The 70,646-nt window shown below is 45.7% G+C and overlaps 1 protein-coding gene and 1 long non-coding RNA gene across 6 annotated transcripts; one reads left to right on the forward strand and one right to left on the reverse strand.

Moving 5' to 3' along the window:
* Positions 1-1,203: 1,203 nt before the first annotated feature.
* On the forward strand, positions 1,204-60,147 carry SLC6A1 (solute carrier family 6 member 1). 5 transcript variants are annotated; one of them, XM_005531816.3, is made up of 15 exons: positions 1,204-1,337; positions 40,283-40,687; positions 42,131-42,262; positions 43,645-43,745; positions 45,145-45,254; positions 45,366-45,498; positions 46,768-46,902; positions 47,020-47,123; positions 47,422-47,546; positions 49,492-49,604; positions 51,615-51,746; positions 52,742-52,844; positions 54,128-54,228; positions 55,621-55,788; positions 57,665-60,147. In XM_005531816.3, exons 2-15 carry the CDS (start codon positions 40,453-40,455, stop codon positions 57,767-57,769), a joined length of 1,797 nt encoding a protein of 598 aa, XP_005531873.1. In that variant the 5' UTR covers positions 1,204-1,337; positions 40,283-40,452; the 3' UTR covers positions 57,770-60,147. The 5 variants fall into 5 exon arrangements, with proteins under 5 accessions (XP_005531873.1, XP_087918001.1, XP_087917999.1 ...); XM_088061875.1 differs by lacking the exon at positions 1,204-1,337 and adding an exon at positions 3,181-3,239; XM_088061873.1 differs by lacking the exon at positions 1,204-1,337 and adding an exon at positions 3,410-3,476.
* LOC148183198 (uncharacterized) lies at positions 20,680-24,239 on the reverse strand. The gene is made up of 3 exons (XR_015773669.1): positions 24,166-24,239; positions 23,647-23,860; positions 20,680-22,172 (listed from the first exon to the last, which is right to left on the reverse strand). It is a non-coding gene; the product is annotated as an uncharacterized LOC148183198 (long non-coding RNA).
* Positions 60,148-70,646: the final 10,499 nt, after the last annotated feature.

The following is a 70,646-nucleotide window of genomic DNA, read 5'->3' on the forward strand; positions in this document are numbered from 1 at the left end:
TCAGTGTTTATGTTCCTACTGCTGTGTGATTAGCACGTGTTAAACATTGGTTCACGTAGCATCCTTAAATTCGCACTGAGCAATGGAGACATTGAGAAAATAAATATCTGCCATGGGTTCATGATCCATTGGTGGGGTAAATAAAAGTAAAAAAATCCTTCAGGCCTGTTTGGGATGGAAAGAAGGAGGCCAGACCCCCTTGACTCAACAAGTGTTTGACCCTGCAGTTCATGTGGCTGGTCTTGTCACCAATTTGGTGCATTTTAACACCAAAATTGTGAGTGTTACCTCACCTTCTGAGCCGTGTTTTCATGCAGTGTGGCACAGGACAAGACAAGATTGGTTCCATCACTGTGATGGTCACCTTAATGCTGCTGCAGGAGAAACCATCGTGCAACAGTCTCCAGCAGGTGTTCCCTGGGGTCTGTCCTGGGCTGCTGTCCCTGCCTGTCACATTCCTGCTCTGTCTGGTGTGTGCTCTCCCTGCTCTTCACCTTCCCCGTGTGCCTGGGCTGGGGCTGTCCTTGGGGTGGCTCAGGTGACCCCACCTGTCCCTGCCTGACTTTGATCTTGCTGTGGGAGCACCAAACTGAGCAGGACCCCAGAAATGAAACCCTTCTGGACACATTTTGGAGGAGCCTTGGGAACACATCTGTGTCTCCACGTGTTCAAAGCACACTTCTAAGCGTTCCTGTTTGAAATAAATTCCACACTCGTGACCCAGACCCTGGCAGAGAGCTCTCATCCTCCAGCAGCTCTCCAGGCTTGCCATTCTCCACTTCTCTGGTCAGCTCTGGTTCACTGGGGCTGGGGGGAACCAGCTGAGGGTAACAGGTCCCTGGATTGGGTCTGCCCAGAACATCCAGAGGAGGATGAGGGGAAAGGGGTGAGCTGCTCACAGGTGTCCCCTCACCCTGCAACACGGGGACTCAGCCTGCCACCAGCCCTGAGGGGGATCTGCTGGTCCCAAGGGATCCATCAGCCCTGAGGGGGATCTGCTGGTCCCAAGGGATCCATCAGCCCTGAGGGGGATCTGCTGGTCCCAAGGGATCCACCAGCCCTGAGGGGGATCTGCTGGTCCCAAGGGGGATCCATCAGCCCCGGGGGGACCCGGCGGTCCCGAGGGGCGGTCCGGGGGCGGGCGGGGGCGGTGCGGGCCCGGCCCCCAGCCCGCTCGGGCGCTGCCGTGCGGGGAGGGCGCGGCGGAGCGGCGGGCGCCGAGCTTTAAATGAACATTAATATCGCTCGGGGAGGGCAGCGCCGGTGGCTCGGGACGGGCGGCGGCGGCAGCGGCACATCCAGCTCCTCTTCCTCCTCCTCCTCGGCCGCGGCGGCAGGTAGGCTGTGCGCCTTTGGCCGCGGAGTCCTGCCCGTGGCCGAGCCCCGCGGCGCTGCCCTGCCCCGCGGGGAAACGCGCGGTACCCGAGCCCGGGATGCGGGGATGCTGCGGGATGCGGGAATGCTGGGGAATGCAGGAATGCTGTAGGATGCGGGAATGCTGGGGAATGCAGGAATGCTGTGGGATGCGGGGATGAGGGGATGCGGGGATGCTGAGGGATGCTGTGGGATGCGGGGCTGCTGTAGGATGCGGGAATGCTGCGGGATGCAGGGATGCTGTGGGATGCAGGGTTGCGGGGATGCCGCGGGATGCAGGGAATGCTGCGGGATGCAGGGAATGCTGCGGGATGCAGGGATGCGGGGATGCTGCCGGGACGCAGAAGGGGATGAGGCAGCCCCCGGGGGATGGAGGCTGAGCCGGCGGCTCCTCAGCCGCGGGGAGCGGAGCGGCGGTGGCCGGGAGCGGCCGCCTGTTGCCGGCTGTCGGAGCTCGGGGAGGCTCTGACCCTGCGCTCGGGGGCTCGGGCAGCCGTGCCGGGCTCTGCGGAGCCTCCGGCGGTGCCCGTGCGCTCCGTGCGGGCGGCAGAGCCGGCGGTGCGGGGACCGGGGCTCCGCGGGCGCTCCCGGCAGCGCGGGGCTCTCGGAGCCGTGCAAAGCTGGAGCTGCCTCGCCCCGATAATAAAAGTTATTTGCAGAAGGCGGAGTGGTTTATTTTCTTTCGTTTGCTCCTCAAACGCGTCCCGATGCTCCGCTCGCCCCTGGCGGAGCGCGGCTGGGGAAACACGAAGTGTCAGCCCAGCGCTCCCTTTCTGGCTTGTTGGTAATGGATTTAAGGCTTTAGTTATAATTTCGGTGCGTCTGAGAGCTTCGCTCGGTTGCTTTAGAGCTCGTTTAAAACTGTATTTTCAACGGAGACGAGTGAACTTTAAAGAAAATCAGGTCAGCCATAGATTCCGGGCATCAAACCCTTTCAGGTCCCAGAAATAGCCACAGAAGTAGCGTGACCAATTCTTTCTTCAAGCACAAAGCTTTTTCTTTTTTATTTTGGTTGAAATTTCTGACGGATACCGGAGCTCATCAGCTGGATATTTTCCAGTTTACTTTAATGAAATAAGCATGCTTTCTAAGCTTGCATTTTGATGCAATTATATTAGTCTCCCTTGACTATACGAGGTTTGAGTTTCTGATAGAGCTTGTAGTTCTTAAAATAATAAAGTCTGTTTAGCACAGGGGGGTTTTTTGTCCGTTTTTAGGGTTTAGATTTATGGAAAGGTGAGGAAGAAGACGTCTGAGAGGGAACGTGGACGTGAGCTGTTAGGGGGTAAAGAATATGCTCAGATATTAATCCAAGGTTCAGAAAAGGTTCAGGGGGGAGGTTTGATTTCAAATATTCTGCACTCGGAACGAGGCTGTTCGTAAGTTTTTACATCTCTTACAAAGTCTCGAATTCAGGATTGGCAAATATTTATCTTGCAGTAAGTGGGTCAGATGATAACATCTTCCACTGGATCTCTTACTTCTGTATTGGACAGCTTTGGTTGCTAAGTAGCTCTGAATTGCTAATCCCAAAGTCAATGATGTCATAATGACATCATCACATCCTTTCACCTGATTGATTCTCAGAAGAGAACAGTAATGAGATTTGATATACATGTCCCATCTCTTTAATATTCTTCCTCTGCTTCAGGGGATTTCCTGACCTGCCTGGCAAATTCCAATGAATCACACTGAGCTCTAGTAAAAAGACGTTTCTTTTGGAGACGAGGTGGAACATTAAAGGGACAGTGCCTGCTCCTGGTCTTTTCAAAAGCTGAGGAACTTGGCAGCTTGTGTTTCAAATGTGGAGCTCTGGATATGGAGGGCAGTGATTTAAAGCTCGGACTTACTAAATTTGCGTGCAGGTGCGAAAGAGGCTCGGGTTTCAAAGAGGATCAAGTCACTTTATGTTGTGAGTCTGAGTGCTGGAGGTGCTGCAGGGGGCACACAGAAAACAGGAGCTGTTTCAGCTGCCAAAATAAATCTCAGTTCTAATGGTAAATGCATGAAATCTGTCAGGAATTGCCATGTTGAGAATGGTATTGAACGGTACTGAAGACAGCTCAGAAGTTATTTATCTTTCTAATTAGGCGACATAATTGGTAAGTTTGAAGGATTTTAATAGCATCACTGCCATGGCAGGGAACTCCTTGTAAGAGAGTTTTAAACCTTGAGAGTGTGTGGAATGTGTATGGAATTGATGGCTTTGGTTTCTCCCGAGGTTAAAGGCACAAACGGTGTCATTTGCTGACCATCAGCAAGGACTGCTGGTTTTTACATTTGGTTTTTATTGTGTGGGTCCAGATGAGCATGGGCTGCGTGAATTTTAGGTGTTTTCCTCCTCAGTAGCTTTGTGATCATGAATTTCTCCACAGACAGTGGGTCTGAAAGATTCCAGACAGGTCAGTGTATATTTCATGTGTGCAAACCCTCCTGCTTCACACGTGGGAAAGGGAGAAACAAAGCAATTTCCTTTTTTTTTGTGGAAGGTGCAGCTCTGTTTTCTGGTAAAGAGAAAAGCTGAGCCCGTCTCAGAACATTCAGGGGCTGCACAGACCAGTCTCACTTGCCTGATGAATATGGTGGGTTGCTAAAGCATATTTCAGAAGTAAACAATGATTTGTTAGCATGGATGAGTTGGTGTTAATGTATTTACTGAAGGCGCTGATTGCTGATTTTATTCCTGCTCAAGAGCTGCAGTGTTGATGGCACTATTAAGTCTAGCAGAGTAGTAATTGAACATGAGGAGTGGGAACGAGTGGGAAGGTGGTGGGGGAGGATGTTTTTGGCTGTGTGTTTGAATCTATTCACCCTGTAAGTGCAATCCAAGCTCCAGATGCAAAAGGGAAATTTCTAAATAAGCTGTAAGAGTTCTGCACTCCTCGTACTACACGCAGTGACAAATTTCCACAAGCTTTAGATTCTGGGATGACTCAACTACGAACAAGTGATTTGGAAAAAAAAAAATAAAAATATTATCTCTGAAGAGAATCCTTGGTGACAATTTCTTTTCAAGTTATCTTAGGATATTCTCCTTTCCCATGATTTCTTCTAACTCGTGCCTGCCTTGAACGTTGGAGACGAGAAATGAGTTTGGACTTGGGGATAAATCTGAGCCTTCCAAGTGCACGTTGGAGGGTCAGCGGTGCCATTGGCATGCTTGTGCCTGGGATGTGGTGCCACGTTTGGTTACATAAAGCACAGCACCTCGCAGCTGGCAGGCCAGGGGTGATGCTGCAGCGTCCCTGGGCTCTCTGAGCAGGTGCCAGAGCGGGCCAGGCCGTGCTCAGGGGACAGAGCTCACACACACACACACACGGGCTCGGCTCGCGCAGAGCCTCCGCAGAGCCCCGAGTGGGCACTGAGTCTCTGCTTGTGCCAACAGCAACGAGAAACTCAGTCCTGAGGTTTGTAAACCACAATGAATCCGCTTCAGAACCTGACTGGGCCGTTTTGTCCCCCTGCTTCCAGCGCTGTGACTGTCAGGGTGAGGAGAGCCAGCGTTTCAGCCCCAATTTCTGCTCCATCCTCAGCTCTGCGTGAGGACAGAACCAGGCACCGGCTGCATGACTGCATTTCCTTTCTTTGCTTTGTAAATGTAGATCCTGGAGGGGAAAATAATATCTAGAACAGCTCCACAGACCACCTGTGTGAGCCTTTTGTGGGGGCAAGACTGGCAGCTGGATATTTGAAATGTGTGATAAGTGAATTCATCTACAGCTGGATCTTCTTTATTGATGGAGGAAAATCATGGACAGGATTTGTCCCTTCTAAACTAGGAAGAAAAATAATTAATAATCCCAGGGATCTGCACCAATCCCAATAATCTGCAGGAATCCCAGGGATCTGCAGCAATCCCAATGATCTCCACCAATTCCACGGATCTGCAGCAATCCCTCCCCAATATTCTGCACCAATCCCAGGGGTCTGTACCAATAATCTGCAGCAATCCCAAAGATCTGCACCAATCTCATCCCAATAATCCACAGCAATCCCAATAATCCACAGCTATCCCAGGGATCTGCACCAATCTCATCCCAATAATCTGGAGCAATCCCAGGCATCTGCAGCAATCCCAATGAAATGAAACACCCCCTGAAATGAATAAAATCACCACAGATATTGTAGCTAACATTATCCAGTAGCTATGAAAATTCTATTTAAGACTTAAATTAAGCAACCTGAGGTGTCAATTTTTCCATAATTTCTTTTCCACTCAAAGTCAGTTCTGAAAGGATTTGTTGTCCAAAAATAGAAGTTATTTAAGCATGATTCCTACAGTGAATTGTTAAGATGGAAAGTTTTGATTTGGTTCCAGTTTTGATCTTTAAATCATATTTTGGAAGGAAAGCGACGTTGAGAGCAAACTCAGTCCTGATTTTAGTCTGAAGTGCTTAGAGTAAGCTTTGTGTAAATGGAATCTTTCCTGTGCAAAATAACAATAATTTTGGTGTTTCACTGGAACGATGCTGCAATGAAAAACATACAGTGAAAAATCAGTGCTTTCTATACCAGTTGTATTCAGGAGTTTATCAAGTGATGCCCACAGAGCTGAGATTCGTCCTGTGGCGTTACAAAATTGTATAACAAGGCTAAAATCTAGGATGAAAGAAAAAGTCGTGTTAGTGGGGCATAAATACATCCCAAAATTTTCTTTTGAAAAATTGATGCTTTCATTTACCAATCAATGTATTCCTTTTAATACAAACTACAAGTTCCTGAGGAAATTCTCCCAGTCTGATCCTGGACTCTGTTTATGCAAGGAATTATGATTTTTTTTTTCTCCCCCTGTCTTTCTGAAGTAAGGCATACAAAACTCAAACTGCAAACTTTTTTCCCAGAGAGGTTTGCTCTGTGTTTTCATCCCTTCACAGCAGTCAGTGAAAAGTTTATGGAAACACTTTTCATCTGAATTATGACTTCTAAGATGCTGTGGAAGGCAAGGGGTACCACCAATAATCCAGTTAGTTACTCTGAGTTCTGTGATAAAGCCCAGGGAATCGCTTTGCTGTTGGTTGCTTTAGTTTGGGTTTGTTTTTTTCCTGGCTGGAAAGCAGTGGAGACCCATCTGGAGACTCATTTTTTTTTCCCTGGATGAGGGGAGACTCATCTGACAACTGCCCAGGTGCCCAAAGAGAAAATCCTCTCTTCTGCCAAGGTGATATTGCTGTTCAACACCTCCCTGAAGTGCAGCCCCCTCTGCCTCCCCCCAGGAGGAGCTGGGCTGAAAGGAGCTGGTTAAAACCAGGGATCCCAGGAATAAAACACAGCCTCCAGTCCTGGCCACAACAAGGGGAGCACTGTTTGGTGTTCCTCTCCTCCTGGGCTGTTTTTAGAGGCCAGCAAAGCCTAAGGAGACACTCAGGCAGTCACAGCACACAAATCCCCATTATTGCTCTGCTGCTGCCCGGCCTCGGTGCTGGAAATTTTGCATTCTGCATCTTTGTTGCCTTCTGCAAACGCTACAAATAGCAGGAAGGGATGGATAAAACGACACAGATGCTTTAATTATGATTTGATTACAGAGCAACCAGAGGAGTCTATTCTGAGGAATATGCAATTAGAGAAAATTCTGAGGACTATCTAACCTTCCGAAATTAAAATTAACTGGGATTATTTGAACAGGGTTTGAACATCTCTGAAAAAAGATATCATTCCTCAAGGATCCTGCTGCTCTTGTGTGCTAGATCCTCTCTGGCTTAGCAGATGGGCTTCAGGGTAACACAATGTCATCTCCCTCAGCTGAGTGTGCTGCTTCCTTCACCTCCCAATCCCATTTTATTCCCATTTTAGCATCCCTGGCTGGTCATGCACAGGAGGCTGCTGGAAGGAAGCAGCCACCCCTGGGTTGGAGCACACAAAAAGGGAGAGCAGTTTAAGCATTCCTGGGTCAATCAACAGAGATTCTCCATCCCATGAGCAGGAAAAATGGAGCAAGCTTGTGATGCACGTTCCAAAGGGAAAGTGTGGATGGAAAATTCCATCCTTTTTCCTCTGGCAAATTATTTAATGGAAGCAAGCTATATGATTAAATATGTTAAGCTTCTCTGTGTGCTTAAACGGTACAAATGGCCTGAATTTAATTCCATTGATTTCTCTGGCTGTCGAACATGAGCAGAATTCCCAATCTGTCCCAGGGCTGAGGAGCAGCGTGCCTTCAGAGCTCCAGTGTGAAACCCCTGAAATCTTGTGGGAGCTCCATCCAGTGCTTGACACAGCCACGAGCCAGTGGTGAAAGGGCTTTTGCTGGGTCTTGTTTCCTGTAGAAGTTTTTTCAGTGTTTGTCGCTTCTGCTTGAAAGTTGTGTTCAGGGTGTGGTGTCAGCTCTCCAGCCTGGGAGAGCAGCACCTGCCAGGACCCCTCTGCTTGGGCTGCAATGTTTGCTTTGGGGCTGGAGAGGGGAGGAGGATGGCTCCCACCTCAGCCAGCCCTGTTTGAATCCATGAGAAACCAGGAATTTGGGCTTTGGTGCTGCCTGGGTGCTCTGGGGAGGGATGGGGGTGGTGAGAGGGACACAGCTGCTCCCCTCCATCTCCCTGCTCCCAGAGTGGGTGACTGACCCTGCTTTTGACCTTGCTCACCTCCAGAAGACCCCAGAGCTGCCCTGACAGGGAACGTGGCTGTCAGAGATGCTGCTCAGGACGCTCAGAGAATTCCAGCTCTTCCCAACAGGTGCTGAGCACATTTAAGCTCAGCTTAATTCAGCAGTCTGACAGTCTCCTTTGACACTTGTGAGGACATTTTCTGGCACAGTGCCTTATTTATTTATTTCAACATCTCTTTTTAGGAACCTCCAAACCCTCCAACTTCAAAGCATTTGTGTGTGTTCCTAAAGACCCATGTGTATTTCTCAGGGATAAACCCCGGGCTGGCAACTTAGGGGTGATTTGTCAAGGGTGGCTTTAATAATTGAGGTTATTTATTTTCTGCCTGAAATTCCCTGGTTGGTGACTAAGAGAAAGTTTGTATTAAGCTGTGCAGAGTATAATGAGGCTGCTGTAATGCTTTGATGTGGAAATGCTTAAATGCCAAAAAAAAAAAAAAAAAAAAGAAATGGTGTTATTGATAGAGCTTGCTTAAGGTATCTAGGGACAGTTTATATCAAGCAAATATAGATTATACTATAAAGATTATAGATTTTGATAATAGCCCTTTAAAACTTTAATAGCAGACATCGTAAAAAGGTCAAAATCAAATTATTTTCCTGGGCCGTGCTGCTGGTGCTTACAGGCTGAGCCCTTTTTCAAACTAAGGACCTGTGTGCTATCAGTTATAGAGGCATTAGTGTTCCAATAGATGTGCAGGGAGATTTTATTTCCTAACACCTATTACAAAGCCGTTCCTGGTGAACAAACTGGCTGAGCAGGCTGTTCAGTTTGTGGAATTAAAAGGCTGGGGTGGATTTGCAGCACGTTAGTCTCGCCTAATGAAGGTGGTTACATAAGAGTCCCTTCCCCTCAGCTGCTGGAACTGTATTTCCCATGCCACTTCTTGCTTTCCACGTTGCTGATAGATTAGAAAAACCAGACTTTGCTGCGTTTTCTTCTTTTCTTCTTGTATCTGCTCTTGAGGCTGATTAGCACAAAGTAGCTCTGAGCCGTGGCTTGGGCACCAGAGATTCTGAGAGCCTCAAACAGCCGAAATAATGGAGCTGGATGAAGGATGCTGGTTGCCATGGGAACGGTGCATGTGCCACACAAGATAATGTAACTGCTGTGGTGCAGGGATCTGTGCTGAATATTGATTTGAGGGTTCCTGGATTCCTTGGAAGCTCCGGGCTTTGTGCCGGGTGTTCCACCTGGCAAGGCAGAGCAGCTCATCAGCTGGGCTGGGGCCAGGGAGAATTTCCTCCTCTGAGCAGAGCTGGATTTTGCATGGCATGGGAGGAGAAGGGACAGGAATTCCTGGGGGGAATTATCAGGGTCACAGCCTTCCCTTGTGGAGCTCAGAGAGTCCTGGGTGTTGAACTGGAGTTAATGAGGAGCTGGAACTGAGGTGCCCCAGGGCAGTGCCCTGATCAAAGTGACAATAGAACACCCCAGGAAGATGAACTCTCACCTGTGTAATGTCTACTGGACACCTGCACAGTGTCACAGTTCTCCTCTGTGTCCCTTCATTGCTCCTCTTGGTAGCACTGGAAAGTTCATTTTTGTCCCAGCTTGAGTCTAATGAGTGTCAGAGCTGTGCAAAACAATGGGATCAAGAAACATCAACTCATTGGCAGCCAAACATGATTATTATGGCAGTATTGGCCATTTCCCCAAGGTAAAGGTAAAACATGAAGGTTTGCATTTGGAGCGAGGTAAAACATGAAGGTTTGAACTTGGGGGAAAATAAAACATGAAGGTTTTCATTTGGGGAAAAGTAAAACATGAAGGTTTTCATTTGGGACAAGGTAAAACATGAAGGTTTGAACTTGGGGGAATTCTCTGTGAGCAGGATCACACTTGGTCCTGTTTTTTAGATGAGATTTTAATTCTTGCATAAAAATGAACAAAGCAGGACTGGTTCTGCTGTAATTTTGCAGCCTGAAGTTCTGGCTCCTGGAATGACAAAGAAACTCTAATTATTGCTTCTCTAGCCCAGATCCTCAGTGACAAAAGCCAGCAAAACTTTCTCAGTGATTTATCTAGTTGGCAAGAGGCAGCTGGGGCCACTGTTGCTCGGGAGGATTGTGCAGATGAGGTAATGCAAATTAAATTCCTGTCCTTCTCATGTTTCCCCCCTGGGAAGGGTGATGCCACAAACTCTTGTTTGGCTTCAGCAGGATTGCTGGCAATTGGCCACCTGTTAGAGAAAATGTTGTGTAATTATTGACCTTAGCAGGTTTTGGGAAATTATCTGTATTTTTCATACCTGCCTCGTGCTGTTTGGACCTCCTGGCATCATCTGGATTGGCCCTAAAAGTACTGGGCCTTTAGGAAATGTGAATCAGAGAGGTTTTCTGTGGCAGCTCTAATAAGATTCTTATCTTGAGGCAGAGATGATGAACTCAAAAAGTATCTGAGGTGTTACTTGTCAGAAATGTGTCTGGGAGGACAGATTTAGAAATTCTAGGCTGTTGTGCCCTCTGGGCAAGATTTGCAGGTTTGTGTGACTTTGTTCTTCAGTACAGGTCATGCCCAATGTGGTGCTCAGAACCATCCAGTTTATTCTCTCCTGCTGGTTTTGGGTTTAAATCCTGCCACCACATCCCAGCACAGTTCCCAGTGTTATTGCCAATTCCAAAATCTGATTGCATGGGATCAACTCCTCTGGACCTCTGGGGATTTTGTACAAACTGAGATCTCATTTAAGACATCTTTTGATAGCCAGGACACCTGCTCTGTAATGTAGAGAAAGTTATATTTTAGAGCACCTAAACACACTAGTGGACTTTGATATGTTTAATTAAGGCCATCAGGGTTTTTACAGTTGGTTGGGATTTTTGGTTTGTTGGTTTTTTAATGCTTTAATGTTTTCTTATGGAATAATTTTGCTGGTGAAAACCTTAGTGTTTTTTAAAACCAAAATCTATTTTGGATTTAGGAAGTGAGCTAACTAATGAACTTGGACATTAGGCATGGCTTTAGCTATCAGTAAGATATCTCCTGCCTGAGTGAGAGCTGGTGTGGGACAGTGCCTCCCCTGTCCTGTGATCCATCCCTCCAGCAGGATTGGGATTTCTGCCAGCTGGCAGGGGTCAGCTGGCCAGGTTTGCCTGGAAATGTACAAATCCTCAGCTCACCATCATCTGTGTGTGTGAAATCGTGTGTACTCCCCCTTTCCTGGGCCAGGGAGGCTCCTGCCCTCACCTGGCAGTGTTTAAGATGATTTCTGGGGTTATGAAGTTCTCCAGTTGGGCTCAAAGTGAACAGACTGAATGTCAGCTGGAGCTTTTGCTCTGGCCCGGGCTGTGCACCCAGCTGGGAGTGGTTTGTCACCAAAACAAGGTGACAAGGTGGTTCTGAGACACCCTGCAGCAGTGGCACAGCCACTGATTGTCACTCCTTCGTCCTTGGGCTATCCAGGCTGGTCCTGGACTAGCAGCATCTTAAAGAAAGCTCAGCTTTGAGTGTGGGGACAAGCAGAAATGTCTACAACCACACACAGCAGCCTGGCTGAGTGCCTCTGGGGTTTTGTGGGGTTTTATGGGGTTTTGTGGGGTTTTTTGGGGTTTTATGGAGCTGATGTCTGTCAGGCTATTGCTCTGCAACCAGGAATTTTCCGTACCAAAGTGGTGCTGCATTTGATAAAACCAGGGACTAAGTTTACTCTGTAATGTCTTCTCAACTGCCATTTCTCTGAAAAAGCAGACTTTGAGGGGATAAATACCAAAGCCAGGTGGAAGACAGGGAATCTGGCGCTGCTGTTCCATGGAAAACCATCCAGTCACCAAATGTTCCCCTTCCACCTGACCCCTCTCTTGGCTGAACTCCCATGACCCTGAGAGCTACTGCTGATTGCTGGGGTGTGATGCACAACATTCTGTGATCCCACCCTGTTCACTGCACTAAAACTGGGATTATAAAGTAAATTATCTCCCTGTGGCTGGCCAAGCTTTAGGAGAGAAGGTGTGAGAAAAAACGTGGCTGCTGCCCTCTCCCCAAACCCACAGAGGCTCTGCTTGCTGGCCTGAACGCAATCTTGTCCCAGTGATCAGCCTGTGGTGCCGAGGAGGGAACAAGGAGGGATATTTTTGGAGAAAACAGCAGGGAAGGGAGCCGAGTGTGTGCCTTGGAAAGGGCAGTGGCTTGGATAGGCCAAGAGGAGTCTGCCCTGCTTGTGAATCTGCCCCTGGAGCCTTGGTCCCTTCCCTGAGCAGCACAGGGAGGGTTTTGCTGGATCTCAAACACAGCAAAGGGGGCTGGCTGTGGTTTATCACTCAGAATTCCCTTCTGAGGTGCTCACAGCAGCCTTCCAGAGGAGGCAGCTTTGCCTGCCAGTGCATGGACACGTGGGAGGATCTCATCTGCACGGCTGGCTGGAGGAGGAGGATGGCTGTGCTGCCCAGCCACAGAGGCAGGGCTGCTCCTGGGGAAGATTGTTCTCCCACATTTGCATTCATCCACTCTGAGGACATCAATTCCCACTCAGCATCAGGATGATTTTGCTTTTACACAACAAGAGTTTCCAGGGAGGCACCGGAGTGACAAAAGCTGTTGCCAGGGGTCTCCAAGGCACTTGACAGGTTTATAGAGTGATGATAAACTGCTGGGGTAGTTCCAGTGGAAACTGGGTTTGATGGAAATAATAAAGAATTGGAGGTGCTCAAGGACATCGTTGGAAAGCAATTTGGAGAGGCCGTGGAACATTTGGATTTGTCTCAGTGTGATTCCTCCCACAGGAGGGAGCTGAACTGTGACTGGTGGGATTTATTACAGCTTTATACCTTTTCATATTGCAAATTGAGCTTCAGCATGATAGCCTGGCTCCTGTCTTTATGCAGATTACATAAAAGTGTATGGGTACCTGATGGAGGTAGTGTCTTGGGGATGGGGGGGTTCAAATGAAAGTTCTCCAAGAATGTCCTTTATTTTACCTCTATATCTTAGCCAAAGCAGTTTAGTAATGGACAAGTATGCACCTGGAAAATGCTTAGATGGGCCTTTAAATGTGTCCCAAAATTTCCTAGATAGTTTTTTTAAGTCTATTTTTTAAAAAAAAAAAGCCACACGTGCTATTATGTGCAGCTCACATCTGTGCCAGCACTGACAGTGCTAGAAAGGCAACCCCATTTAGTTTCTTTTGTTCTTTATATAAGAACTTGCTGCCTTGTCTTCTGGGCAACACAAAAGCCATTTTATTTCCAAGGAACACACACGTGCTGAGCAAACCCTTCAAGAGATTGTTTTTCCTGTCATGAGATCACTAAATTTCCCTTTGACCACTCTTTTTGAAGTTGTAGAAAACCTCAACAGAATTGCACTGTGAGGACAGAGCTGCTTGTGTAGGGATTTGCTTCAAGAGGTTAAAAAAAGGATTGCTGAGATGTGCCTGACGCACAGCAGGTAAAAATATGTGATTGCCTGGTGGCTAAAATCCACCTGTGTTGTGAATTATTTTCATTTATAGATGTGCTGATGTTTAAGGTGAGATGGAGGGGCAGGGCAATAATCTGCCTTCTTTCAAGTTGGCACAGATGTTGTTTGAAATTCTTTGTATTCAGGCTCCCTCCAAAGCTCATGTAGCTTAATTTTGGCCACAACACATTGTGAGGATCAATCATAGATAACAGAGTCCATGTCAAAATGAGCTGGTTCCTCCATCCATGCAGACAATCTAAAAACCCCACTGGTGATGATAAACAGATAGTAAAGCAAGCAGAATAAAAGTGAGTAGATTTTTGGGCAGGTTTCTGGGCAGGTTTCTGGGCAGGTTTCTGGGCAGGTTTCTGGACAGGTTTCTCCCTGGGGGTGACTGAGGTGTGCAGACTGAGGGAAAATTGCTGTAAGTGCCCAGGGATGTGCCAGTGGCACTCCCCTGGGGGACAGAACACACAGAAATCATTAACTCTGCAAAGGAATGGCCACAGTGAGGGGAGTTCAGATGGGAAGCAGATGGGAACCGTCAAGGCCACCCTCCCTGCCTGCCTTGGCTGCTCACAGGAGTTTTGGCAGCAGTGCAGAAATATTTGCTGCCTGGTCCTGAAGGAGTGGCTGCTCGCTCTTGCATTCCTTGGGATTAAAGAATGGCCAAGGAGCCTAAACCAGGGCATTTTTTTGCCCTCATGCACCATTTTGTTCCACTTGGTCTGCTATTTTTTGGAAACAAGACATTCTGCTCCACGTAATCCAGCTCTCCCCAGCAGGTGCAGGGTTTGGGAGCCAGGTCCAAGAGAGGAGTTTGCAGCTGAAGAGTTTGAACAGCAGCGGAGAGCAACCTCAGCTTGCAGTACCTCAGTCTGCTCACTGCTTGCCTCTGGGTTAGGAGCATAAACAAGCAAAAAATAAACCCACAGAATGCTTTAACCATCCTAAAAACCCCAAACAAACCAGGCAAAGAGCAAAACCCCTGAGAACAGTTGCTTCAGAAGCAGCGCTGGGACACGAGAGATTGCTCAGCTTAGCACCTGGCACGTGTGGCAGCCTGTCTCGTGTGTGAGAGCAAAAGGAGTGTCTGTCTGCAGCTCCTCTCGTCCATCAGGGACGTGATGGTGTGTTCCTGCAGAGCAGGGCTCCTGGCAGGAGATTTCCATGGCTGTCCTCTGCTCTGCTGGGCTGGTGTTACCCGTGGTTGTGCTGGGATGGCTCCTACGGGAAGCCAGTCTCTGGATTTGTCACATCCCCTGGGTTGGGCTGGTTAAGAGCACACTGCTTTGTCTGTTTCGTTGTTTTTTAAAGGTAATTTGCTGTGTTTGTGCATGAATTGATTGCAAAGGGCTGTTCTAAGCTTTATTCTGAGCTGGAATGTTTGTCGTACAGCAGGTTTTTCTCTATGGTATTCAAGATGGAGGGTTTGCAAACAGCTGCTGGAGATGAGAGGAAGCTCTTGGAGCTGAATTTGGGCAGCTGGAAGAGAGAGGAATGGGGTCTTTGCAGAAAGCCATAGCTCCACTGGCCTGGATACCCTTCCAGCAGTGGACAATGCAGTGCTGTGCTTTTAGATGGTGATGGGGAGCATAAAATGTGGACTGGGTGGCAGCTGGACTGCTGTGATCTTTTTGTGTGGGAGGATCCTTATTTTCCCCGGGAAAGCTGAATTGGTCATTGTTCTCTCTGGAGGATGGGAATCACAAAAGAATGCTGCTTCCATTTATTCTCCTTACAGTTTTAATTCAGCTCCAGCTACTTAATGTCAACGCTGCTTCCACAAAATGTTTCCAGTTCTGGAACAGCAAATTAAAATAAACTCCATCCAATTTAAAACAAGGCTCTAGATTTTGTTGGTGTCATGGTGTCAGCCTCCTTTAAACCAGAGTGAAATTCCATCTCTGGGATCACTCAGAATGAATTGTGTGTGAGGGTGTCTAAACTGCCTTGCAAATAAATCTCTCCAGCACCAGCAGGGTTTATTTGTAGGAGCTCTGCTCAGCAGGAGCAGGAGTTCTCTGTGCCATGTAGCAGTCAGGATTCACAGCTTTCCTGCGAGATCTACTACTCCAGGAATAAAGAGTTCCTTTGTTTACAGGAGTGCAGGGGGGGAGAGGCACCCTCCAGGCTGTTGTTTCTAGCTCCTGACATGTGATAGAACACGAGCTGGTGGGATCTCAGATTGGCATCTTCACAGGGAGGGGGGATCTTCAAGGGGAGCTGGGAGCTGACACTTTGTCATCTCGCCTTGATGAGCCCTGAAAAGAGCTGCTGCAAGCGCTGGAGGACGTGGTGCATAATAGGAACAGAATGCTGGGAGAGTTAAACTCAGGGGTTTGTATTCAGGAGCTGAATTGTGCCAGGTGTGGAGAGCTGTCTTGTGGGGGGCACTCACAGGTAATGGGAATTTCTAGGCTGATAAAAGGCTTCAGGCTCCGACCTGATGGATCTTAAAAGTGGTGCTGCTATTTGTGGGTGTGATTGGCAGCTGTAACCCCTCTCCTGCCCCCATCCACATCCTTCCCTCCCTAGTCTGAGCCAGCCATCAGACCAAAACATAATTAAACCTCGTATTTCTGACCCAAACTAGGCATGAATCCGTCAGCATAGGGGTTTTTAATTTTTCTTAGGAGTCTAAGGAAGACAAACACCTCAATCCCACTGAAATGCACACGTCTGTGCTTCTGACATTGATAAGCTGAGCAGGGAGATTCCATTGGTGTACAATAAAAATGGTGCCTCATGATAATGCTGGGCTTGGGTTTCTGGTTTTTTTAAGTGCTTTTTGATAGCATGATGTGCTCATTTTCAAACAGTATGAATTAAATGGAGCCTAAGACATAGGATATTTGATAGACACCTCAATCCCACTGAAATGCACAGGTCTGTGTTTTTGAAACGTTCAGCCACACTATTTAATATAATCCAATGGTGAGCTTTTATCAACGCATTCTGAATTACATATAAATATTTGCTATGTGATATTCCCATAGAATGTTTTAAAACAATAATCCTCCCACAGCTGGTTTTCTTTCTCTCTGTTTAATTTGACCACTTGATACCCACAAGTGCTTCCAAAGCTCAAGAGAACCCAGCTTTCCTCAGCTTCCTCCTTGTCTCTCATTGAGGCAGGCAGTGAATTGCTGTGAATTCCACAAGTTTGCTCATCCTGAACAAACCTGAAGAAACAGAATACTATAGAAATGTGCAAATAGCATTGGCCCTGCTGAAGTGTGACGAGGTTTTGCCTTCTTAAGCAAGCTTTGCCCTGAGTGTCATTATCCCTTCAGGATTATTGGGAGAGTTTGATACTTGTGCTGGTAACAAAACGTAAATGTCCTGTGGTTTGAAGATGGGAATGATGGAAGTGCAAAATTGGAGATATCTGAATGCAGCCTCCCACTTCAGCCAATGTCTGCACCAGGAAGAAACAGTATTTGGAGCCTATATGCCCAATTTAAAAAACAAATAAATAGACAAGTAAATAAATAAGTAAAGGCAGGAGGATTTATTCTGCCTTCCTTGATAGAAAGCTTCATCCACAGCAGCTGCCTCCATGAGCCTGGCTCCCCCCAGGATCTGTGGGCCACCTTTAGAGGTGATGGACATCTCCAAAATTCACCTCTCAGGAGATTTGGGAAGAGCCTCTGGAGGCTCATACAGGAATGCTACGTGAGCTGGGTTGGGCTGTCTGTCTGCGCTTGACTGGCTTATAAACGGCAATAAATCAATAAATTAAGCACATCTCTCACTTTCTCTGCTTCTTCCAAGCACACAAATATTTGTAGCTACAGGGAGATGAAGATTTCTCTCCTTACTGCAATAACTTTATACCACGGTGTGCCGTTTGTTTGTTTAGGTTAAAACCCTCTCCCTTTAGTGAAATTCCCTTTTCCTTCAAAGTAAGAGAGGCTCCCAGCGGAGGCTGAGGATATTCACAGCTTCCCAGAGCCAAGGGCCCCGTTTGCACCATGCCTGCAGTCTGGCAGGGTGTTTGGAGAAGGTCCATTGCTGCTTCAGATTGCCTTAGAGCTCAGTCACAGGGGAGAACTCCTCACTCAATCTGTGCCACGCGGGTAAGAACTGAGATTTTTCTGTGGAGAAACCTCATTTTGTATTTTACTGTGTTCAGAGGGTATGGAATTGGCTATAATGTGCATCATTCTTGAGGAGTCCCCGTTGCCTGGTTAATACCTGGAAGATGAAGCTCCAGAGGAGCTGGGGTGTGTTGTTGGAGATCAATATTGTGCAATTCTGAAAGATTTCCGTTCTTCTGGAGAGCCAAGGAATTGCTTATTGTCTAATAGGCAGAAACCAATTTTTATTTTGATTCCTTTGGGGAAAATGCACTTTGGAAAGGAGGCAATTAGTAAAGAATATGTGGAGTATGATAAAAGATAATGTTATTATTTCAGTCCAGGGTTTGTGGTGTTGGGCTCTGGTTAAAAAAAAAAAAAAAGGAAAAAAAATAAAAAAGAGAGAACTTTGTGCCTTGGTGTGAACAGGTGCAGCAATTGCTTTTGAAATGAGTCCAAGCAAGTAACATGAAGTCCTCGTTTTACACCTCAGTGAATGCTGTGCAAAGAGCAGAACTTCCCAGCAGCATAAGCAGGCATAATTCCATCCATAGCTTTGGCCTGTTCACTCGAAGCAGCGCAGTGGTATCTGCTCACGCCTCAGCAAACAAAACCTACTCTATTATACAGGTCAGGATTTGTTTGGGGACAGTCCTGAGCCTTCTGAGCTCTTCCCTTCCCAAGGTTAATGCTGCCTCCCAAAAAGAGCTTCTGTTCCTGGGGCTGGAGGAGCTGCACTGCCTCCAACAACAATGGCAGCAGTATTTGGCTTCCAACCCTTGGGAACTTCCCTCGCACAGAGGAGAGGGAAGGGCTCCCGGGATGGCTGAATGCGCTCCTGGGACCGGAGCCTGAGGAACAGCTCCTTTAGAAATACGGCAGCTCTGGGAGACCACAGTGTTCCCAGCTTGAAATCCAGGGACAAAAAGGGTCAGGGAACCTTCCAGAGCCCAGGGCTGCTGTGGGGAAACAGCTCTGCTGCTGCTCAGGAGGTGCACGAGCCCCTGGGGAATCGAATTGCTGAATAGAAAAATAACTCTGGAAAGGAGTCAGTGCTGGGCTGAGCTCGCTGCTGATGGGGCAGGGAGGTGCTTTGGTCTCAAAGTTGTGACAACCTCTTGTGAATGAGCCTTGGGATTCTCTGTGGCAGGTAAGGAGTACATCTCTAATAGATCTAATTTATCTAATAGATCTAATTTATCTAACAGATCTAACACATTTAACATATCTAATATAGATATAACATGTATAATGTATTTAATATTCTGCCTGCTCCCTTCTTCTCTCCTTCCTTCTCTTCCCTACCAAGAGCCAGGGATAGTGGAGGGAGCAGAAGGGAATTTTCTTCTTTATTCCCTCTTCCTGTAGCTCTCCTCCAGGAGCTCTGCATGAGCAGGGCAGTGCTGCCCAGTGCTCTTGCATTAGGCTCAGCATTTTTTTCAGAAATGTTGGTATTGAATATTATCTTTTTAGCTTTATTTTAAAAATTCATCGAAGCAAGGTCGTATTTTGAATATTTCTCTCAGTGTTCCCAGTCACAGGACCCAGAAGAGCTCGGTGCTCACTGGGCTTCTCCCAATTGCTGCAAAACCTTGAACCTGTTGGGAACATCTCAGCTTTTTTGGGGTTTTTTTTTTTATGTTTTGCTTTTTATAATGGAAGCATTTCTGATGAGGGAAATAAAAAGACATGTCCACCCATCCTGGCATGTTTCTCATGGAAGGATGGCTCAAAGTTTTCCTCCTGCTATTCAGCTGTGTTAAAATTCTGGGGTGTTACCTTAATTTCAAGCATCAATCTCACCAGTTTAAAGCAAAACTTATCCATTTTAGTATAAAGAAAAAAAAAAAAGCCAAACAGCTACATCTAAAGAGGGAAAGCACGTAATTGTCATCAAGTGTTGATTAAAGTCTTGAATAAAATGCATTTTTCCTGTGCCATCACTGCTGTAGACTGTTAATAAAAAGGAAAGTAAAGCTCAGCTGTGCTCTCCTGGAGCTGGAGGAGGCAGCAGTTATTTGCTTCCCATTAGGAAGGTGACATTCCCAGATAGATGGCCTAGAAAATTGTTCCCAGAGAGTGAGAAAAATGAATTCAGGAGGGTTACTGAGCATCCAGCTCTCTGCTTTGAAACAAATTGCTGGGTACCTGCAGCACATGGCACAGTGACAAGTGTTCAGCCTGGGGGGTGCTGACACAAGAGGAGATGCTCCAAACACCTCCTCTCCTTCACATTCTGGCTGAGCTTGCAGAGCTGGGCTACAAAATTCCCCTGTTTGGGGCTTTTTGTGGACATTGATAAGCTGAGCAGGGAGATTCCATTGGTGCACAATAAATATGGTGCCTCATAATAATGCTGGGCTTGGGTTTCTGGTTTTTTAAGTGCTTTTGGTAGCATGATGTGCTCATTTTCAAACAGTATGAATTAAATGGAGCCTAAGACAGAGGACATTTGGCATTTGTGGGGATTTCTGTAGCAGTTTTCATGTGTGGTGGGATTTTTTTCTTACCTAGAAGAAGATGTTTTGCAATTGGCTTTTTTGCAAATCAAATTTTTTTGACTTGCTTTTGCTCCTAAACATGAAAACACACCTTATAAAACCGTAAGTGCAAGGGGAAATAAATCTGAATCCCTTATTCCAAAACACATTTCACTCCCCTTGAGATCTCTTTGTCGGTATTTGGCACTGTCACCCGTGTGGCTGTGGGACTCTCCCTTCAGCCAGGGCTTGGAAAGGTTTAAATGGGGAGAAACTGAGCACTCCCAAGCTGCTGCTGTAGGGAGTGAGGGAAATAAGGTTTCGTGTGCCATTCGTTTTCCCCCTGGGTTTCTGACCAGCTTTTCAATGAGAAAGTGAGGAAAAGATTCCCCCCTGTGGTTCCTGTGGAGCCCAGCTACTGTGAAGGGACTGTGGGAGCTGCAAAAGAGCATCAAAATACCTGTAAGGACAGATCCATGTCCTTATTTTTCCACGAGAAAAGTAAGGCTTATCATTATGGTGCTCATTATGAGGTTTGTTCTTTGATTTAACAGCTCCCTGGAACCTGGGACTGACTCCTGGTCACATCTGGGGTGGAATTCATCAGCTGTTTGTTAGGAAAGAGCTACTACAGGGCCACAGAATGCAATTACAAAGCTGACACTTTGCCAGGACTCTGGATTTACCTTTCAGAAAGTGCCAGGGAATCTTTCACAGTCACAGATCACGACTCTCACCTTTTGGACGGGACACGAGGCCGGCTTTATTGGGAAAATATGGTTGCAGAAATAATTTGCCCGGTGTATAAATAGCATCTGCATGTGGTTGTGTTCCTCGGGAGAAGAAGGGGAGCCAGCTGAGCTGCCAAGTAGCACAGATAAATTGTATCTGGATAAGAAAAGTATTGGTTGCAGGAGGACAGAGGTAATTGGGACCATATGTTGTTCCAAGCTTTTCCTCAACTGAGCAGTCATGTATTACAGTGCAAACAGCTGAAACTGCTCCACACTCATCTCCCAGTTATTTTGTCTGCTCCCTGATGGCCTTGAGTTCTTTGGGGCTGTGAAAACCCAAAAATCTTGGTTGTTTCCCCGGGAGGAGCCAGTGGCTGAGCTGGAGGAGCGAGAGCCAGAGGTGAGCTCGGCTGGTGTGGAGCATCAGGGAGAAAACAGTGCCTTGGGGGTTGACATCAAATAGCTGGATAAGGTTTAGGAGTGATGGGAAAAAGGAGTTTCCTTCAGTCCCATGGGAAGGATCTCTGGAAAGGGAATAGTGTGGAATGGGACTAGAGGCAGAAATGAGGAATGCCAGAGGTGGCACAGGAGCATGTGGTGCATGTGAGGGACTGTCCAGCTGTGCTGCAGAGACCACTTTTGTTCCGGAAAGTTACTCGAGGACAATTTTAGCAGGAAGCAGGGAATGTTCAAATATGAGCGAGTATTCAGATTATTCTGTGGAAATTTGACCTCTGGCTTTCTGAAGGCCGATGGAGCAGGACTTTGCAAGGCCCAGGAGGCACATTAGCAGTGAGCAGCATCCAAATGACATTTCAAACACTAAATACAGCAACTCCCTCTCCTCTCATATCCCATCTGTCATTGTTCTGTCTGTCTGGCTAATTTACTGGAGTCTTGTCACGAGACAGTTTATTTATCCTCATCACAGACTTATTCCATGTATCCAAGATTCCCACTTTGGCTGAGGGAAGGAATATCACTGCAGTGCAATTCTCCACTTGGCTGAGAGATAAGCTACCAAAATCTCAATGTGCTCCCCTGGAGCAGTGTGGTAGTGCCCCAAATCAGTTCTTGACCCTGTGCCTTACCATTGAAAGCCACAAATCACCTGTCTTCCTGTCTTGAAACCTCAGAGTTTGCTGCAGTAGAGGATCAGCGTTGTTAATCCTGCACCTGTCCTGATAAAATGTTGTTCTGTGATGATAATTGCACATGTGGTGCAAATTTACTTTTGCTCCCTTTCCTTGCTTCTTTGTTGCTGCTGCTGTTGTCTTATCACTGCTCCTTGTACATTTTTTCCTGCCTGGCTTCATAAATGAGATTCACAAGGGGCTGGAATGATCCTTCCAGCCTGGAGAGCATGGCCAGGCTGGGAGCTGGCTGGGAGAAGTTGTTTGTGCTGCATTATCCACTTGGTAAAAAATGCAACAGATGCTGCTCCTCTTTGTCTGGAGATCTTCCCAAAACCACCAAGAAACAGGGACAAGGCAGCACCTTTGGGGCAGAACCAACAGGTGAATAATTCCTCTATTCAGGCCTGGAAATTCATAATCCAAGGGATTTCCCACCCCACAAAACACAAACTCTTAGTCCAGCCCAAAGCCACAGCTGGCTGTGCTATCCCAGACAGAGAGGGTATCTCTGGACGTGTCTCTGCCTCCCACTATTGCTCCTGCTCCCCTTTTTCCACCACTTCATTTCCCAAGAGCAAGGGAGGTGAGGAATTGCCATCCCAGCTGTCCCAGAGCTCATCCTCTCCTCCCGTGGTGTGTTTAAAATTGTGAAGAGCAAGCAGGGGAGAACAGGAGCAGAGTTTCAGCACTGCCTGTTCTGGAGACTTTTATCAGCAAGGTGAGGTTTTCTCTGATGAGAGACACCCCCTTTCCCTGCCCCAGGCTGCTGGAACTGCTCCCTGCCTGAGGGAATCTTCCTGTGCTCCTCTCCCCGGGCTGATTTTGGTGCTTGCCCTTGCGGGGGTCTCCAAGGGGCTCTCTGATCTCTCACATCACTCGAGCTTGCTGATGGAATCTCCACCTGGGAGCCTTCAGAGCGTGGCTGCCAGTGGCCTTTGCATCATAAATAATGGACATTGCCCAGGATAAAGTTTGGAGAAAGTGGGTGGAGGTGAATTTTTTGATTGAGAGGAGGAACGTGTGTGGCTTTGGTTTTTTGGTTTTTTTTTCCTTCTCTGCTTTTCCAGAGCACTGGAAGATATAATGACTGTATGAATTGCTATTTAATCAGGGATGCTAATTAAGTCTTAGCTCTTTAATGCTTTCATGGGAGAGCTGTATATGATTTGCAGTGGCTGGAATTGCAGTTGCAGGCAATTAAGCTCCTCTTGGCTTTGTAGGACCTGAAAGTGCAATTTTCTGAGGGATATTCAGGGCTCAGCGAGATCCTGTCACCTTTAACACTTCCCTTGGCCTGAGGGTAGGAGATGTTTGGAAAAGGAAATATTCTAAAGCAGCGAGGCAACGAAGCAATACAATCATTTCAGATTTTAAGCAGCCTTTTTTGGAGTGTGTAATTACAGTAGTACATCCACTTTTATGGCACAGTTAATATAATTGAAGGTTAAATATAAAGCCCATTTGGAGAAAGAAATTTTGCTTGCTTTTTTCACTTGTTTAGTTTTATACTGAAATTGAGAAAGGTTTTGATCTGGGGCTGTCTGCTGCCTTATCAGCAAAGAATTCCCACTTCTGGGTCTGAGCAATCCTTCCCAAATAAGTTGGTCCCACTAGCAAGTGAATGGAGACATTTAAGAAGTGGGACAAAACGTGTGGAACACTTGTCAGGCTTGTGAAGCACAGTCAAAACCAACCCAGGAGCTAAATCTTCAACAGAGAGCAAGCAGGTCTGTTTGTCATTAAGAACAGGCTGGGACTTTTAGGGTTTGAGGGGTTTTAGTCCCCCGAACATTGCATTTTGGTAGCTGAGATCGGTGATACAGAACGGTGCTCACCTTAATTGTTGATCCTCTGGGAGCTGGTTCAGTAAGCATGTCAGAGCCTGGCATCCACCAACATGCCATTTCTGCATGGTAAAAGTGACAGAAGGGAGAAGAAGAATGAAGAAAAATATTCATATTTCTCTTTCTTGATCAGAATACTTCTCAGAAAAAAAGCAGTCTGCCCTTGGGAGAAGGATAATTCAGAGACATTTCAGATACTTGAGGCCTGAGAAAGAGAGCACAAGAGATGGACTTGTTAGATTAAAAGTGTGGTCCATAATCACAGCTGCTGAGATCAGAGGGGTCCCTTCTCTTTCCCCCTCTGTGCTGCTCAGCAGGGCAGATGGAAGGTGAGGAATGAAAGCCTGCTCTTTGCCTGCTGCCCACAGGTTGGGCAGGTTTCCCTTGGCCCATTCCCAGTGCTCCTGCACTGCTCTGTCATTTTCCAGCTGGCTGCCCCCATTCCACCACTAAATGATTTCACACCACAGCCCCAGCGATGACAAACTGGAGGGAACAGATCCCACAGACCGTGGCCATGCAAATGGGGCTGAAATTCCCTGTGCCAGCGTAGCCAAGCAAATCCCTGAGCTCAGCAAGTCAGCTGGGCCACTGGAAATGCTCCAGTGGGTAATTTGATGAGCTTATTCAACAGGGCTGTGTGTGGCAGCTGAGCTGGCGTTTTCTGAGCCTTTTTAACTGCCTGGCTGCTGGAATGCTCTGCTTGGTGCTGATCCTGCGCTACCTGGGAGCTTCCCACCAGCACCCAGGGGTTTCCTTGTGAAGAACTTGAATTGTGCCATCCTGCCTTCAGTCTGCCCTGAAGTGTTTTCAATCAAATGTGTGAAATAAAATGTAGACGAGCAGGAATGGTGGTTGATAAGAAACGGAGGCTCTTCATGTTTTGCATTTGAAACCTGTATTGGAGCTGGGGTTGGCAAACTTCCAGGTCTGTTCCCTGCAGAGCTTTTCTGTGCTCTGGTTTGATTTTTTAGCTGATTTATAGCCTGCCCCTCTTTTGATCAAGCCCCACAGGTAAAGAGGGAAGTTGTTTATGGCATAGATAGTCAGACTTCAGAGTCTCAAATCTCCCCAAGGATCTGGATACCCAACTGCTGCTGAAACACTCTTTCCAAAACATGGGAATTGCTGAGAAGAACCCTTTGGATGCTGCAAATTGCACTCTGATTTTGAGAGGGGAGGAGGACAGGCATTCTGTCAGCTGCTCTTTTGAAGCTCATGGTGACCTTTGGAAACCTGATCGTTCTCCTCCACAGGAGCTCTGTCAGGGAAGGGGCTGCCCTTGGAGGCGTTTGCAGCCACCCCATCCTCCAGAGCCCTGGAAAACTTTGTGGAAATGTGGAAAACTTTGTGCTCTAGAGCCAAACCTGCTCTTCCTGAAGAAGACCAGGTTCCTGTTCCAGCTTAACAAGCTCCTGTTAGATGGCTGTGGCCATTTCACCTTCCTTTTCTTTTGCTGTAAAACAAATGTTCCTCGATTGATTTTTGCCTCTGAAAGCTGCTCTGTGTACAGTCCTGGCAGGAAGGAATTGCTGCTGCTGAGAGAACTCACAGGCATCATGCAAGATCAATGCCTCCATAATTTGTTCCAGTGTGAAAAGACATGTTTTTCTAAGATCTGCTCCATGGATTTACCTGGAAATCCGCTCCTGCTTGTAAAGGCTGTCTGGGCAGCCCTGAGATGCTGATGGAAGTGGAATGCATCGATCCCAAGGAGTCCCTGTGGTGAGATAAAGTGAAATCCATGAAGGGAAAAGCATGGAGTAGAACATGTGCTACAGTGTGACAGTAAAGGAATAGTTGCTAATCCATCCCAAATATCACTGGATGCCTGCTGATAAATAACATTCCTCATCTGTTATCCAAAAGCAGCTGAGAAGATAAATTTCCCTGATTGTCAAAAAAGAGTACCCATTTTCAGGCTGTTTTCTCAAATAAATTAATTTCTTATTGCATCTGTGATGGCCTGAAGGCTCTCTTCTCACAACCCCCCTGGAGAAACTCTGGCACAATAATCTAATTTGGACTCGCTGAGATTAGGGGTTGTGTGCAACACCTGGAGGCAGGAGTGTGCTCTGTGGGGTATTTGTACATTTCTTTTTGCCAGTGAGGATCCTCTGCCAGCTCAGGGTCACGGGTTTTACAGGTGCTTAAAGGTAGGAGCTCCAGATGTGCTTCAGGAAACTGAATTTTTGCTGATTATCAACCACAGATCTGGCCCAGAGCAATGTGAGTGGAGAGAACTGAATGTCACTGTTGGGTCACACTGGGGTTTTTTGTTTGTTTTTATACAGATGTCCTTTAGGCCGAGTTGGAATTTAGGGAGCTTGAGGAAATTTAAAGAGAGACACTAAGAAATCTCATTTCTTGGGTGAATCTGGAGCACTGATTGAGAAGTAGGGGGTTTATTACCCTTCCTGTTGTTCTGCCTTAACCCAAAAGTCAGTCCAGCTGGAGTTCTTGGAGGAGCCCAGCTGTGGGAGAGGGTTTGATCTGTGTTTTTATTACTGCTAATTTCATTAATAATAGAGCTGCTGTCCAGGAAGAGACTGAATTCCTGAACCAGAAATACACTCAGGCTTTAAATGCTTCAGTTACAAGGTGGTTTTGTTTACTCTGAGAATGTATTCCCCACCATAGCTGCTGTTTCAGATATTTTAATGTTGCTTTTATATGTGCTCCCAGTCATTAGTTTGCAAATGATGATTGAATTAGCAAATTAGATTCCTTCACCCTTGGCAAGTGCCACAAACCTTGCCAAAGTTAGAAGGCTGTGAAAGTCTGAGGGGGAGAAGAAGCAGCTCCTAAAAAAAAAAACAGGAGTGGGGTGGGGGGAACACCAAATTATTTGCTGCAGAAAATAAGGTTTTATCTGATGTAACTAAATGCCTATAACTGGGTTGAGCTTTTTCTTTTCTATAGAGTCAAATGAGATTAAAGTGGTATCAGCATGAATGTTCAAATCCTCAAGTGTGGATCTGGAAAAATGTTTCCTGATCTGCTCTGTCAGGGCAGGCAGATGAAAATAAAGCTGTCAGTCCTGCAGATTGCTGCAGACTCATCCATTTTGAGAGCAAGGCAAGCACTGTGTGCGCTCTTACCTGACAGGAAAACACATTTTTCCTCCTTAAACTTCTTGCTGATGAACTGTGTACCTTTGGAAAAAAGGCTAGCTTAACCTCCTCTCCTCCAGGGAGGGAAAAACCCTCACACCTCCCATGTGTCATACTTTTGCTCAAGTGGTTTCTTTTTCAAACAAATGGTGAGGGGAAGGTAACTCTCCCCTTTGCCTCCTGGAGGAAGTTGTTGGGCTCCCAAGGCTTTATACTGAAAAACAAGTCCCAGAGATCAAGGAAAACGTGTTTTGTCGAGGCTGAGAGTAAATAATTCAATTTCTGCCTTTGAATGAGCAGCTGTCCCCTTGGAGCAGAGGTGGTCAATGGGCTCCAAGTGAGGATTTGACACTTTGGACAAGACATGCCATGTCACCAGCAAGGCTCCCCAGGAACCTCTGCTATCCTCAGAACCTTTGCCTGGCCCTTGTCAGGAACACAGCTGGCTCTGAACTTACCCAGGTGACCTGTGCCAAGTGGGACCTGCAGCTTTTCTCCTTCTCCTGCTTGCTGCCCTGGGCTCCTGATCAATGACCCCAGTTAATTGTGCTCTGGTGTGGCCTCAGCATCCCTGACAGAGGAGTTCCAGAGCTCCAAGCACTTCTGGGGCACAGACCAAGGGGAAAATTGTCCCAGATGTTGGCAGCAGCTCTCAGCTTGCAGAATTAACCTTTACTTCCAGATTGTCTTGAATTGTCCTCAAAGCCTTGACGCTCACCAGACAGCAACTCAGAGCGTTCACTGCTCTGAGCAGTGGCACTGCTGGTACACAGATGTCTGCTGGTCAGTTCACTGAAAATAAATAAAAAAACCCAAAACCAAACACAAATCGATTCTTCACGAGGCAGGAAATTGTTGCTCTGTGTTTACACTGCAGCCAGGAAAGTGGATATTTTGTCTTATATTTGAAATTACTGGCTTGCAGTGAGAGGCAGATATTTGTAATGGTCCCAAGCAAGGAGAGTTGTTGGTGGATGCTCGAGGCATGCCTGAGGAGATTGTTCAATATATTTATTTTGACCAAAGCAGCAAAGCTTCAAAGCTTCTTTGCAGCTAGAAAGCTCCAGACAGGTAAAACCAAAAATTCTAGTGATGGATTTCCATGCGTGTCCTCCACACTGGAAATCTTTGTACGATACTTCAATAAATTCAAATTAAACCTATTTAAACCATCACTGTAGGCAGGTACAAACCACCCAGGTGCACTTTTAACCTTATAAATAAAATGCCACAGCACAGATATGACTGCCCTGGAGCAAAGGATCCCAAGTCCCCTCACCCAGGGCTCGACATTCCAGACTGATGCAGGGAAATGTGAGCAGGGGCTGCACCCAGACCTCAGGTGCCACCTGACAAATCCAAATCTGAGCCCCAAAGCCAAGCAGAGACTTCCTGCCAGGGCCCTGTGAGGGTTCAGGAGAAGGTTTGCATCTCTTAAAGGCCAATTAGTTCCAGGAAGTTGATCTGAGATGCTGCTGAGTTGTTGTTTCAGGAATTAGGGCCGGGATTCACGGCTCCAAAATCGCCCCAAACTCATTTGTGTTCTGTTCTGAGCAATGTCAGTGTTTTAGAACAGACTCTGACCCCAATGCTTGTCTTCAAGGGAGGCTGGAAATCCTCTGGGACAGGCGTGAAGCCTTGCCCTGCTGGCATTGTCACGCCATTGAGCCATCAGCCAAAAGCAGCAAGGACTGCTCTTCGTGCACTGACCACTCTCAAAATGCTCAAATTTCTCTCAAGTTTTTTTTTACTTTTATTATTTTTATGTTTCCCTTTTTTCAACTGGAAAGAAAACAAATTGTTCTATTTATCTCCTACCTTCAGAGTGAGTGCCCTGATTGTTTGTCCTTATCACTTCAAGGCAGAAAGTTTCATAGATTTGCAAAGCATGAAGATATTGCAGCTTCAAATTCCCGATTTGGCAGGAGGGGTGAGGGGGGAAGAATTTCTTGCTTCCGTTTAAACTGCTTTTAGTTCAGACTGAAATCCCATTTAAACCTGAAGCTTTGGATTGAAGTTTGAGGATCAAAGAGAACAGAACAGATAGAAAACGTGGCTTTAGCTTGGAGCTATATCTGAAAAGGGTAACCTCAGATTCAGGGCTTTTCTTCTCTCTACTGCACCCCCTCCAAAACAGTCTGATTTCTCCAGTTTCTCCTGCCAAGAGTCTTAACTGCATTAACATGTGCATGTGCCTGCAGCCCTTTTTTGTTTGCTTTGCTCTGTATGATAACTGCATGTAAGAATCACAAATGTAAAGACTTTTCTTATTCAGAAAAGAGGGCTATTTAAAAGAAGCCACGAGCTAAAACGTAGAGGAAGCCCCAAAATTAGAATCCTTTGGATTAGCAGTGCTGGCAGCTGCTGTTGGCAGTCGAGAAGCTTTGTAAACCAGGAAACAGCATCTGCCAGAGCTGCCTCCTCTCCACCAGGCTTGGGGAAGTGCAGGCCTTGAGTTGGGCTAAAACTGGAGAAGGAGTTTTGTGGGAGTCTGAGGGGAAAAAAATGAACTACAATAAGATGATAGAAACTGAAAGAAGCTCGACTTGCACGAAGGTGGCACAGCCAGGCCTCTAAAGAAGAAAAAAAGATAATTTAGCTCTGTTTGTCAAAATGTATTTCTAGCCCTCACTCTGATGTTGGAGCTCCTGCCTGGTGGGTGGGTCTGGGAGCTGCAGACATCTTCCCCCTCTGGATGTCACCCAAAGTGACTTGCACAGCCACACAGACAAAATCTGATCTCAGATGTGCTGAGATGTCATCCCCTGAACAATAACTCAGCCCTGGCACTTTCAGACAGAGTTTTCAGGTTTAAGAGAAACTCAAATATCCCCAAAATCTGAAGCAATCACTGGAGGTGGCAAAAGCACAAGGGAGACATCCAAAACAAAAATGTTGTATTTTTGTGGCCCAAATACTGTTGGTTTTATTAGTGATTTTGAAGCTCTACTTGGATTTGAATTGATCTTCAAAGCTTTAATTTTTCTTCAGCATCACTTTACAGGAATTGTTCTTCTTCTTCTTGAGGCTTCATTCTTAAGCATGAAATTGAAACGTCAGTAGTATTTTTAAATCTAATAAAGAGAATTGTAAACACTGTTAAAACTTTATTTCTCTATCTCCTCCTCACCCCCACAATGGTGAAGATGCCCCATTTCAAGCATTAAGAGCCTTTTCAGATTAGAGATCCATTTTAAGACAGTGTCTGGTTTAAATTTGGCCTAATTGGGCCTTGGGAGCTATGTGGGAAATTAGAGGCTGAGGAGAACCAACCATTTGGTGAAAAGCTGGGTGTTTGGGTCAGATCTGTGAATTTCAGCCTTGGAATCTTGGTCAAAGCATTCAGTGTTGCTTTGGCTGCTGCTCCTCATCAGCATTGGGCTCTTGTGTGTGATGTGGGGACTGACCCAAACCAGGAGCCGTTGGCAGGCTGCTGATCAATGTAGTCACTGTTCCTTCAAATGTGAGGAATTCAGGCTGGAATGATGTTCCTCCTGCTGCATTCTGACACGTGGTTCTGCCTGCTCTCACCCAAAACAATAACTCTTCTAAAAAATGGCACAGGAGCAGAAGGGAGCTGCCTCCAGTCCTGAAACACAGCAAAAATCCTGGGGGACTCGAGCAGCACCTTCAGAAGGCAGGCAGAGAGTTTGGCATCGTGTTTTCACATCATGAAAATGTTGTTTTTTTACTTCAGGGATGTGGAACCTCCAAATAATTTAGGCGGCGTGGTGGTTCTCACAGGCTTCCCAAACTGGTGGCCTCTCATGCTGAGTGCCCAGGCCTGGCTCTGGCAGATTTAGGCACTGGCAGAGCAGATTCAGGGCAGCAGGACCACCTTCTCCATCTCTGTTCCCTCATGGAACACTGCCTGCCAGCAAATTTGTCTCTGGCATGCCAGGGAATTCTCTTCTTTGGGAAGAGAAATGGCACAGAGCTTAGAGATTGGTAAAAATTAAATAACAAACATCACCCCCAATTACTTACACTGAAATTTATTTATTTTTTTCCCCAGAGACCGTGGTGCTTGCTAGAGCTTTTATGTGCTTTTATTTGCCTTTATTTGCTTCCACGAGGCAAAAAGTCTTTCATACTTAGTCATTTGTACATGCTGGAGATGAAAAGAGGCCGTCAGGAAAGTGTAGCAGCATTATTATTGAAGGTTAAGGGATTGCACTGGCACGCAAAGAGACTCTGCTCTAAATTCTGCTCCAGCCTCCTGCTTGGGCAAATTACTTTGCCTTTCTGAGTACTTGCTGCTCCCTTTTTCTGTGCTGGCTTCCTGCATTGGTGTGTCTCCAAGGACGGGCTTTGTGCAGCTCCCTGGGCCAGCAGGAGCTCAATGCCCCTGAGGCAGGAAGTCACAACTGCCCAACTCCTGCCCGCAGCAGCATCCCGGGCCACAGACTCCAAAAACATTAATATAAAGGTGCAAAACAGCAGGAAAAATGGGTGGGTGGGCTCTTTTAACACCCTCGTCTCCTCCCAGGCAAGGGGATGGGAGAAGGGGAGCAAATCTTGTGATTTGTGGTACCTGTGAGAGAGAGCCTTTAATTTCTGCGGTTCAGCACAGGGAAGTAAATCCATTGTTCCATTAAATTTGGATTTGGCTTTGTTTCTGTGGCCAAGACGGATCAGGAATGTTGGGTTATTTCCTGGGTGTCAGCAGAGGGATAATGGAACCTGTTGTAGCATCAACCCCAGTGCTGACTGGCACAGATTGTGTCCTTTTTTGAGCCTCTCCCTGATCCCCAGATGTTACATTTTTTGTGTCCCTTTTTGGAGCCTATCTGTGTTGCATTTTCTACCCTGCAAACCAGTATGGGCTCCCAGGGAAGGCCTTGGGGTCTGCACAACAACAATTAACAGCAATTAGGGCTAAAGAAGGACACCCAATCAATGAAAAGAGCAACGAGCAAACCCATTTTTGAGCAGCAGTGTATCATCACCCTGCTCCATTAAAATTCAGAAGGATGGGAGTACAACCAGGAGTCCAAACAAATATGGGAATGCTGTCCTGGCTTTTCTAAAGCAAATCCTATTTACTGTGTGGGAGCTGGAAGTGAACGTGTGGTTGCAGTAGATAGTGATTATTATATTTCATTATATTTACTAATTTTTATTAAATTTATATTTATTTATTTATTATATTTAATCAATCTAGAAGCTACAAATAGAAATTGTGACAAGGACTTTATTGCAAAGGAATCCAACAGTGCAAGCAGCAAAGGAAACATTGTTCCAGAAGGTGGGAATCACCAAAGCAAGCAGGTACCCCAGAGCCATTTGGTTCTGTTGTAAATTGCTAAAAATCTATCTGAAGTCGGGCCCAAAATGTTGTGGTGTGTAAATATAAAGTAGTAGGAGCAGATGGTGCTAATGTGGGCTGAGGAAAAATACACTCAAAATAGTTTGTGACCACCCCCAGCCTGGTTAGAGCTACTGGGATTGATTAGGAATTGCTGTTAATCACTGTAAAATATTTGTAAGGGACTGATTACCAGTTACTTTGGATATAATTCCATGATGGGTGGAAAAAGCTTCTCCTTCCAGCATCTCTTGTCTATTTTAAATAAAAATCTTACAAGGTCAAGAAGGGAATATCACTACATGTTTACAAGAAAATGTAGATTTTGCAAAGGGCCTCCTGCAGACTCCCAAGACTGTTGGGATAATTTTGCACTTGTGGTTTAACTGTGTTTTGCTGTATCCTGACCCTGATGTTAACAAAAAGAACAAAATCCATTGTCTTTCAGAAATAACCTTGCTATGGGCTATGTGGCCAGCACTTTTCATGATTTTGCATCTTGCATTTCTTTTTGTTTCTCTTTAATTTCACTGTGATTTTTTCTTTAATTTTGCTGTGTTTTTTACAGACTAATTATGGAACCACTTATAATTGCACAACTACTCATTTGCTACTAAATCCTTTAGAAATATGAAAGGATTTTTTTGAAATATGGAAGTTTTTTTGAGGATTAAGTGGTTAATATCTATTTAAGGATCTAACCAGGATATGTCCTTGGGAGCAACACTGTATTAGAGACAAGCTCTCTCTGCAGGTTAAACCTTTGCTATAAGCTACAGAAAACTATAAATCTCATGTATGCCACAGAGATTTGGACAGTTCTGGTGGCATTTTGTGGCTTTTGGGTTTAATCTTTATTTCTGGAGGGCTGAGTTATCCTTGCACGTGAAGATTGGAAAAGTACAAAGCAGCTGCTTCTCCTTCCTGGTGGTGGTGGGCCTGTTTCCAAGCCATAGTTAAATATTACATCCTTACGCTTTCTCTGGATTCCTGTGGCAATTTGTGCATCCCATGAGAGACACAGAAGTGCTACAGGAGGGTTGGTACCCCTTCAGGAGGGGCAAGACAGGCTGTTTTTGAGAAACTCTTTTCCTCCTTCCCTTCACGAGCAGGCTCTGCTCTGTGGCTAGAGAGGGAATTTGTTTCCTCAGGGGTGGCTACAGCTGGGAGCAAGCAGCTGAGCTTCCCTGGCTGTCTGAGAGCCTGAAGGGAATTTGTCTGGCAGGAAAGGGCCTGGGGGTGCTGGGAACAGCGGCTGGACACCAGCCCAGGGCTGCCCAGGTGGGCAAGAGGCCGCTGGCCCCTGGGCTGGGAATAGAGAGGCCACAGGAGCAGGGCAGGGATTGTCCCCTGTGCTGGCACCGCTGAGCCACCACCCCAAATCCTGGGGCACCTCTGGACCCTCACAAGAAGGACCTGGAGGGGCTGGAGCGTGTCCAGGGCAGGGAACGGAGCTGGGAAGGGGCTGGAGCAGCTGAGGGAGCTGGGAAAGGGCTCAGCCTGGAGCAAAGGAGGCTCAGGGGGAATTTCTGGCTCTGCACAGCTCCTGCCAGGAGGGGACAGCCGGGGAGTCGGGATCTGCTCCCAGGGAACAGGGACAGGAGGAGAAAAAATTGCCTCAGGTTGCTCCAGGATAGATTTACTTTGGAGATTTGGAAAAATTTCTTCAGTGAAAAGATTGTCAAGCACTGGCAGAGGCTGCCCAGGACAGTGGCTGAGTCACCGTCCCTGAAGGGACTTTAAGGAGGTGCAGATGTGGCACCTGGGGGCAGAGCACTACGGTGGGGCTGGCAGTGCTGGGTTGGTCAGGGATGGACACGAGGATCTGACAGGGCTTTTCCAACCTAAATAATTCCATGACAGTTCTCACATTCCATTTCTCAGCACATTCCTGTACTTCCCCCACATTGTGCCAAGCACCATGTGGGGAGGAAGAGAGGGAAATCCATTGGCCTCTCCTGTTACTCTCCAGGCTTTGTCTCACCCCAAGTCTGACCCCAGCTCTGTCTCCCCACTCCAGCAGCCCCTTTTTTGGAAGAGTTGATGCTCAAAGTCTCGGCATCCTCCTGCCTGACTCCTCTGGCCTGAGGCTCCCCACAGCAGGAATTGCCTCAGGAATTGTCCCCTCAGAGCTGGCTCTGGGCAGGATCAGCCCCTGCTGTGGCAGATGGAGCCTCCAGCTGCTGCCAAGGGCTCCCTGCACTGCTTTCACCTCATTTTCCACCCTGACCTCAAAACTGGCCCCTTGCTCCCTGTCCAGGGCTCCTTTTGGTGTCTCTGGCTGCAGGGTGAAGATGCTGGCTGGAGGATTTAGAGACCAGGCTATAAAGGAAGTTCACCCCATCAGCCTAGGAAGAATGGGATCTGATTTAACCCCTCCTCAGTGGGAAGCTCAGCCACAAAGATCAGAAAAGTCAGCAATAAGTGAAACCTGAACCCGGGCTCTCCTCTGCCAGGCTTTAAACTGAGCCAGATCCTCCCTCTCTGTCCTTCTTGTGCTGTTCTTTGTAGCATCAGATTACACTGAGGAACTGGGCTCACATGGGAGTGCATTCTCCACATCAGTGCAAATTAAATAAAGTGGTTTAAATAAAAATATTTGCTGGGTAGAGCTTGGTTCTGCCATCCAGCATGAACTTGCATGATCACATAAAATAAATGAAGCAATGAATTAATCTGGATCCTAAGCTAGCAGAAGCAGCAGGCAGTAGACCAGGTTATAATTTATACTGGAATGGCAAAACTTGTTCAAGTTGTTCCAATATCTCCTTTCTGGTCTGTGACATCTGCCTCAAACTGGAGCCTTTCCTGCTTTCAGTGTGTCCTGTGTGGAGAAGGGCAAAGATGCATTGGAACTGTTGGGGTTTGGATCAGTAGAGAATTAATTGAGAAGAGATTTCTCTGCTGCTCAGACTATGGAAGTGCCTTCTCCTGATGAATATCTGGCCACCAATCACCAGCATTTTTGTCTGTGACACTGAGCCCTAGCCTTGCCCTGCCCTGCCCTGTTAGGTTCCTTCCTGCAGGGCTTGGGGCACAGATCTGCACATCTGATTTTGAGGTTTTGATGCCTTTTCTGTCAGCACAGCTGGAATAAAAAGCTGTGCCAGAAGAGAGAAAATTTTCCCATGTTTAACTCTGCAGTTCTGGATATTTCACAGATTTGTTCCCTTTGGAGTTTGGTGAGGTGATGTCTTAGAGGTGACTTCGAAACAAGCGAGTTGGGATTTCCAGAAGTGGGGACTGGATCCCTGCTCTTCAGAAGTTTCAGGCATCCAGAATGGAGAATTCTGCTTTTCTCAATGCTAACGTTTATATAGATATGTTAAAAAATCGGTTTCCATGTCCTACTTTAGGGACCACAGTCTGGAGAGTGCATCTGATGCATTTCCTTCTACTGCCCCACTTCCTGGCCTGATCCTGAGCAGAAATGTTTGCACAGCTGGTCATGCACAAATAGAGATTTCTCTGCTTTTTGCTGCCACGAGCAAGAAAACTTGTGAAAGATGACAGCAATATTGCTGTTCACTTTCATGAACTCAACTCTGATCCACTTTTGTGCTGTCCAGGAGGGAGAAAAATGCTTTTGTGTGCTGGCCCTGCCTTTGTTGCAGTTTCCCTGGTAGTGCCCATGCCCTTGGCTGCTATGTGAGCTTGGCTCTCCCAGGCCATTCTTCTCCAGCCTGGTGGTGCTGCGGGACAACCAGCTGGGCTCCAACCCCTGATCCAGAGGGCTTGCAGCCCTTGGCTCAGCAGCCCTAGTAACTGAAGTCAAGGAAGCTCTTTTGTGCCCTGAGGAATGTGGTGGGAAGCTGCTGTGCCCTTCCCAGCGCACTCAGGGTTGGTGTGAAGGGATGGAGGAGCAAAGACGGAGTTGTTTAATGGATTTCTCCATCTCCTTCCCACAAAGCCAGCGCTGGAGAGCGAGTGCCGTACCTGCTCTGCTGCCTGACAGCTGCAATTTGTATTTCCTCCTGCCCAGGCCGGCCCACAGAGCTTACATAAGTGTCTTTCTGTCCCATTCCATGTCAGAGCAATTTGAAATTTAAATCCCAGTGCTGTGGGATAGTGCCTAATCTCATTAAAGAGCGTGTTCCCAGGATCTCTGCTGCTGCACTGCCCGTGCTTCTGGGTTTCTGTAAGTCATAAAGCACTGCAGTGTGTGGACAGTGTGGATTGGAGGTTAGGCTCCACTTCTGTTGTAATTAATTATCATCCTTTCTTAGGCTTGGGAAAAGTTACTTTTCATAGTTTGTAAAAGCTCTACTTTCAAAACTGTGGATTTGAGGCATTTGTTCATTGTCTGATGCCGATGTGCTGTATGATCACAAATGCGCAAATGTCCATGCACGGATGCCGATGCCAGTAAAACCTGGAACAATGACACCAGCAGTGGGAGGGCAGCACAGAAACAAACTGCTCAATCCCCACCTGCATCCCCTCCAAAAGAGCCTCTGCTGAGTCTCTAGGTTTGCTGCTGGCAAGGTTTGGGATACCTGTGGTGTGTGCAGTGGCTGTGTTGTGTGATACAGTGCAGCACATCCCCAGGAGATTGCTTGAACCACTGTTTTCAATATCTTTTAATATAAAAAGCCCCAGCCACCCTTGACACATGTGCTGGGCTGTCTCAGGAAGTCTCAGCATTACAGAGGTGCTGAAACAGGTCTGGGCTCCTTCCTCCAGGAGGTTCCTTGCTTTATTCCTGCAGATTTCCTAACTAACCCTGTGTTTTGTCTTTGTCACAGAGTCTTGCACTGGGCTGAGTTTCTCTCTGCATTCAGCAGAGGCTTTAATCCCACCAGGGATCTGCAGAGCCTGGGAGGGCTGGAGCAGCAGGACAGGCTCCACACCCAGCACTCATCTGTTTGGAGCGTGTTTGGAGATCTGAGGGGCTCCATCCCTGTTCCTCTCAATCCCCATTCTCCTCAATCCCTGTTCCTCTCAATCCCTGTTCTTCTCAGTCCGTGTTTCTCTCAATCCCTATTCCTCTCAGTCCCTGTTCTTCTGAACCCCTGTTCTTCTCAATCCCTGCTCATCTCAATCCCCGTTCCCCTCAATCCCTGTTCCTCCTGGCTTGGTTGCTCAGTCCTGACCCAGCCCAGATCCCTGGGAGCAGGGATTTCTCCCTCATTATACACCAAATAAGAGATTTACATGTAGATCTCTCCATGTGGTGTTGGGTTATTGGAGGGGGATGTTTTGTTGGTTTGGGGTTTTTTCCCACTCATCCTCAACACATTCAGCCTCTTCCAATACTTGGAAACTCTGCTGACGACAAAGCCCAACCCAAACACAAATTGCAACAACAACAACAAATCTAATCCAGTGCAGGACTGTTTGTAAAGTCCCAGGACACCCTGGTGGGGTTTTTTTCCATCCAGGCTGTGTTGGCTGAAGAGAGCCACGTTCAGTTCTGGCTGCTGAGCAGCAGATGGAGCTGCCAAACTGCACATCTGGGGCTGCACCCTGCAGCTGGCTCCAGCCACCCACAGCCCTTTTGCCACCAGGATGATCCCTATTTCCTCCTGCATCTGGAAATGCATTTCCTGGAATGCTGAGCACAGCTGGGGGTGGTGGGCTTTGGTATGGGAAATTGGACAGGCTTGGGATGTGGAAAAGTGGGGTTTAAAAAAGGGAGGTATCCACACTCAGGGTGTGTGAGGATGCGGGCAGAGATGGATTTTCCCTCTCTGAGTCCCACCCTGAAGTGGAACATAGAAGAAGGAAGGTTACAAGCACCATCCTTGTTCTCATCCCAACCACACCTACAGCTGATTCTCACCTTCCAACCAAAAACTTCCTTTTCAACAGTTGGACGTGGCTTTATAATCGTGCGGTGATCAGAAATGAGAATTCAAAGAAAAACACAACCTTTACCTATTTTTTTTTAATGTTCCTTTTACCATAATTGTTAACTAGAAGTGAACAGCTAATAACCTCAGTCCTCCCTTACAGAAATCTGTAAATAAAATGATTGTTGATCCCTGCCTGACCTCATGCCCAGTGTTACCAGGACAAGGTGCAGCTTCTTCACCCTGGCCAGTGTTTCATGTGTTGCAGCCTCTGGTTTGAGCACTGGGCTGACACGTGGCAAAAGGAGTTATCAAGAAAAAACAGACAATAAATTGATGGTGGATGCGTCACAGAAGACATGAAAATCATCATTTCAGTGTGTTTCTTCCAGCTGAAGCAGAGCTGGGGAAGTTTGTGGGAGCCACAAGCGCTTCAGAGTTGACTAAAATACCCCAGGTCATTTTTCATAATCCATATTTGCTACCTTGATTATTCTTTTATTTAGATTTTGAAAGTGTAGCTAGCAATAGCAATGGTGTTTTAAAAGGTCCACAAATGGCTGGAAAGAGAAATGAGGAGGGAACATTGCAGGCTGTCATCTTACTGTGCTTATAATTTAAGCTTTGTGAAACATTTGTCTTACATTAACATTTAATTATAACCACATGCAAAACTTGACATCATTACCCAGGATTAAGTCCCGTTGCTTGATCTGGTTTATTGTCTAATTCTTTTGGGAGCATTTTAAGGAAAAGTCTTTTAGATCAGAGAACTTTCTAAATTCACTAGGAATCCACTATTAATGGTGGCAACTGCAATTTCTTGATTTACATTTTTTAATTCTTTCTGTAGATTCATAAGAGATCCATAGGGACAAAATATCATGGCTGTGTCTCAGAGATTGTTTAGGTTAATAGCAAACATTCTAAATTGAGTATTAATCCACTTTTAAAGGTGGCATATGCTATTACTTGGTATTTCTTGAATGCTTTTTTGTGTAGACTCTTAAGAGATCTATAGGGAAAAAAGATAATAAGTGGTCTTGGAGATTGTTTTGGATTAATACTGAGCCTTTTAAATTCACCAGTAATCCATTATTAAAGGTGGCAACTGCTGTTACTTGATTTATTAAATTTTTTTCTCTAGACTTGTAAGAGATCTATAGGAAAAATTATAATAAGTGGGTCTTGGAGATTGTTTTGGTTAATAGTGAGCATTCTAAATTCACTATTAATCCACTATTAAAGATGGCAACTGCTATTAGTTGAAATGTTTTTTAAGTTCTTTCTGTAGACTTGTAAGTGATCTACAGGGACAAAATATCATCAGTGCGCCTTGGAGATTGTTTTGGAATAATAGTGAACTTTTAAAATTTACTGTTAACCCACTGTGAAAGGTGGCAACTGCTAGTTCTTGATTTTATTTTTTTATTTTTTAAAAATGATTTCTGTAGACTAGTAAGTGATCTATGGGGATGAAATATAATCAGTGGGTCTCAGAGATTGTTTTGGATTAATCATGAACGTTCTAAATTGTTAAAGGTGGCAACTGCTTGGGTTTGGGTTTTTTTAAAATTCTTTTCTCTGTAGACTCAGAGGAGGTCTATAGGGCAAAATATAACAAGTGGGTCTTGGAGATAGTTTTGGTTAATAGTGAACACTCTAAATCCACTGTTAATGGTGGTGACTGCTATTCCTTGATTATTGTTTCTTCTTAATTCCATCTTTAGGCTCGTAAGAGATCTAAAGGGATGAAATATCATCAGTGGGTCTCAGAGATTGTTTTGGCTAATAGTGAACATTCTAAACTTACTATTAAATTCAACAATTTAATTTAATAAGTAATTAAATTTAAAATTAAATACTATTAAATTCAATAATTCAGTATTAATCCACTATGAAAGGTGGCAACTGCTGTTCCTTGGGTTTGTTTTGTTTTAAAATTCTCTTCTCTGTAGACTCAGAGGAGGTCTATAGGGCAAAATGTAACAAGTGGGTCTTGGAGATTGTTTTGGTTAATAGTGAACACTCTAAATCCACTGTTAATGGTGGTGACTGCTATTCCTTGATTATTGTTTCTTCTTAATTCCATCTTTAGGCTCGTAAGAGAAATATCATCAGTGGGTCTCAGAGATTGTTTTGGCTAATAGAGAACATTCTAAATTTACTATTAAATTCAATAATTCAGTATTAATCCACTATTAAAGGTGGCAACTGCTATTCCTTGATTATTTCTTTTTTAAATTCTTCCTGTAGACTCATAGGAGATCTACAGGAAAAACGATAATCGGTGGATCTTAGAGCTTGTCTTGTAGGGATCCTCCCGTGCTTCCATTTGAGTGCAGAGCAATCCCCTAGGGCAGAGCCCAGCCCTCGGTGGCCGTGGGTGTCTGAGGTGTCCCCGTGTCGCGCAGGTGGCTCCGGAGCGCGCTGAGGCTCCGTGTCCCGGCTCCCCGGGCCGTCCCTGCCCACGCCGTCGCTCCCGGGTGGATCGCCACGAGCCGCAAAGCTGCTGTCCACGTGGACTGGTGCTGAAATCTCCCGCCCGGCCGCCGCCAGAGCCTCGCCAGCCAAGCCCAGAGACATGGCCACCAACGGCACCAAAGTGGCGGACGGACAGATCTCCACCGAGGTCGACGCCTCCATCACCAACGACAAGCCCAAAACCTTGGTAGTAAAAGTGCAGAAGAAGAAGACGGACCTTCCAGACCGAGACACTTGGAAAGGGAAATTTGACTTTCTTATGTCCTGTGTAGGTTATGCCATTGGCTTAGGGAATGTGTGGAGATTTCCGTACCTGTGCGGCAAGAACGGTGGAGGTACGTTGTGGTTAGGAGTCGCCACCAAATTACCAACAAATCAAACCCTGGCTTCAACAGATTTTTCATACATGTAGATTATTTCAGTTGGGGATTTTTTGTAGGTTTTTTGGGGGAACTGCAGTTTTTGGGTGTTTTTTTTTTTGGTTGGCTGGTTGGTTTATTGGGGGGTGGGATTGGGATTTTTGGCTTTTTGTTTGTTTAGTGTGGTGGTTTAGTGGGGCTTTTTGACTATTTTTGCTATGTTTTGGGTCTTTTGGGTTTTTTAGTTGTTATTATGGTTTGGTTTTTGTTTGCTGTCAGAGATTTTGAGGGTTTTTTGGGGTGGTTCCTTTTGTTCTGGGTTTTTGGGGTTTTGTTGTTTTGGGTTTTTTGCTTTGTTTTGGGTCTTTTGGGTTTTTTAGTTGTTATTTTGGTTTGGTTTTTGTTTGCTGTCAGAGATTTTGAGGGTTTTTTGGGGTGGTTCCTTTTGTTCTGGGTTTTTGGGGTTTTGTTGTTTTGGGTTTTTTGCTTTGTTTTGGGTCTTTTGGGTTTTTTAGTTGTTATTTTGGTTTGGTTTTTGTTTGCTGACAGAGATTTTGAGGTTTTTTGGGGTTCGTTTGTTTTGTTCTGGGTTTTTGGGGTTTTGTTGTTTTGGTTTGGTTTTTGGTTTTTTGGGGATTTTTAGTTGTTTTGGTTTGGTTTATCTTTTGGCTCTTTTGGTTGTTTGCTGTGGTGTTTTGGGGTTTGATTTTTTTTTTTTGGTTGCTTTAGGGGGTTTTTGTGATTTTTTTGTTTGGTTTGTTTGAGAGATTTTTGGGGTTTTTTGTTTTGTTTGGGTTTTTGGGGGTTCTGTTGTTGTTGTTATTTCGGCTTGGGTTTTTTGTTTGCTTTTGTTTTCAGGGTTTTATTGCTTTCCACTTTTCCTGGAAGTTCAGAGCCATTTTGGAGTGTGGAGCTCTCCTGTGAGCTCTGCTCTGAATTTTATTCTAACTCCTAGCTGCCAGTTGCTCTTAAAAGACCATAAAATATCAGAGCAGAACTAAAGCTCGTTGCCCTCAACCCAACCCTGCAGATCCCTCTCTTTTGGGCTGACTTTTGAGAGGATTTCATGGGGTTTGCAGCTGACTCTGAGCTCCCCATAAAAGGCTGGAAAGCAGCCAGGGCTGGTTAAAGCCTTTGTGCTGTCTGTGAGAGGTGAAGGCAACAAAGCCCACAGGCTTCTGGATTTCAGCTTTTTACTTCAACAGAAAGAATTTAAACGATGGGGAGTTATGTTTCTCCCTTTATTTTCGCTGGTTCAGAAGTGCACGTGTAGTTTCTACTAACATTTTTGAAAAGTTACACCTGAGAGGAAAGAAAAAGCCCCATGGGTTTCTTTTCATACGTGAAAAGGATGGAAAATGGAGATTCAGTTGTGTTTTTTCCCACTATAACTGACTTTTTTTTGGAATTTCTTTTTAGGTGCATTCCTGATTCCCTATTTCCTTACTTTAATTTTTGCTGGAGTGCCACTCTTCCTTTTGGAGTGCTCCCTAGGTCAGTATACATCTATAGGAGGCCTTGGAGTGTGGAAGCTTGCTCCAATGTTCAAAGGTACAGTATGGATTCCAATTATTTCTCATTTGTTTCCAGATTGCAGAAGTTTCACAAAGTGCCAGGGCAAGGATGTTTCTTGGTGCCTTTCATTTATATTTAAACCATGATTTTTCTAGAGAAAGCACGGATTTTCTGAGGTGTAACTGATGATTTTGAAACGGTGCTGGGCTCTATTTTTTGTTTTCCATTGAAAATAGCCAGATTTACACATTAGAATTGCAGCAAACTTATTTTTAAACTTCAACACTCTGGGTTTGTTGGTTTGTTTTTTTTTGTAGAAATGCATAAAGACTGTTACAAACAGCATATCCAGCAGTAGTTGTCTGAGCAGTTTGGAACTGTTCACAGCAATTTGGTAAACTTCAGTAAATTCTTCTGAGCTCACAGAGGCTGGCATTACCTGAGGTTTTTTTTTAACTGAAATTCAAAACACAGACACTTTTGGCAATTTCATGCTGAATTCCTTAAGACAAGCTCACTCCACACTTTGACCTTGAGTTTGAGGTTTGATTGCCAGAACGCCAGGGTTTTAATCCCGGTTCTGCACAGACCCACAAGCCTCTCAAACAATGCTTTTCACCCTTCTAATCCCAAATCCTTTGACACTTCCGAGCTCCTGAGCTGAGTTCTGGCCCAGCAGAGCTGCACGTGGTGTTATAAATTACCTCACACAGTAGGACTGACAATTAGCACAGGGTGAGCAGAAAGTTTGTTGAGATTGAATTTTGCCCTGGGAGATTTCTGTGTTGGGGAAACGCAGGGAGATGAAATTGTTTCTCACGGAGAAGTGTTTTTGCTCGAGTTGCTGCTGTTGGCAGGGGCTGGTACAGCCTTGCTTGGCATTATCCCATTTATTGTGAGCACTTCCTCCTGCTCAGGGTCATGGGACAGCCATCCTGAGTAGTTTAGAACAGCCCTGGAGTGTCCATGTGGAGCAGAAGACACCCTCATGGTGGAACCCTGGCATTTCTCTGCTCTGACATGCCAGCAGCCCTGTGCTGAGCACCAGGCACTCTGATCCGTGTCCTAAATGCCTTGGAACATGTTCTCACTGTGTGTGCATCTGCCACCAGGTCCTGTGGGGCTGCTGTTCCAGAGAATGAGCTGATTTAGCTCTCTTTTCCTGGGAGTAAAAGATGCCAGGCAGCTCTCAGCAGCAGCAGGTGGGACTGCAGCACTCAGAGAGCCGAACTCTGGCAGTGACCCCATGGATGGCTGAGCCACCAGCCAAATCATGACCTCTGTGTAATGGCTCTTCTGAAATTCTCCCTTGTGCAACATTTCCCCAGCTGTGCCTGCCCCGTGTCATGTGTGTGCCCCCAGCTGCAGCTCTGCAATTAGAATTTCCCTTGTTTCATTTCTCTTTGTTCTCCTTACAGGTGTGGGACTGGCTGCTGCAGTCCTGTCCTTTTGGCTAAATATTTACTACATTGTGATTATTTCCTGGGCCATATACTACCTGTATAATTCCTTTACCACTGTAAGTGTGTGTCAGAGGGGATGGGGAATTGTTTCTTGGATGTAAAGCCAAGTAAAATATGGATATATCGCTAATTTGCTTCAGTGTAGATTTGTGAGGTTAACACAGCATGCACAGAAATCTGTGGGATAATCCATTCTTACTGAAAAAAAACCTATTTTGTAAAAATCTCTTTCCATTTTTTTTTTTCTCCACAAGAAATTTAGAACAGAAAACTGAGCTTACAGGCCATTCACTCCCCCAAGAAAAATTCTAGTGTACAATCAGTTATTTTATTTCTCCAGAAGCAGCCACACAAACATGAGTTCTTTGGGAAACAGTATCATTGCAATGTGGTTTAATGACTGAGGGGTTTATTAAAGAAACCCCCATGGAATGGAAGGTCTGTGATTTGATTAACTCTGAACTTCCATTCATTGTTGTTATTTTTGCTTTGTTTTCTTTCCTGTTTACTTTATTTTTAGCTGCCTTTTTTTACCCCTCAAGGGTGATTCATCAGCTGAGTAAGTCTTGTCTGATTTGTGGGGTTTGGCCATCTGAGGAAGCATTCTTACATAAGTTGTATATAATTAATGCATCATTGTTCAATTGTCTCTTCTATAAATTTTGCTCATGCTTGCTTGTTCTTGGCTTTAAAGAATTTTGCCTTGACCAAATTTGCATTAATTACTGTCTGGGAGTGACATGACCATTTCTGCTTTGTTGTCCTCAGAACTGTTATTGATGTGAAAGGTCAGGCAGAGTCTGGAAGTGTTTCTTGTGGCCCATGTTAAATGAATATTGACTTCTAATTCCCTTGAAGCCTCATATCCTTGTGTATAAAGCACGCAGTGCCCTGATACAGCAGTTCTGTGAGAGGATTTTCCAATTGCCATCAGAAGGACCTGTAAATTATATGTAAATGAGGCTCATTCTAATGGATACCATGAGAAACAGGTTCTGCTCCTCAGAACTTCTGAAAGATGGGATGGACACATGCAGAACGTGCACGCAACAAATAGAAATTTTACCTTTTTTCTAGTTATCCCCTGACCTGAGGGGAAAATGAAACTCTCTGATCAATAACCATGACAACTTTATTATCTCTTGTTCAGCAAGAGGTACCAGGACCTCCAGGAGGTCCTTTCTGTTGTTTCAGTATACTCTCATGGTGAGTGTATTGAATCCAGAGCGTTTGGACTGCTGTGTTAAAGGAAAAAAAGGAATATTTCCACACCTGCCTCCCACAACTGATAGGAATTTAAATAACTTTCACCCCGGGGAGATCAATGTCTGCAGAGTTCCAGGTGCTTTAGTTCTGCACTCAGCTGTCAGTTCTAGCAGAGAAAGAGATACTTGAGGTAATCCTTGCTTAAAAAGTGTTTGACTTGAGGATTTTTTGGTTCTCTTCCTTGGCCAGACCCTTCCTTGGAAGCACTGTGAGAACCCCTGGAACACCGACCGCTGCTTCTCCAACTACACCTTAGCCAACACCACCAACATGACAAGTGCCGTGGTGGAGTTCTGGGAGTAAGCTCAGCATTTCCCTCTCCCCTTCCTGTGCAAGGATCACCTTGCTGTCCTTCCTCTTTTATCCTGTGAGCTCTTTGCCAAGTGCCCCGTTCTGTTGGCTCGTTCCAGACGCAACATGCACCAAATGACCGATGGCTTGGAAAAGCCGGGGCAAATCCGATGGCCGCTGGCAATCACCCTGGCAATTGCCTGGATTCTGGTGTATTTTTGTATCTGGAAGGGGGTAGGCTGGACTGGAAAGGTAAGATTAAAGAGTACTGTAAATGCCTTTCAATTAAAAATGTCCATTTTGCTCAAATATTCTGAAAATTCTTGAGGTAAGAGGCCCAGGGGGAAGTGTGGCTATCTGAGCTCTGTGAAGTATTTAATTTGTGTTTTCTTGGATTGGTACAGCCCTGTGTTCTAGAAAGAGCTGGCTGCTCTGTAGCTAGCTCAGAGCACAGCCTTAGATGCTTCACTTACAGGCCTCTTGGCCAGGTATAAAATCAGCTAAAATTATTCCTGCTTGCTCCTGAGATGGATATTCCAGCTGGTTAGGATAGCAGTAGAGTGAGGATGAAGTGGTTTGGTTTCAGCAAGAATTGTGCATTTATTTTATATACACATATATGAATTGTGCTCTTGCTGGAGCTGGAGATGTAAGGGAGTGCTGGGAAGAGCCGCTCACCACTTCGTGTCTGTGAGAAACATTTGAGGTCCTTTCACAGGATTTCACACTGTGCTTCCTGGGGTCTGCCTGGCTGTGAGTGGAAATTAGGATTTATTAATCAATTAAAGGAAATTATGTTATTGAGAGACCTTGCTGAATGAAAGGGCAGCAACATCTGGCATTGGCTCGTGCCTTTCCCTGCCAGAAGAAATCTTAGGGAAACAAAAAGCTGCAGCAATGGAGTTTAGCTGAAGGGAAGGGTTGGGTTAGAAGACCTCAGGTCTGGTGCAGAGGACTGGGATTTCTTCCCACTGAAGGAATGGATTGTTAGCTTTTGACACGGGGTTATAACTGTGACCCACCTCAAACTGGAACAGGGCTTAGCTGAGCTCAGAGCAAGCCATTCTCTTTCTCCTGTCTCCAAATCACAAAGAGGGCAAAAAGAGGGCTGAGTCTGACTTCAGAAAGGGTTTTTTTAAAGGACCTCTGAAAAGGCAAGAAAGTAGGAGCCTGTAATAGAGAGGAGGAGAAAGTGGGGGAAATAAAGTGCCAGATGTTTTACGAGCAGGAGTCTGGTGCCCTGATCCTGGTGCTTTTGGGACTTCCTTGTGTTAAATACCAAAAAGAGTGTGTGAAAATATCCTAGTCCAATCTGTTCTCTTTGCAGAAAAAATACTCAACAGCCACCTGCCTTTAAACCTGGGGAAGTTCAGGGAATTTTGCTGTAGGCACTTCCCAAGCTTTTTCATTGAAAAATTCCTCAATTTTACAAGCCACCCTCAGTTGCTGCTAGGGCATTTTCAGGGAGCAAATACTTTTGATCATTGTTCCTTGCACACTTACACTGTCTTGTTTCTTCAGGTGGTATATTTCTCTGCTACTTATCCCTATGTTATGCTGCTTATCTTGTTCTTCCGTGGTGTAACACTGCCTGGAGCAAAGGAAGGCATTTTATTCTATATAACTCCCAACTTCAGTAAGCTTTCAGACTCTGAGGTAAATATTCCGTCCTGGTAAACAAAAGTTTCACTCCTCACTGTTCCCCTTTCAGACATATGACCTGCTCCTCAAGTGCAGAAACAGATTTTTAAAAAAATTGTTTCCTGCAATCAGGTTTGGCTGGATGCTGCCACACAGATTTTCTTCTCCTACGGTTTGGGTCTTGGTTCACTGATTGCCCTTGGAAGTTACAACCCTTTCCACAATAATGTTTACAGGTAAGCAGATGACTGCACATATTGCAGTGGCACTTGCCTGTCTCAGCTGGAGCTGAGTTCTGTCTCTGTGTACAGATAATTGAATTAAAGTTTAGTATTGAGTATTAACTGTTCTGGCTGGCTGGGGGTGAGATGTGTAACAGTGGGAGAGACTTCCTCAGCATGAAATGGAACCCAAACTGTGAAATCCTAAATCATGAAATCTTTCCACAGGACAAAAAAAAAACCAAAAAGCAAACTAAAGAGGATGAACATTTCCCTTCCCTGCTGCTTAAAGCCCCTTTTCCCTTTGTTTCAGGGACTCCATCATAGTGTGCTGCATAAACTCATGCACGAGCATGTTTGCTGGCTTTGTCATCTTCTCCATCGTGGGATTCATGGCCAATGTCACAAAGAGGCCAATTGCAGACGTTGCAGCATCAGGTACCCCATATCTTTTCCTCTAAGCTGTGCATCAGTTATTTTTTTGCTTGTAGGTTGCTCCTGCAACTGCTCAAAATCCCTCCTCAGAGCTCCTCAGCTCCCTGGCCCTTCAGTCTCCTGATGGCAGAAGGAAAAGTCCTGTCCCATCCCACTCCAGGCAGAGGAGGAGGAGGAATGCTGGTCACTATGGGGTGGCTTTAAAGCTAATATTTCCCACCTCAGTTGGGTTTTAATTCCTTTTCCCATTTCTTGAGGTTAAACCATTCGAGGCAGATCCATTTCTCACCTGCTCAGACCTACACCTATTTCATGTGATTCTGTATCAACAGAGACATTTTATTTAGGGCAGGGAGATGTCCATGGGAGGATTCTGCTATTCCTTGTCTGTCTTCCAGCTGAAAAAGCTTAAAGCAGCAGAGCAGATGGCTGCCCTAACCCAGCTGGTGCACCAGATACTCACTTAGCAGCTCTGGCCACAGGGAGGGATCTCATAACTCAAAGCTCCGTTGGAACTCACTGGTGGACAAAATCTGGATGACTGTATTAGCAAACACAGCCCACTGAAATACCTCCTTAGGTAGAAAAGGAGAGAATTTAAGCCTCAAAAATAACCTTCAGTAAATTACACATACAAAGAGATTAGGTGCAAAATGATGATTGCAGGCACTGTTATTAAAAGCTGCTCTGGAAAGGCAGTGGGGTGTGAAATAAGCTTTTTGGAATTATGTCTTTGATACAGACAGAGTTATATAAAGGCTACACCTGCAAGCACGACAATATTTTTACGTCATGTTAAGTACATTTGTCAACAGACCTCTGAAAGATGCCCATGACCACTAATTACAAAGGATATTTGAAAATTTGACCCTTTAATTAAAGCTTCTATTTCTCCTAGTAAGCTCAGAGGCTGGTGCCAGATTTTACCAGAGGTTGCTTTGCCATCTTTTATACAGCCTTATAAAACAATATTATTAAAAGGTGTAGCTGCATTGCTGTGGAATGCAAAACAGAGTAAAATTAACATATTTATCTGAAATTTATTTTCCTTTCAGCACTGCTATTTGGAATGCTTTCTGAACGGCTTTCCAATCGTATCTGCTCTTGTTAGCAATTAATTCCTTCAAAATTCTCATTAGACTTTGAGAATCCAGGTGTTGATGCCACCCTTGCTCCACTGGTTTGGGAGCTGTCACCAAGCCCTTGTCACTGACAGACTTTTAATGGAAACTGAAAAATCAGAGACACTCCCTAGGTGAAGCACATGAGCTTTGTTTCTGTGTTTATTAAATTTGCTAGTTTTCCCTCTGACCCTGACGTCCAGCTGTGCCTTGAGAACAAAAAAATTCCTTTTAAATAGGAATTTATATTCTCCTTCCAGCACATCAGCAGTGAGCAAGAAGAAAAATTGAAAATTTTGGTTGTCCACATCTACAGAGTTTATTAAAATCTGTATTTTGAGAGAGTGAATGGAATGGAACAGCAAATGGGAATACTGGAAATGCTGGAAAGTGTCTTCTCCGTTTCTGAGCTGTCTCTGTTTCTCTTCTGAACGGTGCAAAGCAGGAGATTGCAGCTGCCAAAAACTGATTGAGGGGAGAGAGAGCTGAGCAGTGCCTGAAGATGTAACCCTAGCCAAGGATAACATCCCTGCCTTGGCTGTGCCAAGGGGTCTCTCAGGAGCAGCTCCTGAAGTGCATTCAGTATTCTGGTTGGTTGGTTTTGGGGGGGTTTGGGGGTGTTGTTTTTGGTTGGTTTTTCTGTTTGTGTTGGCAGGCTAATTTTAAAAAGCAGGTGCTTGCAGTGCCCCGGTGCTCAGCGGACACTGAACAGCTGAGATCCCTGCTCAGGTGCTGCGTCCAGACCACCCAAATAAAGCTCAGCAGGAGCAGAGAATCCCAGCCCCAGCCCTCCCTGCTGATGTTTTGTGTCCTGTTCCTCCCCCCAGGCCCTGGGCTGGCGTTTCTGGCTTACCCCGAGGCAGTGACGCAGTTGCCCATCTCCCCTTTGTGGGCGATACTCTTCTTCTCCATGCTGCTCATGCTCGGCATTGACAGCCAGGTAAAACTGGGGTGGAAGCAAATGAAAATACACATTTCTCTGGGTGGGACCAGGCTGGGCTCTCCCTGTGCTCTCCACTGGGGCAGGATGGTCCCTGGAATAATCAGATAAAGAATAGGAGGCACTGAGGAAAAACTGAATAAAAAAACGACGCTTAAACATTTTTGTTCTTTCACGAGCTGTTGGAAGCACATGAAAACTGGGCAGAAAATTTATTCTGCAGGCAAAAAGGAGCTTACCTTTGAAACATTCCCTGTTAAATCACAATGTTAAAAATACCTGTGCAATGTTCAGCTGTGTAGGAGACACTGGGATATGTTTTACAAGATTTAGGTGCCACAGGTATTTCTGGAGGGCAGCTCCAGAACTCACCACTGGAGCGAAAAGACGCAGCACACATTTCATTTTAACATCAGGAGTTAATTCAGTGGGCAATGGGATTGTTACTGAGGATATTCTGTGTTTTGTTGTGCTCTGAAATCACTTCCCAAGGGAAAGGATCACAAATTTATTGGTTCAGGCCTCACCCAAGCTCTGGGTGATATCTGACAACTGGAAATGAATGAGGAGGCTCAGCCCTGGGGTTTTGCAATCCCAAGATATTCTCTGTCTGGATAAAACTATTAAATAATTAAGACATGGAATCATTAGAAATGTTGATTGTGACATAAATAAAGAAGCACACAGCACAAGAGAAAACCCTTTAGGAATAACTATGTCCAACAAAACCTTTTGTTAATCAGTGCTGACTCTAATTCAGAGAACAGCCCCACTGGCAGCACTCAGGAGAGCACCCTGCCTTCTTTTTCAAGGAATTCTTGGAGAGTTTGGTCAGGGAAGCCCCCCTGGCTGCTGAACTGTTGGACCACTTTTATGAGAGCAATCCTAGGCAGATGTGTTAATTTACTTGCAAGCAGCTGCAGTTTGCAAACCCAGTTGCTAGCACAGCCCTCCCAGCACATAAAGGAATGTGGGATTTACTGCCTTAGCACTGCACCAGTCTTTCAGGAGAGAAAATCCATCATTTTCTATAAATCCAGGCTGACTTCAGCCTGTGGACACAAAAGGACCAAGAGGGCATTTTATCCTGGGAGATGAAAGAAAGTTGAAAATTTACACTTTCTATTTCTTTGTTTCTCGGCGAGCTTCAGGCTTGACATTAAAACCCATTGCTCAGTCTGGGGGGAAACTGCTGTGAAATTAATTGGGTCAAAAATATTCTTGAAAGCACTTGTCTCTAGGCAACAAACAGCTGAGGATGGTGGTCTAATATTATTAAAAAGATTATATATCTACAGGCTGTCATGCTTTCTGCATTTTGTGTCTGTCACTGAAACATTTCAGACACTGTAATTTACAGGAGCTGTTAACCATTGGTTGAATTCTACTTGCTCTGCTGAAAATTAATAAAACTTTACTTACCTTCTGGGTTTCACTATTTCAACCACCTTAATGATAACATTTATCTGAATATATACACAGAGAAGGATCCTGGAGTGTATCCTGATTTCCATTTGGAGGACACAGCCTCAACAAAAAATGTTTTCTGGGGATACAAAGAATATTTGATATTCATATTTGATTTCATATGAGAATCTTTCTGCACGAAGCACCAATGTGGTTTGACTTTCTCTGTGTGTTGGATTTCTTGTATGTGAGTAAATCACATCAAAAGAAGTTTATTTTGTAGGATTGAGGGATCAAATCCCCCAACTGTAGGTCTATCACCTTTATTACAAAAAAAGAGCAGTTCCTGTTCACAGAGCGAAAGCAACAGCTCATGGCTTAGACTTCTGTGTGTTCCTCCAGCTGGAAATCTTTTTGCACAGATCTCTTTAGACAGAAACAAGAATATTCAGGGGCAGAGCTTCCACTGCAGTCAAGTGAATTTTCACTTCTCGTTGGACAGCCGCAGCCTAAGGCCAGGGGAGGGTCCAATGACCAGCTGCTCCCCAGACCCCCATCCTGCCGTGGCAGGGCTCTGGATTGTGTTTCCCCTTTCCCTTGCAGTTCTGCACCGTGGAGGGGTTCATCACAGCCCTGGTGGACGAGTTCCCCAAGCTGCTGCGCAACCGCCGCGAGCTCTTCATCGCCGTGGTGTGCATCGTGTCCTACGTGATAGGGCTGTCCAACATCACTCAGGTACTGCAGGGCTGGGGCTGCCACCAGCTCCAGCTGGGACAATTCCCTTCCCCAGCCCAGCCAGGAGCCGCTGCCAGCCGCTGCATTGTCAGGGATTGGCGCTGCCCAGGATTTGGGGGGTTTAAGTGTGGAACGCCTTGTGGTCCCTGTGATGCTTTAGGGTTTTAGCTTTGATACTTTTCTTTATATTTTATTTTTTTTAATGTATCAGGATTATTTGTTTTATCTTAGGATTTCAGCTTTTATATGTTTAGATTTTGTATTTTTCATCCATTTGTAGTGCTGCAGTTCTTTAGTGCCTGACTCCAAACTCCATGTGCAGGCTCAGCTGCTGCTTCCCCATCCTGCTCAGACACAGCAATTCCTCCCCAGGCCTGCAATCAAGGACACCTCACTGCCCCAGGCCTGAGAGATGGAAACAAAAGGGACTTGGGGGCAGCAAAGCTGCCCTAAATGACTTCATTCCCTGCAGCTGCAATTGGGAGATGAACCCCCAATGTGCAAATGGACCCAACTTAGAAAAGTGTCAGACCTGGGACCCATTGGCCATTTTTGGGTGCAGCCCAAAATGTACCTGGAGACCCTTCAATAAATAGAAACTGCTTTTTATTCCCTTAATTCTGTCTGGCCTCTGTTTTTAGGTAACCCCAAAAGGCATCACCTGGATGTCCCCTGCAGGGCTCAGGGGACAGCAAAATGTACATCCCCACACTCTTACAGTCCAAAAAGTGGCAGCTGGAGATGTTGACTTCGCAAATTATTTGAGGGAAATGATTAATGATTAAATTACAATTAAATTATCAAAGAGCAAAAAAGCTAAATTAAACTTTTCAGTTTAAACAGCAGCAATCTTAACTTTGCCAGGACTGACCTCACGCCTTTAAAGAACTTAACCTGTTTAATTTACATTAATAGGTCCCTAACCTATCCACCACTGTTTCTGTCTTACATGTTGAAGCTGGAGGCCTCGTTTAATACTTTCTTTTCTGTTTTAGGGTGGAATCTACGTGTTTAAGCTTTTTGACTACTACTCTGCCAGTGGAATGAGCCTCTTGTTCCTTGTATTCTTTGAGTGCATCTCGATATCCTGGTGCTATGGTAAACATCCTGTTTGTACTTTTCCCCTAAGCCTTACACATTATCCCTGAGGATAATTCATCCTCTGACCTGAGGCTGAATGTTCCTGTGCTGGGGGTGGAACTGAAAGTGGCCTCATTTTCTGTGGATATAATTCAAAGCTGGCTTGAGGAGGGTGCTGCTGCCTTTTAAACACCCTACCTAGAGCCCTGGGAGTGGGAAAGTGCTTCAGGAATATTAAAAAGGTGATATTTCATCTCTCCTCCTGGCCCACTCCCTTGGAAATCCTGGATCTTCAGAGGTGATGGGTACATATTGCCTCAGGGCTCTGGGGATTGGTAATATTTCATTTTTCTAGAAATCCTCTCATTCCAGGGTCCTGCAGTGAGCCAGGCTCCTTGGTCAGTTGGGGAATAATCACCTTGAAATATCCAGAAGCCTGGACTGGCAGTCTCTGGCTCTGAGGATTAATGGATCTGTGGGATATTGTCACAGAGTATTTTTGACCTCAGAGCTGTGTCAGCTCCTCTGAGCAGCCACTCCCATCACCACTGAGGCACTCCAGCTGCTCCAGAGCTGGAGAACTGGAGCCTTCCTGCTGGATTTCAGTGGGACTGAGAGGATGGAACAGCATTTGACAGGGGAGAGGCACTGCTGGGGAAGCCAGCAAATGGAAAAATTATCCCAGAAATCACAGAATGTTCTGAGGTAGAAGGGACCCAACAAGGAGTTTAGTGGATGGTCCATCCAGGGCTGGAACCACACCTGGGAATGATCAGCTCCAGAATCTGCCCATGAGGAAATCAAAGCCATAGACAGGTGACAGACACAGCTTTGGGAAGCTGATGGAGAGCAGGGAGCCTCTCTGGTTTCAGATCCACTCCTGCCCATGCATGGTGTGCACTGGAACAGAGCTGGCTAATGCTGGGATGGGTTGGGGGTTTTATCATTGTAAAGTGAGCCCTAAACTTCTCATTCCAGGATGACCCAGAGTTGAAATCAATCAAGGCTGTTTCTTGCATCTGACCTTCCCATGTACAACTCCCTCATTTTGCATGGAAATAAATTTGCTGGTCTCTATTTCATGAATTATGATGTGGAAGAGTGAGAAGGGGTGATTTTTGGTGCTTTTGAGCTTACACGGGTTTTTTTTGCCATCCATACAGCAGAAAAGTTGTCTTGAGGTCTTTGTAGAGCTTCCAAATACAACCATAATTTATGACAATGTCTCTCAGAACCACTGAGCTTCCAGTCAAATCCACCACCTGATACATTTCTGTGCTGTTTCTTATTTCCATATCCAGGTGTTAATAGATTTTATGACAACATCCAAGAGATGGTGGGATACAGACCCTGCATCTGGTGGAAGCTCTGCTGGTCCTTTTTCACTCCCATCATCGTGGCAGTAAGGAACAAACTTTTATTCTCTGGTTGAAAGGGTGTAAATGAGGGGGCCTGGGTGCTGCAGCCTTGTCATTTCCACCCCCACAGGTTCAAATCAGTTCTGTCCTCGCTCCTTTTTTAAGGGTTTGAGCAATCCCCTTGAAGGCAATAAGCAAAAAGCAGTGTCATTAGAGGAAGCTTGTGCCCCAAAAAGAGAAGCCAGGATTTTTATTAGACCTCTGGAAATGCTCAAGAGGTTGATTGACAGAGTTAGAAAACTGTAAGGAACAAATTTTAACTTTTTTGTTTGTTTGTTTGTTTTGTTTGTTCTAAAATAGAATTTAGCAATCTAAAATCTAAATCTTCCTCATACACAAAAACACCAAGATTCTGTAAACTGAATTCCTCCACAGGCACTTCAGGTGACAGAGAAGGGTTCTAAACTTGTGTTCTTCCCCCCTGGGATTCTGTGGCGTACATTAATCATTTTATGCAACGTTGCTGTGGGTTTTCTGGCAAACTCTGCAAGGAATCTGTACTGGAAACCACAGGACAGCCTTTGCCCGATTCTAAACTTTCCCCAGTTAATCCCATTCAGTGCCTTGTGAAGTAACAAGCAAGGAAATGTAAATTTACTGCACATACACTGAAAAGTGCAGTGGAACAAACTAATCAAGCAGCCACTATTACACATGAGCAAATAAAGAGACACGGAAATGTGTTCACCTTGAGGGTTCCCCACGTCGTCCATTCCCAGACTGAGGCAGATTCTTGTGAAAAAACAACCCTTGAGGAAGGCATAAGAAATACACTTTATTTTAGTGGCACAGGAGGAAGATGGCCAGCATTGTAAATCTGGCCAGATTTGCCAAGTCCTCAGCAGAATGTGCTGCCCAGCCCAGCTCAGAGCAGGGATAAAAATCTGCCTCTGCATCCTCCTCTGGGAATCTGCCCTGCACAGGGCTCAGTCTGGGATCAGAACAAGCTCCCCTCTCTCCTGGGTCACCTCAGCAGGTGTTCCTGGCTGGTTGAGACATTTGAGACAGGCCAGGACAGGAGTTTTTCCTGGGAATATCCTATGGAATACCTCAAATATCTGCAGGGCATCATTGGAGACCATCCCAAAAGCAATGTGTGGGTGCTGCTGCTCAGTAGCACCATGTCCACAGGTATTCCCAGGGTCCCTGTTTTCCCCAGCAGCCCCCTTCCCTCTGGCTCTGGGCAGGTTGTCTAAGGACTTGACTGGTACCAGCAGCACACCTGCAGTATCTGAGGCGCAGGTTTAGATGTGAAAATACAGCGTCAGCGTGAAACATTCGCTTTGGTAAAGGGCGTCTTGGGAAGCCCTGGAAAGACTCCTGAAGCCAGAGGGCTCTGGGAATCTCACCCAAAACCCTCCCTTGTGCTTTTTCAGGGAGTGTTCATCTTCAGCGCCGTGCAGATGACCCCGCTGACGATGGGGAGTTACGTGTTCCCAAAATGGGGCCAGGGGGTCGGCTGGTTCATGGCCCTGTCCTCTATGGTGCTGATACCTGGCTACATGGCATACATGTTCCTAACCCTGAAAGGCTCCCTAAAACAGGTAAGTCAGCCTGTCCCAACCCCCGTGGGACCTGTGCAATCAAAGATTGCTGGGCGCCTCTTTTCAGTCATCCACTCCCCCCTCAGCTGTTCTGCTTTGAGCTAAAAACCCGTGAAAGCGCCAGCAAAAAGACAACAGAAGTGTCTGAGCCATCTGTTGCTGAACACAATTCCCCACTTTCCACGGGGTCCTTATCTCTGCCCTGGCAGCTGCAGACACTTGGCATTCCAGCTCCTCACACCTAGAAAACGCAGGAGCACTCGGCAAAATACGGGAATTTGTCCCGATTAATGCGAGACGCGCGGCCGCGGATGGAGGCAGGGGATGCTCAGGGGAGCTGGAATCAAAGTCAGGGACCAATCCACACGGCTCTGGGTTTGCATGAGTCTGCTCAGTGACCCTGCTCTGCATCTCCCTGATGGCCCCCAAGGCTGGGGCTCCTGCATGTCACCTGCTCTGGGTCCCACCTGCCCTGCTCTGCTGCAGAGCAGGGCGTGCAGAGAGGACTTGGAATATCTTGGGAGCACTTCCCTTCGGCCTTTATTTAAGGGATTTCTGTCAGCAGTCACTTGGTGAAGAACATTAGGGGCTTTTTTCTCATTGCTCTCAGCCTCTCCCTTGCTCATCCTGGTTTTTAAAAGGAGGGAACACTTATGGAAGAGAGTCAGGGGGGTTTTCAGTCAGTTTTTGTTTCAGTCAGTTTTTGTTTCAGTCAGTTCTGAGGTCCTCAGAGATGTGCTGCTAAAGGAGTGGGAATTACTGACCCCAGTTAGTGCCCCAAACACTCTTCAGGAGCCGCCCACAACCACCACACCTCATTTTTTTCATCTGGGTGGATCCTCAGTTTTCCCTCTCCAGCTCCTCCTGCACATCACAGAAAGTTCTCCAGCCCAAGTACTGAAACACTCTGTGATTGTGGGAACCAAAGACTGTCAAAAAGAATTTGTCAGAACTTCTGGAATATTCTAAAATCAGCTGACAGAGCCATCTTTGCAAAGGGCTGGATGATCTTAAGGAGAATTGACGAGTGATGCCTCATGAAATGCTCAGATCTTGATCCAAATATTTGTCTTCAGCAAATTTTGAAGGACTCAGTGAGGCTTCAAAGAAGTCTGCAAAAAAACAAAAAAAAATCTGGGTTTTGATTTATTTTTTTTTTGTTTCACCCCCTGCCTGTTCTCAGCTCCTACATTTTGGATAGATTTCCCTTGGTCTTACAGAAAATTTCAGGTGCAAAAGGAGAACTGTTGCCCTAAAATACAGCTGGTGTGAGACCATGGTAAATGTTCTTCATCTCAGCCTTGTTGTGGATTAAGGTCTCATTTTTGAAAGCACTGACAAATGATTATTAAATGATGGGAGGAGCCTGCAGAGAGAAGCTCTGAGGAGCCTCTCTGGGATTTCTTTTGGGATATAAAACCCGAGCTGGGCAGAGCAGCTGAAGGAACAGAGAGGACAAAAGGACGAGGAGAGACAGAATAGGAATAAACCACTCTAAAATACAGTGTGTTTGACCTGTTTTATCCTTGGAGGAGCTCTCAGCTCTCCTGGGGAGATGCCCACCCCTCTGGTGTCCAGCCCTGCTGCCCACTGCAGCCCCTGTGCTGGATCATGGGCTCACAGCAGAGCCTCTCCTCCTTTCTTCTCCCCAGGAAAGCTCCTTGTTGGCATCCAGCTCTTGGCATGGGGCTTTTCAGCTCCTCCTGACACAGTCAGGACAGAGCTGGGATTCTGTTTAGTGGAAGTGCCTCGCTGCTGGTCCCTGGGAAGATGGACAGTTGTAAAGAATTGTCTTTAAATATTAAAAAAAAAAAAAAAAAGAGTAATTTTTTTGAGTTTTTTGGCTGCCTCACATTTATTGTTGTCCTTTGAACAGCGCATCCAAGTGATGATTCAGCCAAGTGAAGACATCACCCACCCTGAGAATGGGCCAGACCAGGCCCAACAGAGCAACTCTGCCAACAAAGAAGCCTACATCTAAAATCCTCTCTTGTCCAAGTACCACTCCTCCTCCAGAAAAACAAAAAATATGGTTGAATATGACCACAAATTCACGTCTGAGAATATAAATTACCTACCTCTAGTGGCAAAAAAAAAAATTTAAAAAATACATGTTAAAAAAAAAAAGCAAAAAAAAAAAAAAATGCAACAAGGTCATCTCCACTCCGAGGGAATCGCCGTGGGTTCGATCCAGCCGTCGCGAGCTCAGATGTTTGACAGTGTTTTTGTGTTCTCCAGCAATCCACAGACTGTTAATGTTTTTATCCTTTCACAATGATAGCTGCATACTTTGGAATTTGTAAATTGATGTGCCAAGACCTTTTTAATCTACCTTTTAGCACGACTATTTGAAGTTTTGTGCTGATGATTTTTAGTAGTTGATCACTATTTCTTACCGCTGAATCCCAAGACTGTTATTTCTGACTTTGCAGGAGTAAAATTAAGTTTGGTGTTGTTTTGTACAAAAAGAACGGGGTGTTTTGTAAACAAGTGATTTCCAGTGCAAAAGTCTGCCCTTAAAATTTGTTCCAGCTGAGGCCATTTGAGGGGGGAAGAGACTCTTCCTTCAATTAACAGCAGGCACAGCCTTTATAAACATTCCTAGTGCAAAAATTGAGTTGTCTGTGGCAGAGCAGCCCAGCCCAAACACACTGGCTGTGCTCAGCCTTTCAGGGTGACTTTCAAGCAAGGTCATAAATTTCTTTAAAAAAAACTATCTTGCTTCTTATAAAAAGAAGATATCTTTGTGAATCAATGTTAAAGGCATGAATACAACTTTAAACTTTTTTAGCGAAGTAATAGCCAAGAGCTCTTAAAGATTCCCAGGAGTAAAATACAAAGTATTTGCCATCCAAGCTCGGACTCCCTGAGCTTTTATCATGCTGTTATCACTCTACTATTATTGCATTGCCACCAAGATAGAAACCAAAACAACGGCTGAAAGATCGAAGCTTCTCCTTGTAAGCTCCAGTTTAGGGCTCGATTTAACCTGCTAGAGAACTTTTCCAGTTCCCAATCACAAACTCGGCATGGTCAGCACTTTGAGAGCAGTGGGATTTCCATTTCCAGGGGCTGGGTGGTGCTGAGGGCACGAGGGAGAGCTCTTTGATCCCGATGCAATCCCGCTCCGGGCTCTGTCCTGCGTTTGCCACATGGCCAGAGAGCCCGGCCAGCCCCTGGAAGTTTTCCCTGTGTGGGGAATGCAGCGGGAGCCCCGGCTGGCATTTCTCGTTTGGCAGCTATAAGACAGGCACGGAGGCTTTCTTTTTTTTTTTCCTTTTTTTTTCCTTTTTTTTTTTTTTTTTTTTTTTTTTTGGGGAGGGTGATGTTTGATTGTAAATGACTGTGACAGAACTGTGCAATGAAAACATGCTTTTCAGCAAACTTTTTTGTGCACCGTACAATGTTAGATAGCACAATTTATGTAGAACTACTACGTGGAAAAAAAAAAAACAAAAAAACAAAAAAAACATGTTACCTGTGAATGTTGGGTTTTTCGTTGTTCTCGTCTGAAGGTGACAAACATGTTCTTGCAATAAGGTATTATTCTCAGAATGTCAAGCACATTATGTAGAAATAATATATATATATAATACACATGTATTTCAAACTACATCCTAAACTCTCAGAGTACGTGGGGTAGGTTCTAAACTGTTTCATACCTAGGTCAAATGTAAAATACTACGAGATCTAAGCTCCATCCTAAACGGCCATAGCTGAGATGCAAACGTCCTGTAAGTCTTTGGGATTTAGAGGAACCCCTCCATCCTACGCAGACATCACACCCGATACGTCATCCTTGTGAGTTTCATTAGACTAAGGATAAAAACTCCAACTTTCTCTTTATTGTTTAATGTAACCGAGTCCCATGTTGTTCTAAGAAAAATGCAGTATTTAATGTTTGATTGTAAACAATTATGACAGATGTTTGACAGACCTGCTCTTTAGCAAAAAGCTGTACAAACGTTATCACATAGCACAAACTAGTGTTGTAGAACTACTGTGTGTAAACTGTGAATAGCTGTATCTTTTTTGTAGTACTTGCCCTGGAAAAGAAAGATTATTGTATGATCATATATGCTTTTTGCAATAAGGAAATATCCAACACCAAGCAAATCTATCTCTATATAAAAAATATATATGTAATATATACATATTCAAAAATATATACAGAGCCTGTTTAAAAGAGTACAGTATTATTTAGTAAATTGCAACCTGTTCTATGGACCAAATGTAAAATATTTATAAATTAAGATGCATTTTAAATGTCTATAAACAGTGTCATAATTAAAGCACGATTGTTATGTAAGTTTCCAAGAGTTTAGAGGAAAAAGAATAAAGGTTATATTATACATTAAATTCAGAATTTTTCAGTCTTTCATTGGACAAACCCAATCTGTGCTGTTTTCAAGTTCCAAGTGTGTCATTTATATAGAAATATCCTTTAAATACCAAAACACTGTATGCCACTTGTGATGTGTATAATTAATCCATGCTATTCCTACCATGTAATTAGTATGTGCATACATTATACAGGGAGCTTAAGAGGTGACAGTTAATAGCCCTTCCTGGCATCCTGCTGCTTTAATTCTCCCGCGGGAAGATGGCAGAGCCAGCTCTGGGAGAAGAAAAAGCAAAAATGGATTTTGGAATGTTTTGGACGGTTCCTCGGGTGCATTTCTTCTGCTGCTGCTTTGGGGTGAGAGCTGCAGCACCTCCCTGGTTTTGGAGCCCATGCTGGATACTCCACAGGCGGATGATCCGTGGCTCCGAGAGCTCCGCGCTCCTGGCTCGGCTGTCCTGGCAGGGTGGGAAGACGCGGAGAAGAAGTCGTGGTGCAGCTGCAACGCCGCTCCTGGGCTCGGGATTTAATTATCTGCCTGCAAAACTGGAGCAGGACTTCATGCTGGGGAAGAGGCTGAGCAATTTAGAGGACCTGATTAGAATGGAAAAGGCTCCTGAGAGAGGCGTCTGGGATGACAGACTGCAGGGGCCAAGTGCTGACCTTCGGGAGGCGCGCACGGCGAGGGCGCGGCCACGAGGGCCCAGATTGTTCTGGAAAAGGGGAAGCAGCAATTTTGGGGACGCCGAGGGAAAAGAGAGGGAAATGGGAAAGGAAGAGGCTGAGGGCTGTCATTGGTGGCTGGGGGTGGTGGGAGGGCAGGGGGGCAGCAGGGGCAGGAAGCTACTTGGAGGATATTGCGTTAGCGCTGTGATATTTCCATGTTCTCCTGGAGGAATTTGCTCTTGCCGCCCTGCAGAAATCCCAACAGCGATTCAACAAGAAAAATGCAAATAAGGTCACTTCTCCCCTACAGGACTGCAGGATGCCCTGGGAGAAATCCATGTCCTTGCTCGTCAGGAGTATTAGTTCAGCTACATGTGCTGTTACTCTAAAATAACACTGTGTTGCTTTTGGGGTTTTTTTGGTTTGTTTTAAGCCTGATTATTTCTGTTTTGTTCCGCTCAGGCCACAATAGCATTACAATTCACTGTTAGAGCCGCTCAGCCCCCGCTGCTGGCTGGGTCTCGAGGGCTGAACCCAAAGGCAGGGTGATCCCACGGCGAGGGAGCGGCAAGGCCAGATCCTCACTGCCAGAAACCTGGAGGGATCAGCTCAGAGCTGCAGCAGCTGCCAGCCCCTGCCTGACTCTGCCAAAGCACCACAATCACCCACTTCCACTGCTGAGCAAGGAAGGCACCAGCCTTTACATCCTAAAGGCTCTTTTTGCTCCTCCTCGCTCTTCTTTCCCTGCTTCTTGCCCTGCTCAGGGTGGTTAAAACAAACCCAATAAAAATGAGGTGGGAGGAAGGGCTTTACCCATATACATTTTTCCCCCTGCAATCTAAACTACTTCTTCTCTTCTTCCTGTGAAGTTAAAAAAAGTAGAACAAACAAACAAAAAAATTAAAAAAAAAATTAAAACATAGATGGGGTAAAGTGAAACAAAATATTCATCCCTCCATAGAGCTTGGTATTCTTAAGAAGCTGATCCAAGTACTGCCACTTCTCATTCCTGCCTTTACAGTTTGAGGCCAGTCAATAAGTACATCACTCTTTCCTGCTGACAGTTGATGGAGAATGGGAAAATTTCCTGTTTTCACAGAAATCCCGTTAACTTTTAGAGTTGTATTGTTGTGGTTTGTCCTTCCTTCTGACCACACACCACACCGGCACTTTCCTTCAGGATTTGTCATTACTTTTAAAATGTATGGCTTGGTGGGGGAGAACTTTTAGCCCATTTACAAGAGCCTGGAGTGACAGAACACAGGGAATGGCTTCACACTGACAGAGGGCAGGGATAGGTGGGATATTGGGAAGGAATTCCAGCCCTGGCACAGGGTGCCCAGAGAAGCTGTGGCTGTCCCTGAATCCCTGGACATGTCCAAGGCCAGGCTGGGGCTTGGAGCACCCTGGGATAGTGGAAGGTGTCCCTGCCCATGGGACAATATTTAAGGTCCTTTCCATCCCAAACCATCCCGTGATTCCACAATTCCATGATTTTGCAACTTCATATCTGATCGTTTTTCCCCCCGGGTTCGTGATCGGTCTCACATCCAACTCAGTGGCAAATCCTGAGCGATTATTTTGGAATCTCAGGCAGGCTGAAGTAATCCTGTGAGTTATTTGTGAGTCATAAGTACATGCTGGTGCTAAATGTGTCCAGCAGTGCCTAAGAGAAGGACAGGATGGATCAGGCATTGTCACCAGGACAAAAATTAATGTGTTTTGCCAGCAATGGTGCCTTAGTCAGTCTGCAAGAGCTGCCTGCCGTGCCTTTGGGGATCAGCAGCTGAGAGGTGGCTACAAACAAAGTAACAGAGGGTGGAAAATAGCCAAAATGGACATGTTCAGTTGGAGTCTGGAGTCTGCTCTGCACTTTACCAAACTGGAAACCCACTTAGAGCTAGAAGGGGAATAAAACTGGATGGAACGAGTCGCTGCCTTATTCCCTTACATCATGCAGTTCCTGATCCTTGTAATTATTCTAAAGCAACCTGGGAACACCTAAAAATGTTTAACCCAAAGAAAGAAGCCTGGGAGGCTCAGTTTAGTCTAGGAAAAGGTTTCTCAGGCCCCACTGGCACTGTCATTGACTGGTCACACCACGTGCAGACAGAGCTGCCATCACATCCCCGTGCTCCCAGTGGATGGAAAGTCACCAAAACTTACGAAGCTACAGCTCCTGCAGGGCAGTGACCCTGGTAAAACCCTAACCAGACCCCATAAACAGCAGCTCCCCCAGCCCTGGCTGTGCCTGAGGAGCTGCTGTTCCAGGTCTGATTCCCAAAATCCAGCGGCAGTTCCTGCTGCCAGGGCTCAACCCCTGGGCAGGTCCCACAGGGCTCCTCCAAAGCTCCTTGCACAAGAATTCTGTCCCAACACACTCCAGTGCTGGAGCAGGAGGCCACCAAACATCACCTGGTGGATGTAAAGCTGTTTTTGGTCCTGCAGGAACGGCACCAGCTTCCCTGGGATGGCTGAAGAGTGCTTTGATGAAGATTCCCCTGTGAGTAAAGCAATAAATCAGTCTCTGAATGTGAGCCAGAGCGTCAGGTTGTGCTAGAGAATTATTTCTAGGTCATTTCAGTTCACTGCACCGCACTGCAAACACTTCACTGAATGAATGACCAGAATAATTAATCAAAACACTGGGGAGAAACACAACTCACACTGCAGGCAACAAACTTTGCCTAGAAGTGACAGAGCTCAGCGCTTTTTAACCTGCTCTTTCCCAGCTGTCACACTGCAGCAGCACATGACCTTTCCTGCTGATTTTCCCCAGATCCAGCCCCACTCTGGGGGGCTGAGGGTGACCTTTCCCAGCCTGGTTCCTCCTGCTCTGAGCAGCCTGTATCGTGACAGAACTTGCCTGTCAGGATCTGCTTCAAACCTACAAATTTAGACCTGGGTGTGCATAAAAACCATTCTGCCTCGCTCCTCCCATGGCACTGAGGGGAAATGAGTTCCAGCCCACTTCCCACTGCAGGCACTGAGCTCCCAACAGCTCCCAGCCATCCATCAGGTCCTCCAGCCCAAAAGAAGAAAATGCAAGCTGAGAATGAGCCACAGAAGGGATATTTGTTCTTGCCCAACTCAATCATCACTGTTCTAACTTTTTTACAGAGAAATTCCTTCTGATGTCCAACCTGGCACAGCCTGAGGCCATCCCCTCTCCTCCTGGACCCCCCCTGGCTGTCCCCTCCTGTCAGGGAGCCAGGTCCCCCCTGATCCCCCTTTTCTCTGGGCTGAACCCCTTCCCCAGCCCCCCCAGCCCCTCACAGGACTTGCTCTCATTACCTGCTCTCTTTACCCACTATTTTATGGCACTGCTGTTGGGGTTCTGAGGGGAAAAAAATCCTTCTGCAATTAAATAATAAAATGCCAGGTTGTAAGCAAATGGCAAAAGAAGTCTGGAGAACATCATGGAACCAATCCACCATCTTTTGCTGGTGGAGAAGGGGAATTCTGCTCGGCTCCATCACTCAAAGACATCCAAGTGTCAGCATGAAATATTGTGTGTGTCACTTTTAAGCTTCTCACTTTCACAGAAAAATTGCCCAAATATGCTCAGGAAAGTTTTTTTCCTTTGTTCTTTACATGCTCTGTGTTTCTCACCACTCAATATTTAATGATCTCTTGTGGGTTTGGCTCATCTTTTTCCTTTGTAAGCCACACTCCTCTCCAGGGGCTTCTGGCATGCTTGTTTTGTGCTTCCACATCCTGCTTTGATTTTTCTTTATCTCATGAACCTCTGTTCTCCAAGATTATGAAACTGGGGCTCGTGGTTGGGGGGATATTTTTGTTTACTGCCGGCTTTTCAGGAAACGTTTAGTTCCAAATTCTCCAAGATAAGTCACTGCTGTAGGGGTAGCCTCATTAGCAGCTTTCATTAGCACAAAAATGCAAATGAGAGAACAGCAGCACCCCACCACTGCCCAACTGTTGGAAATCCCCATTTTTCCCACGGAGCACTCCCTACTCCAACCTTTCCATTATCTCTTCTTCAGCATTTTACCACTCCTGCAAAGGCCACTTTTCCCTCTCTCCACCCCTGTGCAGATTTCCCTTGGCCAAGGGAGGGGTCAGAAATATCCCATTCCCATTCCCGTTCCCCTTCCCATTCCCCTTCCTGTTCCCATTCCTGTTCCCGTTCCTGTTCCCATTCCCGTTCCCGTTCCCATTCCCATTTCCATTCCCATTCCCATTTCCATTCCCGTTCCTGTTCCCATTCCCGCTCCCATTTCCATTCCCGTTCCCATTTCCATTCCCGTTCCTGTTCCCATTTCCATTCCCATTCCCGCTCCCATTCCCATTCCCATTCCCGTTCCCACCATGTGATGCCAGCTGCCAGGATCCATCCCAGGGCACGTGTGCCAGCATCTCCTGGGGCCTGGAGTGAGCAGAGGGAGCAGGGAAGAGCCCATGGTACATTAACCAGGAAAGTTTGGGAGTGTAAAACTCACTGGGCTGTCAGAACGATGTTCCCGCGCCGCTCTGCGCAGCCCAGCTTTTTGTCAGGGCAAGTACAAATGCCACAACCGCCTAAGCCTTCAAAGCAGCCGGGGACATTCTTTTAGGGACTGATGGAAGCGAGGGGAGGAGGGAAGAGGAGGGAAATTCATCTCCCCTGAAGTCCCTGCTGGGTCCATATGCTGAGAGCCGGGTGGCCGGCAGCCTGTGGCTCCTCTCCTGCGTCCCAGGGGTGAGCAGCCTCAGCCCAGACAGAGCAAACATTCCCTGTTTAAACCCACCTCATTCACACATCCTGGCCAGACCCTGCCCTCACCTGGGAACATCCTGGTGCCTTTTAAAGGGGGGAAAATTGCAGGTTGTATGATTACATCAGAGCTCAGTCAGGCGTGTTTTAACTTCCCCGCCACTTCGACAACTTGTCCTCATCTTGATCTGCTCAAGGACTTACTTCCTATTTCCTTATTTCCTTATTTCCATATTTCCCACTACCACCAGAGCAGCCCAGGGCTCCTGGAAAAGCCAAGCTCTCATTCCTTCAGCCCTGCACAAGCACAAAGCCACGAGCAGGACATGGTGTTGTTTCAGCCCCCCTTTCGAGGCAGGGCAAAAGGTTCCTGTGCTGAGCTCTGTTCATCTGTGAATAACAAATCCAAATTCTGCAGTGGCCATGCACTCCCATGGCAGGGGCACATCCCAGTCTGGGGAGGAAATTCCCACCAACTGCATCCTATTGGACAGGGAAAGAGAAGCCTCAACATAGAAGGTGCTCAGCATCTTTTCAAAAATAAACCCCACAGGGTCCAGCTTCTGGTTCTGTTTTTCACAGGGGTCTTCCCCAGAACTTTGAATCTTCTTGTTTCAGACAAAAAAATCATCTCCACACACATCCCTCCAGGAAATCTTGTTAAATCCACAGGATTTATGCCACCTGTTTGTGGCAAATACTCAATATTACTGCAAACCTCCCACATTCAAGGGAATGTCCCTTCCAGAGACATCACTGGTGGCTGTGATGACTCAAATCAGCTCCTTTTTCCCTCCGTCACTCTGAAAGGAGCATCAGGTTTTTCTGCAAAAGCAGCTATTTACTCACTCAAGCTGCCTAGCAGACTTAAGTAAAATGCACTGGTGCCTTAGGATTTCAGCTTTTGTATTTTTCATCCATTTGTAGTGCTGCAGTTCTTTAGTGCCTGACTCCAAACTCCATGTGCAGGCTCAGCTGCTGCTCCCCCATCCTGCTCAGACACAGCAATTCCTCCCCAGGCCTGCAATCAAGGACACCTCACTGCCCCAGGCCTGAGAGATGGAAACAAAAGGGACTTGGGGGCAGCAAAGCTGCCCTAAATGACTTCATTCCCTGCAGCTGCAATTGGGAGATGAACCCCCAATGTGCAAATGGACCCAACTTAGAAAAGTGTCAGACCTGGGACCCATTGGCCATTTTTGGGTGCAGCCCAAAATGTACCTGGAGACCCTTCAATAAATAGAAACTGCTTTTTATTCCCTTAATTCTGTCTGGCCTCTGTTTTTAGGTAGCCCCAAAAGGCATCAGCACCAACACCTGGCCCCTAAATTCAGTAATGAATTGTGACTCTGCAGCAGTTTTATTTTACACACAACATGCAAAATAAACCTGCTTTAGGAACTGCTGGGGTAATTTTTAACCTGGAGGCACCTGCTGGAATAAAGGGGCTGCAAGGAGATGATTTAAGAGTAATTAGCATTTCCTAATGACACATTAATGGGACAGATCTTTGTGATTTTATTTCCTAAGGCTCTCCAGACCCACATTTGGCACAGAAAGCAAAGCAGCAATGCCAAAAGCTCAGGGGGAAGTGTGGCTGTGTTTATGGGATGAGGTTCTCAACACCTTTCCCACCATGGGTGAAAAGTTTGGGTCTGGCCTTTGAACAGAGAACAAAGGAGTGACCTGTTTTCCTTCTCCCAAGGCTGAGCACATCCCCATGGCAGCTCAATGGAAATTGTAATTATTCCAGAGCTAAGAATGGCAGCATTTATGATTAAAAATGAAAGCCAGTTTGATGCAGAAGAATGGGTATTAGATGACTTTGTACTTCTCACTAATTATTACATCATGAATGGCTGATTTTTTTTTTTAAAGGAGGCAAAACTACAAAGATTTCCTTATGCAAATATTTCCTAGCACTCTAGAAATTAATTAGAACAAAAATATTTTTAATAAATTATTGCAGATGACATACTTTTAAAAAGATTTATTCATGGCTAAAAAGAACCTTTACTTTCTTTTCACTTGAAGAATCACAGATAAACATTTGATACACGCCCTCATTTCAAAGTTAAAAATTACTTCCATAAAATCAAACTGTTCAGGTATTTATTAGGATGGGCTGCCCTGGGAGGTGGTGGAATTTCCCTGGAAATGTAAAAAAATCCCTGGAAATATAAAAAAAAATTAAGTATATGTGGCACTTTGCACCATGGTGGTATTAGTTTGAAGGTTCTTTTTCAACCTTAATGATTTTCCTCTCTGCTTAATAATGAGGAGAATTATGAAATTGTTAATTAAAAAGGTATATTTTTAATTCCAAGAACTTTCTAATAGAGCACCACATCCTTCTGGGACACAAAACATCTCAGAGAAAAGGGGCCATAGAAAAATGCAGCTCCAGAGTGCAGAGAGGGAGGCAGGGCTGAATTTAGGAGCTTGTAAAAAAAACCAAAAACTTCTCTCTTGAAACCTGGAAAACTTCACCTGTGCCAAAGAGGGAGCAGGAATTCCAGTGGGCCTCCATCCAGAAATTCCCCTTCTCAGGGTAAGGCTGTTTTCTGTGCTAAGTGCAGAGGATCTGCTGCGTGGGCAGGTGATGACAGCAAAATCCAAACACAGGGGAGCAGCTGCTCTTCCAAAGCCTCCTGAGAACCAGAAAATCCAGGGAGGAGGAGGGGGGAAACCTGCTCCAGGATCCTCCTGGCTGGTGACAACACTGAGCAAATGTTACTCATTCCTGGAAAGAACCCTTTCCTCGAGAGCAGGTGATGTGGTTTGGGGTTCTTTGGGTGGATTTGTCAATGACTGAAGGTTGCCTTGGATGTTTTCTCACCCATCTTCCCACATGCAGATTTCTCTTCCCACGTGCAGATTTCTCTTCCCACGTGCAGATTTCTCTTCCCACGTGCAGATTTCTCTTCCCACGTGCAGATTTTTCACAGGGTTTGCCTCTAATGATTTCAGTTTGGGCATCTTTAAGAGTTTAGAACTCCTTTCTAGAGAACCTACCCTGATGGATGTTGTCCAAGGGGTAATACCCCTAAAAACGTCAGTACAAGTGTGAGGGATGTGTGCAGGCAAACTCTGTGTGCCCAAAAACCCCTGACCTGAAAGGAAAAAACACACTGGAAGTTCTTCTGCGTAAAACATGATCATCTTCACCAGCAGGGAGAGGCCTGAGGAACTGGGATTTTTTTGGCATTTTCTGTGTTAGTAACAAGCCATCAGTTCCATGCAGGGTTTGCAGAACCTCAGGGCTGCTCAGTCTGAACTTCTCCTGACCTGCCCACAGCTTTGTTTTACTTGGTTTAGCTGTGACAGCAATTTCTCTAAATGACCAGTTATCTATGGATAATCTGGTTTATTTTTGTTATCTTGGTGTGCTACAAACACAGTTTTATAGCAGTAATTCTATGTGAAAAGGGCTTTTTAATGACTGCAATGCAAAGATAAAATGCAGAGAAACACAGGCCTGGTGCAGCAGTGAGAACTGGAGCCACAGGAGGAGGAATACACATGTGGGATGGTAAAATCTGGGGCACCAGAGACCTCCAAGGCAATAAACAGCTCATCAATATTGAGAAAGGCTAGAGAGGGACAAAACAAAACAAAACAAAAAGTTATTTAAAATATGTGAAAGGCACACATAAATTCAGATGAACTGCAGAGCTGCACTTCAGGGAAGAAGGAAAATAAAAATGTAAGAGCATGTTAGCAAATATGGAAAATGACCACAAATTAATCCTTGAGTGAAGCAGAAGAAATCATCACCTCCATCTAGGCTGCTAATGACCCTTGAATGCCATCACTGGGGTTTCAGTCATGCCAACAGCACACTCTGGGCTGGATATTCAAGCTCTGAATCCCATTTACCCACAAACAGAATTTACAGGGCAGCAGCTCCATCACTGCCCAGTTGCAGACCAAGGCCAGCTCCCCAGAGGTGCTGAATTCTCCAGGGAATCTTTGGGACTCCCTCCCCAGCTCACACCAAAGCGTGGTCACCCCAAACACGTCACTGCAAACATCCCTTTCCTCAAAACACAGGGAGCAAAGGACCAGAATATTCCTTCCTAATGGAAAATGAGGGGTGCCTGGAGCTTCTTATTTCAAAATGTATGCTGGCTCTAAACAGGATTAAAGCTCAGAATTAATCTGGGGGGTAGGAATTTAAGAAAACAGAGATTTTTTCCCGTCTCCTGCAGAAGCTGAGTGAATCCATTTCCCACAGAGTGTGTTCAACTGGCCCCTGCAGCAGCACAACTGGCTTCACTAGCCTGTCTCAGAGCCCTCTTCTTTTGCCTACCAATCAGGAAAATCACCCTGTCATATGAACTTTGCAGCTGGCACAAATTGGAGGTCTTGGAAAGCAGCTGGAGATGAAAACCAAACCCCACAAGAGCTTCCTTGGAGTCTGTGCCTCCGTCAGTTCTGTCCTGGAGTTGAAAACAAGTCCAAAAGGTGGAGAATTTCCATGTTCTGCTGATTTCTCCTTGCCATAGTCTGCTGCACCCATCCCAGGCTCTTCAGGGGAGCAGAGAGTTGTGCTTTGACCATCAGATATTTCCTGGGATATTCAGATATTTTCCTCTGTCAGTCCTGTATCAGCTCCCCCAGCCCTTTCTGCCTGGCTGAGAGCAGGAGTTGAGGAACCTGCTGAGGCAGGTCCTGGAATCAGCTCCTGCAGCACCTCTGGACTCTGGGATTTGAGAGATTTAAAGGCATTTCCCACAAGATTTTTGCTGCAGCTTTTCTCAGATGCACAAGTTCAAAGTCACAATCTGTGCAGAGAGCAGAGAGGGAAACAAAACACCAAAAAAAATTTCCTCTCACAGAAAACACCATTTTTTCTAGAAACCTGTTCAGCAGTATTTTTGTGGTGGCAATGGCTCCACTGCTCCCCCTGAAACTGCTCAAGAGATAAATTCCATTCATTTCCCTCTATCTGAAATAAATCTTGGCTTGAAATTCACACTCACACACAGGAAGGCAGAGATTACTTCAAAGTGTTCATGAACTCTATGAAAATCTGAAAAATTCAAACTCCTAAAAAACACAAACCAAGCAAGGGAAGTCTAAGACTCCTCTGCTCTTCCCTGTAACTTGCAGTAACTTCCCATGGAAAATTCT

The sequence above is a fragment of the Pseudopodoces humilis genome, chromosome 13 (genome assembly GCF_049639895.1).
Source record: "Pseudopodoces humilis isolate 2021_Gansu_Grassland_sample_001 chromosome 13, ASM4963989v1, whole genome shotgun sequence".
Classification (NCBI taxonomy): Eukaryota; Metazoa; Chordata; class Aves; order Passeriformes; family Paridae; genus Pseudopodoces; species Pseudopodoces humilis.

Coding starts and splice junctions, on each gene's coding strand:
- SLC6A1 (XM_005531816.3), top strand. CDS start 40,453: ATGGCCACCAACGGCACCAAAGTGGCGGACGGACAGATCTCCACCGAG. Junction 42,263..43,644: donor GCTTGCTCCAATGTTCAAAG/GTACAGTATGGA, acceptor TTCTCCTTACAG/GTGTGGGACTGGCTGCTGCA. Junction 46,903..47,019: donor GTAAGCTTTCAGACTCTGAG/GTAAATATTCCG, acceptor TCCTGCAATCAG/GTTTGGCTGGATGCTGCCAC.